This window comes from Onychomys torridus, unplaced genomic scaffold (genome assembly GCF_903995425.1).
Source record: "Onychomys torridus unplaced genomic scaffold, mOncTor1.1, whole genome shotgun sequence".
NCBI classification, from domain to species: Eukaryota; Metazoa; Chordata; class Mammalia; order Rodentia; family Cricetidae; genus Onychomys; species Onychomys torridus.
The window spans coordinates 1-53695 of NW_023413502.1; the positions used below are offsets into that span (position 1 = coordinate 1).

Here is a 53695-nt window from a genome sequence, read left to right on the forward strand (position 1 = left end):
ACGGTGGCCTGTCAGCAAGTTTGTGGAAGACTGTCTTGACTGTAATGGATGGAGGAAAGCCAGCCCACTGAGGGCTGCACTGTTTTCTCCAGGCAGTGGGGGCAAACAGCATAAGGGCGGAAGCTGACTGGCAGCAAAGCAAAGCAAGAGAGTAAGTAAACAGCCCTGCTGCACCTAACTTCTCTCTACTCCTTTTTTTCCCTTTAAAGGTAAAACGTTTATGTTTGAGGAACTTCTTGCTGTTCATTTTTCCTAGAAAGCAATATAAGAAAGCCAAAATTTTACCTTCCCTTCATTCTAGGAATACATAAGGGCATAAAATCTCCCCCTAAATTGTGGCATGTTTCTCTCTACTCTTGACTGTGAGGTGTGACTAGTTGCTTGGATTCCAACCTTGATTTCCCCTCAATGGTGTTCTGGAATCTGGAACTGTGAGCCAATTAAGCCCTTTCTCCCCTAGGTCACTTATTGTCTGGATATTAAATCACAGCAACAGGGATGTATCTAGAACAGCGGTTATATGCCTCAAACAGGTTGCAAAATGCCCAATTGGCTTACAACTCAGCAGGGAGAGGCTGAGTGCAGGGGCTAGGAAACCATTAACATTCAGATGGGAACAAAACGTCGGAGCACCATTTACCCAAAGATAAATGGAAATCTACACCATCACTCTCTTGAGCAGGGTGAATGACACACTGTTCAAAAGCAGAAGTTAATTTTATCTTGGAGTTCAAGGCCAAGCTTGAAGAGACTCATCTCTTCCCTTCCTTTCAGAAGACACAAACAAAAAAGTCTACTAGTCTCCTTTTAAAAAACATAGTCTTCACTTCCTATGCTGAGAAAAAACCAGTCTAAGGCCGGAAACAGCTGTTGCCTTGTCTCCCAGAGAGACTCATCAGTAGGACAAAGTGGCCACAGATGATAGTCTAACAATTCAAAATGCTGCTACAGGTCACTCTAGAAGGAAAAAAAAATGTGCATGTGTTTATGAAATGTACAGTGTAGGTCCAGTACCATGTTCTTTATGTGGGTGCTCTGCCATGATACTGCCATGAGGGATTCACTTGCAGCAAGGGACCAGGCCGATTAGAGCTTTGCTAGGAAAGATGGATGTACATCCTGTCTCCCCTGCCCCTGCTGCTGCTGCTGCTGCTGAATCACGGGCAGACTGTTCTCTTTGACTTTCTTTCTGGTTTAATCTGCTAAAACCATTATGCTTTTATCTTCTACCTTCATCACCACAAACACTCTATCTCACCAGGAGGGCTATTAAATTCCCCTGTAAGGAGGAAGTGATGGGGTAAGAATATTGTACAGGCACTTAGAGACCCAGCCCAAAAATACTACAGTGAATCACACACAGCTAATGAAAAACACCAAAACAAACAACTTGATCCTGATTACCTTATCATTGTCCAAAGGGTCCTTCTGCACAAATGCCTGAACAAATTCTTCTGGACCAATGTAATTGAGTCTCTCCTGAAATAAAAGCCAATAATATTAAAGAAAATGAGAAGAAATAGATGGTCACATCCCCCTATTAATGTTGGCGGCATCCCCAAATTTCTTAAAGCAGATTATAAAATAAGTTTTTTAGCCCTAAATACTTTCTTCATCTTCAAGATGTGAAAGGAGGCAATGTTTCATAAGACAGTTGAAGAATAAACAGTTATAAGAAAATAATTAGAGGCAGAAGATAAAGAAGGTCATAAACTCTGCTTTTCCCCATCTTGTTTAATACGTGTTTACGAGTAAATTCCCAGGATATCAGAAACATCCATATTCAAATGCCTAAACAAAACACGATTCAGCTGTTTTGTGGATTGTTTCCCTTTTGAGTCATTCTGACCTTTATCAGCAAACAGTCCCGTTGCCAAAGCAAACTAATCTGTGGCCCTGAAGGGCAAAGACGATAGGGCCTTCCTTACCAGCTCAATGTGAGTCAGCTGCTGGGCCAACGTGTAAGGGTCGCTGCAGACAGGTCACGATATCCCACTGTATGGACTGTGGCTTGGTCTTCAGAACTGTGAGCCGGTCTGTGGCTGTGGAGCTGAGTTTCGCCAGGACTTCCTCATACTGGCTCAGGGCCGCGAGTTTTCAGATGAGACACTGCATCATCTGCTGGACATTCTTCTGGTATGTCTGCTAGGAAGAAAGCGAAGGGTGACATTCTTGTGCTACACATTCTTTCCCGGCATTCTGCAACCTCAGACGCCCTGTCTTCAAATGCTTGGAGCTCTACTGGCTTAAAGGAGACCCAGACACGGCAAGGGTTTAAAAACCTAGGTTGATTGGATTGTTCTCTTAGGATGCTTTTGAGAATATAATTCTGGCTGGGCCTTGAAAACACCTCAGAAATATCAGCTTAGCTATGGAGGTGATCCAGTGTAATGGATACTACACACAATGAGGTGTTCTCTAGTGAGACTGGACCTGTTTCCTTCTGCTAGGCTAAACCACATGGATCTCAAAGCAGGTCATCCTCTTCCCATGTTTTTAAAGCCACCAGCATGCCCTCTCCATTCCTACTATTTCCAGCCTCATTCTAAGTACATGGAAGCCACGGGACAAGAATGCATCATGACTTTCCACTTCCCCGCCCATGCACCTTCCTGATTTGCACATCCTACAGTGGGACTGGGTATTCATTTTTGTTATCTGACCTATTCTTGACTCATGTCCATTTTTTCCCCATTCATGAGTCTATATCGATGTTCACAGCCTCTCTGTCACGGGACAGCTGTCACCACAATGCTACTATCAGATGTTACCTTGTTCATGATCTCATCAGGCTATGCTACACTAGTCAAGTTGATTTCAAAGTATTTTCTGTATCATAGGCAAGGATCAACTCCTTGCATTTTAAAACACTTGTTAAGGCAAGAAATGACTTCCCAGTCAATCCATGCATCATCTATCCATCCATCCCTACCCCTCCCTCTATCCCTCCTTTGGGTATATTTATTTGATATGGCATTACTCTTACCTCCCTTATCTAACCCCAAACCATTAACAGCAACTATCCTTCTAGGTAAGTTATGATGCTCATGTTAGCAAGACGAATGCGGGCTGACTCAATGCCAGCTGGGCACTTAAGCTAACAGTCCCAGGGAGTCTACTGATGCAGCCATGCCTGTGCTTATGCCCCAGTGGCTTTTTAAAAGGTGCCCAATACCATCTGCCAAGATTAGCAATTTGAAAATTGTAAATCTAAAAAGTAAAAAATTATCTTTTTTCTAATTTGGCTTGGAGTATGTTTAAACACACACACACACACACACACACACACAGTAAGTAGAGTGTGAGGATTAGGAGTTTAAAGAAGTCATCCTCAGCTCGGTAGTGTGTTTGGGACTAGCCTGAGATACATAAGAACCAGTCTGTCCCCCCCCCCCCCCTGCAAAACCCACTCACCTTTAAACAACCTATCTCCCATCTAGGCCTAAAGTTGGAAGTTGGGATCACTCAAAGACAATGTGTCTTTCTTTGGTACCCAAACCAGTCAAGGCTAAGAAATGTGCTACTTCAACCCACCCCAACCTCACCTTCTTTAGGAAGACTGAAACACACTAAAACTAACTTGTGTTTACTTCAGTCATCCGTACCAAGTGTCTTTACACCTGCCTGCATGAGTGTTCCCACTACTACTTAAAATTATAGAGATAGTTCCCAATATATTACTCTTCTTGAGACACTTCAGCTACATCATGTACCATCTGGAGTAGAAAACACATGTTATAAGGGTGCATTTTTACAGTCACTAAAAGCAGTTTACAAGAGTATCCCACAACTGTCATTACTAAAATATGAAGCACAGTATGGTGTGGGTAAGGGACATATTGGCCAAATTTTTGTAAGAAGAATCCAAACATTTCTAAATAAACACTTAATTTTCTAAACCCACTGTTCCTATGGGTGTGTGTACCCATACATAAATACATGCACACTAGAGACATTCTGGGAAAATACACACAAAACTGACAACACTTGGCGATGTTCAGAGAAATGGGATTGGTATTTTTACTTTGTGTGAAAACTCAGAACAGACTCCTACACTACTTGATTTATTGCAAATAAAGTGAGAGCCCACCCAGGGGCATTTCTTGGACACCACATGTATGAGACATATATAAGAAAGTTCTTTTTCGCTTGAAAAAGAGAAAACTCATCTTTGAAATGTCCATTACTTTACATCCCTCCTGAGTTATTTCTACACCTCACACTTCACCTCTTTCCTTCTCAGGGTCCCTAACACAAGAGACTTTTGGTAGCAATGGCCACTTTTCTTCAGGTTACCACCTGAAGGTGCCCAGCGAAGAGGCAGTGGGCACAAGAATGGCTGAGTAGGGATAGCCTGCAGCCTGGGTCCCATAGAGAGGATTCTGACTGAGCAGGGGTGAGTCTGACTGAGCAGGGGTGAAGCATGGTCTGGGCAGCACGCTGTAAATGCACCTCATGTGATTCTGACAGGCAGCAATGGGTAGGAAGCAGAGCTCACCTTGAAGTCCCGGTGAAAGATTTGTATTCTCCACTAAACAATATTATTTTCAAGAAGGGGTGGAGGAGCTGTAGGTCACTAGTGAGCAAAAGCAATAACAAGGCACAATGCAAGAAAGTAGACGCCAGGGCACATTGCAATTGGTGTGTGGAGAGAGATGGTGGAGGAAGGGGGTCCTGGGACCCTTTTCAACGTCTCCCGCTTTCATCTGATTCCATTTGAGAAATCAGGTTCTGTGTAGTTAAGTATGCTTCCTCCCTGAGTCATGAACTGCTAAATATATACTTATTCTTTTTTATAACTCCAGTTGCCAGAGACAGTCATTACCTGGCAAATAAAGGCAGAAGTTCTTATTATAGAGACCAGCCCCGTAAGGAAGAGAACATTGCATTCTACCCACTCCAGTCATTTGTCATGAAATTCAATCATTAGTTGCATTTCATGTCTCTTCCAGGTGAGGCCTAATTATGTGGAACTGTCCTAGCAGATTCTAAAGAGCCTGACTAAATTATATACAGGGCACACCTGGATTCGCCGAGTGCCAAAAAACTTCCCTAAAGTCAGAGGCAAGAAGCAACAGACCCCAGTTCAAACCCAGGCTTCTTCCACTGGGAGGACTAATGTTTCCCCATTCTCGTAAATGACTCCTTTGTCCATGTGTTCGTTTCTTCTTTCATTCTCTCATCTGTTGAAATATTCTGAGAACCAACTACAAGCCAGGCGTTCAGACAGGAGTTAAAGGCGCCATGGTGAACAAAGTGGGCATAACCTAAAGTCCAATGGGACGACGAACAAGTACAGACCCCAGAGTCCTACGAAACAAAAGGCGTAAGAGCCAAGAATGGAGGGGTGGGGCTGTGACTGGAGTTGTGGAAGGTCTCTCTGAGCAGAGAGATTTAAACATGGGATTGGAAGGAGGCTGCCAAGACAATAAATGCATCACGGGCCTCTACCACATTATCACAAGGCAGTTAGTGCCATGATTCATGGACATGGGAAGGGAGCTAGGAATTTAGTGGACTAGCCAGGGCACACTCAACTCAAGCAACTGTTATGTGTGGACCCAATTCCTAAATTCTGGATACAAGCAGCCAAAAAAAGGCAGCTTCCCGTGAAGCCCTGGCCAGTCAAGGCAGGCACAGCCTCCACTTAGTGGAGTTCAGCATATTCCTAGGAAAATCTTGTATCCCTAGTAATACTTTCTCCTGCCATACCATCCTCAAGGCCAGTGGACCTTTCCTTGGTGTCAAAGAATAGGGTATTAACACAAGAGTGCCAACAAGAAGTCAGAGTCAGAAGGGAAGACCCTTTCCTCCGGTCACCCAATTTCTGAAGGCTTGACCTTGTTTCTGCAGACCAGATCTCAACTTGCAAACCAACAGAAAAGACCACCATCTTTGATTTCCATGATAAGAAAGACCAAAAGCCATCAATATGGCATTTCCAAATCACTGCATTTTATCTTAAAAACAAACAACAAGACAAAAGCAATCAAGTGTACCTTTCAGAAAGGAACAAGTTACGATTTCTAATCTCTATGTCTAAAAGCAACAGCGAACGATTAGCTGGCAGTATCAGTAGCTCTGTGTAATTGAACTGAAAAGAAAAATGGACTGTGACTCAGGTTCTTGCCTTCATACAAGAAACAGCCCTGGAACGGCTCTCATCTCGTGGCCAGTTTATCTCAAAGCAAAGCCACTGCGCCAGCACTGACCCTGCAAGTGGCCAGCAGCAGTCATCCATAAGAGAATGCTTACAGCAAGGGCGAACTATTGGCCTTTCGCCTCTGTGGGTGTTCACTCACGGCAGGAAGAACCTAAGACAGGCAAATGGACAAGAAGGCCGTCCAGTCACAGCAGCAGGGCGTCCCACCTGATATCACAAAGCAACACTGAAAGGGTTAACGCCTGAGCTGAATGCCACACAAGACAGCTACGTGCAGAGATCTTAAGAGCTCGGTTTTCCCAATTTCTCTGATCTCAGGGTAGGAAAATGGCAGTAGAGCTCAGAGAACCGCTCCTCCGGGGAGCTGCCATGGAGGGGGCAGCGTGTCAATGCACAGGACATCCCTGCACTCCCAGGTACTTTGGCGGCCTTCCTCGAGGTGACAGTTCCCAGACACTTACCTGCCACACGGAAACTACTAACATCCAGCAAGCCTCAACACACGAAGTTAGCCCTCAAAGCCTGCTTCAAATAATCTGTTGAAGCTGGTTAGCACTTGCTATCAAAAGCTCAGTTGACGGAAGTGGATGACCTAAGAGACTTATTTTGAGTCTCCACTTATTCTAGGTCCTAGCCTTGAATTGACTTCTGACACCAGAATCCTTGGACTGTTTCCTTCATGCCAACCGCAACCCCAGACATTCCCGCCCAAAGAATTACCTGTGTTAATTACACAACACTTCATGCTCTCCCTTTTATCAAGGCCTGTTCACTGCAAACACTATAAAAGAGCAAGTTAAGCCTCCTCTGCAAAACCCCTCCTAAGTAGGGTTTCATCATCACATGCCTTATGCATGCCAGGCCAATGTTCTACCAGTCCCGAATTTCTAAGTTTTCCATCGAATATTCAGAATCATTAGTATGCTTTTTCTTCCCCTGAAAATTATATAACCAACTATATTACCCTTTTATCTGGAACGGACCAACCACAGCAGTTCTTTCCACCTGCACTGGCTCTCAACACTGGCCTATGTGCTTTTCCCTTGCATGGTCTGGACTGTCTATTTCTACTTCAGAGTTATTAATATGCTGTGATATCTACTGTACGTGTAGGCAGACACACAGAAAGAAGAATTAATATGTGAGCTGGGTCACACCTTTGTAGAAGACAGACTGAGGTGAAATAAAATAAAATGCACCTGGCAACATGAATTCACACGAACACAGCTGGAAATAACAACATAAAACTCCAGACCACACTCATCTGAAGTGGGATGAAATGATCCTTTCTCATAAGACACACCGAAAAGGCCAATACATGCTGTGTAGAGGGCAAAACTAAAAGGCAGTGCTGATCTAGGTCAATCCAGCCCTGCTCCCCACCCAGGTCCCTCTGGAAACTCCACCCGCTTTCCTAAATTCCCGGGACCAACCTCCTGGCCACTGGCCTCCCTGTGCGCCAGGTCGTTTAAGTTTCTCATCATCCTCTCCTCCCGGAAGTCGTAAGGAAATGTTTCTGTCCACTCCGTCAAGAGTTGGACAATTTTAGGTGCAATTTTTCTCATCTGGTTCTAGGGAGAAAAAGAAGTCTACATCAAAGATATGGACCAGCATGGTCTGCTTTAAATAAATAACCAAATAAGTGTGTCACTGGCTAACTGCTGGTGCTGCACATTCTCTGGGGCCAAAGCCACCTCCATATCAATGCCAACTGCAGTTAACAACAGCAGGGCAGAGGGTTCCTCTGTGACTTTTATACTGCTCGTTGGTTTGCTGCATTTCATGTTGCAGGGCTGGGGATCTGAGCTGGGGCCTTACACCTAGGAGGTAAGCATTCCATCACTGAACACTGCTGCAGCCCTAACCGCAATCTTTACACCATTCCCAATTCCATATGCATGGCCATCATCAGCCTGGGGCTAGGCTAGGGTCACATATGGAAATCGTCATCACAAAATCTAGGCCAGAGTTAGCAGATCTAATTAAAAAGAAAAAAAAAACCCATAAAACTCAAATGTCACATTACCTTCTCACCAGCCCCTTTGCTCAGTCGCTGGTGCTCCACACACAAGTGGCAGACTTTGGCCATTGGCTCATAAGGATACGTGAATTAGCGAGAACTAAGCAGGAAGGCGAATATGTATGTTCTCTGCAGCAGGAGAAAAAGAAGTCATTACCCTTTCAATCTCTCAGAATTCATGCTATCCCTGAATATTATAACCTTCTCATACATCGAAGTTAAGAGGCTGCAGGTTCCGGCAAATGCCTGCTCGTAAAACAGCATTAGATAATCCCCTTCATCTCACCTTATCTTTTCCCTTAAAACACACTAAAAATAACAGGATAAACTTGACTCCTGAAATGATCAGAGGATATTTTCTTATCTGTCTTTGGGGAGCCAGGACATACTCATTTTCCAATGGAATCAAGAAGAATGAAATTCAGTCCAGAGAAGCAAGACTGGCTTCCATGTGTTGCCCACACTGAATAAGGTTAGGTGTCCACATAACTACTATAACCAATAACAAACACACAACTAAAAAACAAAACTCACCTACCCTGCCCGCATTCAGAAGAACTGTCCAGTGTGCCCCGTGTAGTGCGCAGTGTTTGTGTCACAACTCAGCTAACCTACTGGCTTGCTCCGGACTACGAGACTTGATACAGCACAACATGGCATTACAGACTATTCTTTAACCACGTTGTCCCCCAAGGAGCCAGTAAGGAAGCAGTGCTTATTTGTCCTAACAGTTTCAGGCTCTCGGTGAAAAAGGGATTCCGTGGGTTGTTTGCTTCTCCCGAGCCTCCTTAGGCACCTTTAGTGGTTCATAAACACTTACTGTACTGAACAAGGGATTCCTTTTACTTTTGATAGCAAGTTTTCCCTGTGTGGGAACATAGTTGAAAATACTATGCAATGAATCACATGGAGATAACTCAGTAAGGAACATGAGGGTGAATGACCACTGGCGCGCACACACACTCTCCTTTGCACGACAAGGTTATTATTGTCGTTATAAAAACTACTAAATGTTTAGGTCTCTAGGTATTTCCATGAACTCACCATCAAAAACAGCTGCCCATTAAACCCAACCTTCTTGTCCTTCTAAATTCAGCTCAACAGACACAAGAGGGGAGGGGAGCTCACTTGACTCAGGAGGGAAAGCTGGTTTGACGGCTGCTACTGAGAAGAGCCAATGTGTAAATGGGGTGCTGGGTTTCCATCGTCCACCCGCCTCTGGGAACAATGAAGACTGAGCTAGTGTACAGCAGCTTTCCTGGTGCCGTCAGTACAAATGTAGGCTAGCAAGAGACGGCAAAAGTGGAGCCACCACCACCCGATGTCCAATCCATTCATCAGTGCATCCGTGTGTAACTTACCTCTCCATGTACTTTCCACAGTTACATTAATTCCACATGACAGGCGCACCCAATGCTCTTTCTAATTTCATTTTCATTTATGGAATGAGGAACAGGCATGGATCAAGTCTACAAATCTCTCTTCATTTAGACTGCCTCAAAAGTGGTGGACAGACAACCTAAAAAGAATAAGATGTGGAGACTTGGCCACAATCTGACCCACCCCCAGGCTCAATTTAGTCTCAGAACTTTCGATGATTACTGTGTAATTCTTCTTGGAAAAAATTCTTAGCAACCAATGTAATTCCACAGCAAGGACAGTATCCCTGCATAGTATAGTGCAATTTCTAATCTGTACCAAAAATGGGTTTCAGAGGAACATCAATACCTACATCTGGATAGTAATCCACATTGGGTACTAGGTGCTGGATAAGAGCCTCCAGAGATCCAGAAAGGAGGTTATTGTCATGGTAACAGAAGCCTCCACAGCTGTCCTCTGCAGACTGGTAGAGATTTCAGTTGTAACCACTGCTGTCAAACATGGCTGAAAAGGGAGGTGTCTGAGGCATACTTTCCTAAAAGGAATAAAAAACAAGAAAACACAGTCATCAGTGACATGTGACATGAAAAGTGACACGTGACATGAAAAGTAAGATTTCATCAGTAATTCCTGTAATAGTGGAAGCAGGCAACTTAAGAAAACAGCTATGGCACACTGTCAGAGTTCACATGTACACATACTTCCAATCAAATGTTACCAAATGCTTAGTAGTCTGGACTTAATCTACACGGCGTCATTTTCACACACACACTCCTTTACAGCCACTTGTGAGCAGCTGGAGAGAAGCCTGGTTCCAGTTGCTGGACCTCATTGAGTCAAGGATTTTCAAGTCAAGATGACACTGGGCTGAATTAGATAAAAACCCGAAGAGACTATGACAGGCACTGGGCATGTGGAAGATCACCAAGGCTGAATGAAGTTGAAAAGCTTGTAATTTTCAGGAGACCAGGAATGAAAGTACATAGAACGTGTCTTTGCCTGTGAGTGTCTAACGTGTGTTTATGTTTGTGCACGTCAAGAGATGTAATGCTACCTCCCCAGCATGTTATTTGCCCTTTGCTCCTCTCCTCAAATCTCAGGTTCAAGATGCTGTGTGTCCTGTGTGCAAAGCCTCCGTCTCAGACAACAGGCAGGTCAAGAAGGCACTTTATATAGGAACAGGGAGTCCTGCCTCAGCCTCGATAAGTTGCTCTTGCCCACCTGGGCGTTTTGTCACTCATGAAGTCCCTGTCAGACAATGCTCAGTGCAGGCCAAAGGCCATTTCGTTATTAGTTGGATTCCTGGGGACCTAGTGCAGGGTTCTGAGAGCAGACTCGGATATCTGGCTGTGTGTCTGGACAATGGAGGCATTTCAGGACTGGTGGAGTCTGGGGATTCGGAGCTGAGGGAAAGCCACACCTATGCCCAGGACTGACAGGGAGCAGCTTGTGGAGATTGCAGGAGGATGCTGAAAGGTATCTGCACCTAAATGAGGGGGTGGGACAGGGGCGGGGCTAAGAGCCTCATAACAAGGTGGTGTGTATGTATGGCTTGGGTAGGTGGTGCCCAGGGATAGGGTGTTAGAACAAAAGTCTATAATGCCAACATGGCAAATAAAAACAGCATTTAGGAAGAAAGACTATCAAGAAAGATATAGAGATATAAAAGTGCCAGACAAGGTGGTGCATGCCTTTGATCTGGGCACTCCGGAGGTAGAGGCAGGCAGATCTGTGAGTTCAATGCCAGCCTGGTCTACATAGTGAGTTACAGGATATCTGGGGATATGTAGAGAAACTGTGTCTCAAAAAGAAAGTAAACTATGGAGAAAAATAGCTTCATGTTGTGACCTCTATCCAACCAAAAACCAGTACAGGGAGAGAATTTCTAAAAGTTCCATAAAAAAACAAAACACTGCAAACAGGAAGAAAGTTGGTTATCCTTGGGAACCACTCCACTGGGATTTTCACCATCTGGGCCCCAGAGGTATCAGGGTTGTGCTTCAGTTAGGTAGGACAGACTAGACCGTCAAGTCATCTAGTGGATGGTTAAACAATCAGGACAACCACTCAGATGATGAGACCTGACTTACAGAAACTGCAGGTAAATTAAAACAAACCAAAACACAAAGAACTCTCAGTGTTATTGTCTTATACGACACAGACAGGAGTGAATTTCTTTCCTCTTCAAATTGCCACTTCTCATGGATATAACTCAGGTATAACTCACTTGTTACAAATCTACAAATCGTTGGTCCCTGAGGAGACAAACAGAGGAGCAACCCTTGTTCTCAGAAGCTGGGACCGACCTCACACTCAGAGTCAGGGCCTGAGACGCCAGCCTCACTCCTTGGAGACGCTTCACCCAAACATACATACACAAGTATGAGTGCATATTTATTCGTATGCACCAGACCCCGCGAATTCATCTGCAAAGTGGTACATTTACATTCACAAGAGAAAACTGCAGCCTAGATACTCTCCTGGCGCTATTTACCACACCGGTCCACCTCTTTCTCCCCGCACCGTCAGTGGGCTTAGCCACGGTGCTTTGCCTGAACTGCACCAATTTGGATGGAGTAAGGTGGCAAACAACAATCAAATCTCTCTCTCTCTCTCTCTCTCTCTCACACACACACACACACACACACACACACACACACACACACACACGGAGGCGCGCACACCTCTGTTTCCCATTTGCCCTTTTCTCTTGTACAGCCCTGAAGTTATTTTCAGGGCTCTCCACTCCAATAAAAAGGAGCCTACCTCATGCTGTCAGCCCACGAAGCTTCCAGGTACCCCAAGCCCGTGTTAGTATAGCCCGGGCTGATGTCCTAAGGCAACTCACCTGAGTCCAAAAGCAAAGCAAAACAAAACAAAACAAAAACCACGCTACTTGTTCAAGTTTGCATAAAAGCCAGGGGAACCCAAGACTTGTGTTTCCCTGTCTGTTCCTAAGAGTCAGACCTTAGATTATAAGGAATCTGCAACAAAAATAAACAGACAGCCAGTACACTCACAAACACCCTTCTAGGAAACTGGCCCCAAAATTATATGGACACAACCAACTCAGTCAAACACTCAAGATCTAGCAAGAAGGCCTGGATGGGCACTGAGGCGAAGCGCAGCACTGCATCCACAGATCCCAGGTCCCCGGAGCTCAGCTCCGCACCTGTTGGGACCCCAGCAGCCCCACACACGAGCGGGCGCCAGAATTCCTAAATCCCCGGGCTCCCGCCGGCGCTCGCTAGCCGGAGACCTCGAGCCTCGCCGGGGCGCACTGGGCAGCTGGCTGGGTCCTGGAGCAGCATCCAAGCAGCCCCGGGGCTCCGGGCAGCCGGCTACCTCCATCCCCGCTCCCTCCATCCCGCCGCGGGAACCCCGGAGCACCTACCCGCGCACAGCCCGGGCCTCCGCCTCATGGTTGCTGTATGGCGGCACCCCCAAAGGAAAACGCAAGACCAGGAAGGACCGAAGGCAGGAAGAAAGGAAAAACGCGCACACTCCAGCCGCAGCAGTGCACACACTCTTGCTCCTGAGTGCTCGCCTCCTGCCACCTCCGGCTACGCCCCGCCTCTGGCCACGCCCATCCGCTCTGGCCAATCCAGGCCCCCGCGGACTGGGATTCCCGCGGAGTCTGGCTTGCTGGCACAGCGGGTCTCAGCAGCCGGGGCTGGACCCACTCCAGCCTGTGTTTCCTCCGAGTGTGTGTATTCATTTGCCTGTGTGCGCTACCTGTAAATATGGCAGGACACGTTGTACAGTATCTATTATCATAATTATGAACTGAAGGTTACTGTTCATGTAACTTTCGGAGGAGATCTGAGAGGAACCACCAAGCACTTGCTGAGTGCTAGGTATTGTGAAAAAAAAACAAAAAACAAAACTCTGGGGGCAGGCACACTGGAGGCCGCAACTTGGTGGTCCCAGACCTCGGAAGCTTAATGGCTACTTAGAGGGAAAAACGCTAAGTAAACTGCCAGTCACTGGGGATGTAAAATTACATGTGTTAAGAACTTTCCCGAAGGAAAGGATTCTACTCTTAACACATGAGGCTAGTCCTGATTGAAGGCTGTGTTATCATTGTAACCAGGTATTATTTAGATACTTGATAACTATTTTAGGGCAAAAGGCGGGGGAGTAAGAACTCAAAACTTCCCCTGCACGCATAGGTAAGGGAAGAAATGGAAAAAAAGAGATCCAGGGAGAGGGGAAAATGTGTAAGGTCTGGAGACCCTGGATAAGTAAAGGCAGCTTTGGGAGTTTCAGTTCATAAACACTGTTGGACCATCCTAAGGGGCTGTGGTTGGCATTATTAAGACGTAGGAACACTGTTCCTGCTCTAAAGTCCCTGGCTCTCTCCTTTCTGGGGTGGAAGGAGGCACCTTTCATTGCCTGTCACTCACACCACCTCCTGCTTCTCTATCCTACACACTCCTTCTATAGACAGGTCTCCCTGGACCAGCAACTTAGCTGAACTCTGGCGTCTCTGCACTGTGAAGTAGGATGGATTCAGACAAAGAAGCAGTGCTGCAGGTCCTTACAGTCGTGGCTGAGCTTTCCATCCAGTGTTTGTTAACAAGTAGTCCATATGACATGAGCAAAGCACACTCTTCCTGGTCCTGTAGCAAGACACTAAGAGGGTTGGGCTAAACCAGGATTTCTGCCTGATGCAGTCAGACACACCCTTTGTAACCTCTGCATATACTCGGAAGCCCAAAAGGCTGTCTTTTTACTTTCTGAAGTCTTGCCCGCTAAACAAAAGATAAGGTTCACTTTATAGTCTAAAAATGTAAAGGGCTTGCCACTATGATATTGATGCTAAGTTTTGTTTTGTGTCCCAAACCACATTTCAGGTCCCTGTTCTGTCCAGGCTCTCTTGGGGCCCTTCTAACTCCAATGTGAGAACCATGATGTGCAGATTCAACTCTAGAGCCAGCATTCCTAACCATAACCCTGTCTTTATCACTCAGCCACCTGTCAAACCCTCCACAAGGCACTTTGGGGCTCTGGGACCCTGTTACTCACTGAAACACGGCATCATGAGAATCAAGCAACTTCTCTGAGGAGTACTGAGTACTGAGCTTAAAAGAGACAGGACATGAAGAGGGCTTAAGATAAAGTCTCCCAGAGACACCTTTCTTGATCACACTTAAAAATTACTATCCCCTCCATTTTTGATGGCCCTCCTCTTCCCTTACCGTTCCCTGCAAAGTCTTGCTACCATCTGATACACTGCATTTTGCTTATTGCTGAGTCTATCCCCCTCATTGATACTTGATAAAATGTGAGCTTCATGGGTGGATGGATGGATGGATGGATGGATGGATGGGTGTCTAGCACATGGTGAGAACACAGTATGTAATTCTGTTCCAATTGTGTCTTCCATTTTCTATACCTCATAGTTTCTTCCTGATCTTTTGACTCCATTGGATCTATTTGTGTCCCCAGGAAAAATGAAATGTTGGAGGGCTGACGAGATGGCTTGGCTAGTGAAGGTGTTTGCTACCAAACCTGGCCACCTGAATTTGATCCCCAGGACTCACATGTGAAATGAGAGAGCTGAATCCTTACACACACACACACACACACACACACTTGATTCAATTAATAGAATTGTAAATATTAGTAAACTCTACAATAGCAGCCAAGCTGATTCGAATAAAGCCTTGCAGAGCAGAGCCTCATTCCGGGACTGAAGGATGGTGGCCTGTGTTACATTTCCACTCTACAGAGACTGTCCAGCGATGTAGGGAAGGGTTACTTTTGCTGAGCCTGCTGTGCCTCCGGCACACAAAAGAAGTGCAAGTCCAACTGCCTTTCTTTTTTGTCGCTTTCATTTCCAAAGACAAATCCCACCTTATACCACACTGCATTCAGTATATTTTTCAATCCACCTTTTTTGAACAATGATGTTGTGATTGTTGAACAAATCACATGAGTATATTGACCTAAGTGTCCTGGTACAATCTTTTTCACTTTGTTTTCTCCTTCTCTGCTCACCTTGTGTGTGTGTGCGCGCGTGTGTGTATGTGTGTGTGTGTGTGTGTGTGTGTGTGTGTGTGTGTGTGTGTGTGAGCCAGTGTGTGTGTGTGTGTGTGTGTGTGAGCCAGTGTGTGTGTGTGTATGTGTGTGAGCCAGTGTGTGTGTGTGTGTGAGCCAGTGTGTGTGTGTGTGTGTGTGTGTGTGTGTGTGTGTGTGTGTGTGTGAGCCAGTGTGTGTGTGTGAGCCAGTGTGTGTGTGTGTGCGTGTGTGTGTGTGTGTGTGTATGTAAGCCAGTGTGTGTATGCCACAGCATGTGTGTGTGTGTGTGTGTGTGTGTGAGCCAGTGTGTGTGTGTGTGTGTGTGTGTGTGTGTGTGTGAGCCAGTGTGTGTATGCCACAGCATGGGTGTGGAGGACAACTTTAGGTAGTCAGTTCTGTTCTTTGACTCTGGATTCCAGGGGTGGGGTGGTTCTCACATGTCAGGTAAGACAGCAAGTGCTTTTGCATGCTGAGCCATCACACTGACCCAAACCTACAAGGTTTTAGCTCTGTTTGTTTGTTTCTTTTTTCTTTTAGATTTACTTTCTTTTTCAATTGTGCTTGAACGTTCATGTGGTGTGTGTGTGTGTGTGTGTGTGTGTGTATGTGTGTGTGTACATAAATGTAGATCTCTACAGAGGCCAGAAGACAGTGTTGGAGTCCCTGGAACTGGAGTTACAGGTGGCTGTGAGCAGTGAACTGCCTAATATGGATGCTGAGATCCAAACTCCAGTCCTTTGCAAGAGTGAACAATCTCTCACATGCACTAAGCCATCTCTCCAGCCCCTGAACTTACGTTTTTTTAATAATATATACACATTAGTATATGTTGCTGTCACTGACTCCTTCTACCCACTGTTGAATGTTTTACCATACCTGTGCTACATTTGATTATTTGTGCTATGTTTAATCCACAGCAAAGCCATGAGAGGCAGGTACCATTACTTGCATTTGTGACCAGAAGGAATGGTGCTCAGCAGAGTAAAGAAGCCACATATTCTGAATCCAACGCTCCTGCTCTTACTATCCTAATTGCCCATGTAAGAGTTTGTAAAGAATGTTTAAAAGTAGAACACAAGTGTATTTATGTCAGAAACAAGCTGTTTTCTTACAAAGCAATGCTTATTATTTGCCTAAAAGGGATACAGTTTAATCCCACTAGTTACAATTTGCTATTTCATTAAGGCACTTGAACCTTAAGTGAAAATGTAAACAAAACTATCTTCAAATATAAGAAGTCCTTGTAATAAAGGAAGAAGATGTACCAGAACATCAATTAAGACTAAGGAAGAAAAGGTGGAAGAGAGTGTGCTATAAAGTTGGCGCAGCAGAAATGCTGAAGACATCCAGAGCCGAAAGGGATTCACAGGTCTTCTTGCAGCTTCTTTCTTCTTTCTTTCTTCCTTCCTTCCTTCCTTCCTTCCTTCCTTCCTTCCTTCCTTCCTCCCTCTCTTTTGTTTTATTTTTGAGAATTTTATACACAAATACACTGTATTTATATTATTTCCACTCACCCCTCTTCCCCTTCCAACTCCTCCTGTCCCTCCGCCCCCTATATTCATCATCTCTTCTTCTATAATTATTATTGATACACACACACACACACACACACACACACACACACACACACACACAACAGACAGAGAGAGAGAGAAAGAGAGAGAGAGAGAGAGAACAACCTGCTGAGTCTAATTGGTGTCCTTATTTTATACCGGTGTTTACACTTGACTCCTCAGGACTGAGAGGCCTAATTAGAAGCTTTGTCCTTAGAGAAAACTGTTTCCCCTCTCTCAGCACCCATGGACCACAGTAGCTTTTCCTCTGGACTGGGGCCTTGGGAAATTTCCCCCATCCACTTTGACATGCCAAATCCTGTTTGAGTAGCCATGTTGTGGAGAATGAGTGGGTGCAGCATCCCTGTCATGTCTAGAAGACACTGCCTACAGCTCGTCCAGGTCCTCTGGCTCTCACAATCTTTCTGTCTCCTCCACTGTGTTCCCTGAGCCTCAGGTGTGAGGATTGTGATGTACACATTCCAGTCGGGGCTGGGAAACTCAGGACCACTTCTTCCTGCATTTTGATTGGTTGAGGACATCTACAGTAGCATTCATCTACTATGAGAAAGAAATTTGTCTGATGAGGAGTGGGGCACTTGTACTTATCCATGGGTGCAAGAGTAAGTATTTAGCATACAGTTAGAAGCAATATTAACTTAGCAAAATGATTGTAATGGAATTTCCTCTAAAGTTTATGGCCTCTCCAGAAATGGGTTCATGGCTAGGTTTACAGTACCAGGCATAAGTCCCTTCCTATTGAGAAGCCCTTAAGTCCAATTAAACAGCTGCTAGTTACATTCATATTTTAAGTGCCACTATTACAGAGCTGGGGCTATCTTTACTGTGCTTCACAGACTTTACAACTGGGTAGTATTATGAACAACGTTTTCCCCCTGGTAGCTTACACAGTATCTTTTGATACTATGAGTTGTTACAGATCTTTAAAGGTCTTCATGAAATGGCCATGTAATTCCTCAGAATGTTTTTACATTTTCTCACTAATTTTTTGTTCTCTCAGTCACTCTGGAATATCTTTTGAATATTTTAGCATCATTATTACTCAGCTTCTTACTCAGCTGTCTGCCCCCACCCCCCGCGCGCGCAAAAAAAATAAAATAAAATCGAAGCTTTGGATTACGAATTGATTAGTAACTGATTTAGCAAGCAAAACATCCCCCACTGGAAATGCAAGCAAATGTAGCTGTGCCATTCAGGTTTACACCTGCTCTTACTCAGTCAGTGAGACATTCTATAGCTGCAATTCCTTTGTTCTTTCGTCTTCCCTTAGAACTAACCTGCCTTCTCCACTGAAAAGGAAATGGAGATCTAACCTCTCCCTGTTGGTCCATGGATGGTTCCTAGAACTCTCTGATAATCACCAGGAACATGCAGCCCATTGAGACAGAGCCCCTCCCATCTTTTCATTACACCCTCTGCATGGTAGTCACTGGACATGATGGTAGAATGGTTAGTTCTCTCTCCCTACACATCACCACTGCTGAGGCAGAGGGAGGCTTTCCTCAGGGCCAAATGAGGTGATGAATCGGTGAAAACCTGAGTCTTGGGACAACTTGAGATAATCTGAGGTCAGTTCTTAATCTTGCAGTGATTCTGTTATGCACCTTTTCCTAGAACAGTGGGCATGGTTTAGCAAAACCCCATGTGAACCTCCACATCTGCCTGTGGACCTACAGGTAGGAGCATGCTTTCACGGAACTCCGTGCCTCATGGGCTGTTGATTCATTCAGAGCCACTTGGAAGACATCTGCTGCCAAGATCTAGTAAAACCCGCATTTTGAAATCCCCAAGAGGTAAACACTTAAAAATCGCTCTCTAGTGTCCTCCTAGTTGGGGCCAAACAGCATATGCTATCGTAGTAACACATTCTCTGAAGAACATAAAGGATTCTGTTTACCTCTGCCTCCTCCGTGTGTTGACAGGAAGCATGTAAAACTAACTGTTCCCCACAAGAAAAGTGAGTCAGCTGGTCCTACTCTTTGGCTTGTTTATAAAGTATCGACTCTTGGAATGCCACTGCACACCCAGCCACCTCAAATCTTTAAGAGAAATGTAAGCAGGCGGCTGCACCATGAGAAATTACCCATATTTTTGTGTAGAATCTCTTCCGTTGACTTCCCTGCCTCCTCCACACCTCCAGCCAGTTCCACGAACGTGATTTCTTAGAAATCAGAATGGAGTGGGAATCCTCTCTTTTTGTGTTTTGAATACTTAGCTATGACAAGTCCAGTTGGAGGTTTCCTTTTAAAACACAGTCACAGGATGGATCAGAATCTGATCTTTCTTTTGTCACAGTTTTCGTGTGTGTGTGTATGTGTGTGCAAGTATAAACCGAAGGGTTAACATCTTGTTGCTTTTTGGACCACTGAATTGTTTGGGCCTTAGGGGATTTTTTGTTGTTGTTTTTGTTTTTTGTTTTTAATTGGCACCAGTCAATTCTGACACTGTCAATCAAGAAACTTTGACCAGTCTTATAATGTTGTGTATGACTTTGGGCTTACTCCCCAGAGAGCCATGTTAAATAAAAATAAGGCTCCTTGGGGAGTACACCCTGCAAATGGCTGCTATTTTCATAAACACACCTGCCCATGTTCTGAATATCTGCTACGTCTTGACAAGTGATGTTTTGTATTGTTATCTGAACCCTAGAGAAGCAGTGTAGATGAGGGAGCCTTGGTCGTCACGTGTGTTGTGGTCAGTGTTGACATGCTCAGAGGGTCATGGGCATGAAAAAAGCTCCAGCAAAGGATAAGAATTTGCCTCAGTGTGGAGGGAGGCTTGGAGATACAAAAGCCACTCCACTCAAGAGGAGTTTCAGTGTCTGCGTAGGAAATTCTGTTTCCTGTTTCAATACCTGGGAAGACTCAGCAGCCAGCAGCTGAGGGGCCGTCCGTCCGCTAAGCACAAGCAGCATTGTTCTACCCAAGGAGCCCCTTGCCTGTCAGATGTTCTCCAAGTTTGTTATGGTTTCTATTCCTGCAACTATAGTGGTATCAAAACCACTTCCTGGTATTGTAAAAGTGATGCCAAAATAAATGATTTCCCTTCCAAGGAAAGAAAAGAAAAAGAAAAAGAAAAAGACAGTGCTTATATTTGACATGTGTACTGGACTCTTTTGAATGAATAAAGAGGAAAGGCTTGACGTGATTCCAATGGAGAGTGTGTTTTCCATGCTGCAGTCTGTGAATTGTAACTGTGGCTTTCCAGTTCATTGTCCTAACAGGGCAGAAATTTTTTAAAAAATCGATAAAAATACAATGAAATGTTAAAAAAAAAAAAGAAAACAGTCTTTCTGTAGGATAACAATAAAATAAAATATTTTTATGTATTTAAGTCGACAGAATCTGCAATGAAAGACTATTCTAAATCAGAGTCTCACCTGAAATAAATTAAAACATGGGGCTAGTATCCTTTTTTAAAATAAAAAAGGGGTTGGGGATTTAGCTCAGTGGTATAGCGCTTGCCTAGCAAGTCCAAGGCCCTGGGTTTGGTCCTCAGTTCTGAAAAAAAGACAAAATAATAAAATAAAAAACAAAGATTTTTTTCATCTCTTAATTATATGCACACATCTATGCATGAATATGAGAATGTGCGTTTGAGTACAGTTGTCCATAGAAGCCAGAAGACACATCAGATTTCCTGGAGTTAGAGTTCCAAGCATTTGTGAGGCAATTGATGTGGGTGCTGGGAACCAAATTTGGGTCATCTGGAAGAGCAGTCTGTGCTCTTAGGCACTGAGCCCTCTTTCCAGCTTCTTTTAACCTTTCTGGGATAAATTCTCCAATGTATGAAATGTTTCTATACTAATTCTACAATGCAGAAAATCATCATCAGGAAAAACAAGAAATTCATTGTGCCCCTTTTTTGTTACTTACCCACTCAATAAGAAACATTGGACTCCAAATGGATATAAATCAAATTTTTAAAACATTTCTGAGTTCATCAATAAGAATGATTCATCTGTCAGGTTTATAGTAGAACCATTGCCAGAGAAAATTATTTTTCCACAGGATTCTTCTCTATTTCATCAGGGCCTGTTACTCCAGAAGAGTGGCTCACTCTCACTTTAGTCATAAAATCCATGTAGCTAATGGCAGCGGTCTCACTGATCTACATTGGATATGCAGTCACAACTGTCATGGACTATGTTTGATATCTACATAGACAAAGGTTATGTTTACATTCTGAAAGTTGAAATTCTATATATGTGTTTGCTTGTTCGGTGTTTAATGCAACAGATGTTTCCAGCTTTAACTCTGTTTTATGCCTAGGAGGCTAGGGCTGAGATCAGTTAATGTGATCAACAGAGATCAAGTAAAATGCTGTGTATTTACTGAGTAACTGACTGTTCAAAAGTTATGAGATCTACACGTTGGAAATGTAACAGGCTGCAGCCACACCCGCCAAGACTGAAGCTTATGTCAGGGCCATGTTAGTCAGTGACCTCTGCAGCACTACACCCTGTGATGTATTTTTATCAGTTTTCTATAGGAAAGCAACCGAGAAGAGAGAATTAGAAATACAAAGGCAAACTTTTCTCTTGTTCCATCACTGTTTTCCAAAAGCAGAAGAGACATCTCAAACAATGGTTCACAGAAAATGATTTCACTCAAGTCCTGTATGCCTTGAAGTCACCATATAATGCAAATCGTTGCATAGGATGGTCCCCTCACATGTTATATATGCAGCTATGTGAGATACTGGGTATCTTAACCATTGAAACTTGTGTATAACTATGATAAGCATGCCAGAAGAGGGCACCAGATCTCATTATAGATGTTTGTGAGCCACCATGTGGTTACTGAGAATTGAACTCAGGACCTCTGGAAGAACAGCCAGTGCTCTTAGCTATCTCACCAGCCCCCCCCCCATCTCTTTTTATCAAGATATAATTTTAATTCAAAAATCGTTTCAGAGATAAACAGAGATGCTATGACTACACAAATTTGTACAATAGAATATTACTACCGATTCATATCTAAATAATGGTATGTATCCCTAAACCCTAGTGCACTAGAACTAAATTTACTAGATGATTTTCTGTTGCTCACTGTTTTGAACTTTGAAAGTATATGAGTAGTCTACCAATCTGGCCACTAGGACCTTGGTTATTTCACATCACATCAAACAGCATCATGTCAGGGACATGAATAGCAGACTACAAACCTCATAAGGTTTCCCTTTCCTATCTACACAAACAAAACACCGGTGTAATTAAGTATTGAGTTGTTGTGACATGGACATTCTTTATTCAGCCCACCAAACACTGACTCTAATTACTAATGGGGTTTTGTATTTATACCATACAGACATTCAAAATTGTTGCCATGAAGTAATTTTATGAATTATAATTTAATTCATTGCAAATTTACTTTAAATGTAAGATATTTTTACATTATAGCATATTGGTGGCCCACTTTCTACCACTATACTAACAATCTCTACAGGTAGGCAATTTTTTTTGGTCTAATGACTCTGTTTGTCAAAGAATTCACAAGCACACCAATTAGATATATGAAGGCAGGAGATTCCAAATAATACTTACAGGAACAGTGTAGCCAGTCTCTTCCAGAATTGCACCATTTGCCTACCAACATCAAATCCCACAGTGAAGTTGTGTGTGATGGGAAATTGAAACCCTCTCTCCATTGCTCTCAGTCTCAGATGTTCAGAGACAGTTAAAGGAGAATATTTGATTATGCACATTTGTCGCATATGAGTCAAAAGTGAATACTCAGGGATTTTATAAGGCATCACCATTCACTTTATGAAATATGAGGGATGAAAAAATATCAGATTGTTCTTATAGACTGCAATTTTTCTATATTTTCTAGGAGTTGATGGAATGTGATACATTATTTTATAAACTAGGTAAGATATTTTCCATTAATACTTTTCAGACTGTTGCTTAACCAAACTTAGATCTTAGAACCAGCTTAATGCTTATCATCTTTGTATCCTCATATGGTAGTTGTGTTCTATACCCGTCAGTGTACCAATGGGCCATGACCTATTTCCTTATCTGCATCAACTCTCCCTCAAAGAAAAATATCTTATACTCTTACCATGATAATTTTGATGGATTATTTCAGCTGGATCTGGTCACAACTGATGATGAAGAAAGTATTAGATTCCTACTAGAGATAAGAAAAGATGCAAATTAACAGAGCTCTTTAGTCTTTGTGAATGTGATTCTAAGATTCACGTTTGTATGGTTACACAAGAAATGACATCATCAGCAAAAGTTGTTATCGTATATGGTGACATTAATTCTCTTCTAGCTTTGAACTTTCTAATTTTGAAAAATGTAGACAAACAGAATATCTGGGGTACTGATTCACAATTCGATGTTAGTACAAATAATAGAAATGTCATCTCTGACCCTGTCTGTGGGACTTTCTCATTTTCAGACAAACATGGTAAAATTTGTGGATTTAAAACTCTTACTCATACTATGAAGCCTTGCAAATACCCATAACATATGTCCTTTGGAACACTGGGATGGCTGAATTTTAATAGTTTAGTCTCTAATTCTTCCTATAATACACTGAGAAACTGTACATCCAACAACTCTTTGGAATGTTTAAGTGGTCAAATTTTTTATGTAGATGTGAGTGATGCGAGTGACACTGTTGTAAAGTATGCTGTGGCCACTCCCTCCATGAGATGCTTCTCCAGCAATTTGATACTCCAGCAGGGCAAATGAAGCAAAGATAACAAATTGTGGAACACAACAACTGATTGTGGAAGGTAAAGTGCAACAGCTGCTCCTTACTTTCATCCTTTATAGCCTTGAATGACTGTACAGTGTTCAATGGGAAGAAGTACAAAATGTTCTCCAGAGTACAGGATTACTACATCTTTTCGCTACCTAGGCAGTAAATATAGGTGTGGATATACACTATCCACAAAAAAAGTTGGCAAGACACAAAGTTTGTGAATAGATAAAAATGATTTTTTTTTTTGGCCAGAACTCAATGTCATGCCCAATCCCTTAAAAGGTTTGTAAATAAATAATTTCCTCCTGAAATGCTGTCATTATGCTTAGAAGCCCATCAAAGCCTTGTCTGCATTACAGGTAGTTTGCACATGTGCTCTGAGTAATTCTTCAAATTACATTAGTCTTCTAGCCTCACATTTATTGTTAATGAACTAGAACACACAGAAGCAGGTTTTGAGAGTGTCTTACAAGCATACATTTATGATTATATTTAATAAATACTAATTTGTGAGTTTCTCCGATGACAGGCAGGTTATTTAAAATAAAATACATATAACTCCATTTTTTCTTTATTAATAAATTTTTAATTCATTTTACATATATTTCAACCACAGATCCCCCTCTCTTCCCTCCTCTCGCCCCCTCCAACCTTTCCCTCTCAACCCACCCACATCACCTCCTCCAAAATGGTAGGTACTCCCTGGGAAGTCAGCAAAGCCTGATACATTCAGTAGAGGCAGGTCCAAGCCCCTCCCCCTGCATCAAGGCTGCATTATGTGTCCCACCATAGGTAGTGGGCTCCAAAAAGCCAGCTCATGCACCAGGGATGGATCCTGATCCTACTGACAGGGGACCCCTTAAGCAGACCAAGCTACACAACTGTCTGGCTTATGCAGAGGGCCTAGTCCAGTCCCATGGAGGCTCTACAGCTGTGGAGTTTCCACTAGCTTTGTTTGGTTGTCTATGTAGGTTTCCCCATCATGATCATGACCCTCCCTGCTCATAGAATCCCTCTTCCCTCTCTCCATCTGGACTCCTGGAGCTCTGCCTGGTGCTTGGCTGTGGAATTTGGAATCTGCTTCCAATAGTGTAGCTGCATTTTTTTTTTTTACCATCAACAAATTTTCAATTTTAGGGAGATAATAAAAATGGGCATTCCTCATATCAATTCTCTCTTGTTAATTGTGCATTCCTATTCATAAATGATGTTTCTCTTTCAGGTGCAGCAAATTCTGAAGGACATACAGTTTACTAACCCCATTGAATATCCTCTGAATATAGATCATAAATAGATGCAGAATATCAGATTTTCCATATTTTTAATTTTACACAAAACCCTCTGCTGAGGGCTGGAGAGATGGCTCAGGGGTTAAGAACACTGGCTGTTCTTCCAGAGGTCCTGAGTTCAATTCCCAGAACCCATATGGTGGCTCACAACCATCTGTAATGGGATCTGATGCCCACTTCTGGCCTGCAGGGATACATGCAAACAAAACACTGTTTACATAATAAATAAATCTTGTAAAAAACCAAACAAACAAAAATCCCATTGCTGAAAGTGAAAATAGCACAATTTCTCCATATTTTCAGCACTTTGCACAGCTGTATTTATCTGAAGACGTGCTAGAGAGACCCACAGGGAATAGCCAGGACAGTTGTACCCGAGAGTAATGATTTACATAGACATATACAACCAAAATCTTATGGTGCAGTGTGTTTCTCATGGGGCCTTGTGAAGTGAAATATGTTGCTTTTAAATTCTTTAAATATGTCCAATTGTTCCTAAGATTTTTCTATTTAGCAAGCAAAGGGTTATCATTCTTTTTAGAAATATTTATGTATGTAACTTGCTAATGTATTCAATGGAAAATGACCATTTGATACAATCGTAATTGTAGAAAAGTATCAGTGGCAAATGTGCTAAATAGAATAGTATTGAAAAGACCATTTGATACAATCATAATTATAGAAAAGTATCAGGGCAAATGTGCTAAATAGAATAGTATTGAAAACAGCATTGAACAACTTTCTTGCAAATACATATGTTATTCTCTTCAGACCCTGAAGTGTGTGCAGTGTGTCCTGCGGGCCTGGTTTCAGGAAATCTCCTTAGGAGGGAGGGAAAGGCTGAATGCTGCTTTCATTGCCCCCATACTCCAGAGACTGAGACTCCTCGTGGAACATGTGAGTGGAAGCCTCAGAAGACAGTCCTCCCACTGATTGTCCTGCTTCCCATGGTCTCATATTCAAGGGGCTGGTAGAGAAATTAAGCTATTAAATATTTTATGTCTCGATTTATTCATGAAATCAGGGTGAGCAATACTTTTATCTCTGGAAATGAAGTATCATCATCCCTAAACTGTATTTATTTACACATAAGAACACTAATCTGGAACCCATACTATGTACTTGGAGGACCTAGTGCAGACCCGTGCAGGCCCTGTCTGTGCTGCTTCCGTCTCTAAGAGTCCCTAAAGGCTTTAGTAGTGTTTATTTAGAGGGCCTTGTTTTCTTGGAGTCCATTATTCCCTCAGGCTCATAAACTATTTTCCAACTCCTCTTCCATGGTATTCCGAAGTCTGAGGGCATGAATTTCATGGAGACATCCCATTTTTAGGGCTAAGAGTTCCAAGTGCCCTCACTCTGTGCACTGTCTATGGGTCTTTGTATTTGTTCCTATCTGTTGCAGGAGAAAACTTCTCTGATCATGACTGACCAAGGAATTGATATATGAGTACATCAAAATTTCATGAGGAGTCATTTTTTCAATATGTTTCTTTCTTATTTTTCTTTTAGACCAGTATTACTTCATTTTCCAATAAGTGCCTAGGCTGGTGGAGGGAAGTTTATGATCACTATATACAAGGAAACAGAAAGATGTTGTTGTTGTGCCCTCTTGTGGCCAAAGGTAGTCTTGTGCTTGTCCTGCATAAATGAAGATGTGAATACTAGATGTTGGAGTGCCACCTTGTGGAAGTGAGAATCTAGTGCACCTGAGTAGTGTCTTCTCTCACAGTTCTTGGTCTGCAAGCACATTTTCTCTCTCAAAAAGAAACCCAACCTTAGTCATAACTGAAAGTTACGCTTGGTCTTTGGTGAGATTCATGATCACCCCTCTACCTTGCAAAATTCCAAAGGTCTTTCAGACCAGTGAAAATGCTAGGGAACCCAGGTTACTGAATGTCATTGGATAATCCAGGCTAGTGTCTTCTGTCTAGTGCAATGGGACACTCTTCTCCCAATACCCAGCTAAAAGTTCATATTCTAGAAGCCATGTCAGGTGTGGTAAAAATCTAGTCATTATCCTGAATCCCACAAACAAACGGTATATTTTATAATGCACTAATAGGAACTTGAATGTTTGTGGTTGTAGGACACCAAGAAGAAACTGCCTTCCGTGGTGGTTCCCACTGTTAGCTTGCAAACTCCAGGATGGCAGAGGTAGGCAGATATCTAGGAGTGGAATATCTTGGTCCACATAAATATGCTAAATACACATCAAAGAAAACCTTTTCCAAAATACGAATTTCTGGTAATTGGAAACCAAGACGAACTTGCCATTGCAGATATACTGTGTGTCCCTTCTGCACACAGAGTGTAAGATCAAACTTTATCATGCCAAGAGAACATTCATGACAAACTCAGAAACCTGAGCAACCAGGCAGATAATAACAGAAGTGATTAAAACGTGAATTTAGAAATGTAGCCAGGTGCTGGGCGGTGTGCTCGCTCTTTCTTTCTTTCTTTCCTTCTTTCTTTCTTACTTCCTTCCTTTTTCTTTTTTTTTTTTAATTTCCTATAATGTCTTCTGATCATGGTTTGATTTCCCACAACTCCTTCCAAGTTCTCTCCACCCACCCAGTCAAATCCACCTGAGGTCTGTGGTGTGTGTGGTTCATATACTCAGTAGTGAGATTCTGTTGCAGAGAAAAACAATATTTCCTTCTCCAGTGGTTGTGAGTTTGAATTTAAAAAAAAATGTTATATAACTAAAATGAAACAAATCATCTTTATTTAGTCTAATTTTAAAGAGAGAGAGAGAAACACATGAATAAATTTGAGCCAGGCATATCTCTGTGTGTTCAAGGCCAGCCTGGTCTACTGGTCTACAGAGCGAGAGCCAAGAATTTTTGCTTGTTTGTTTTTTGGTTTTTCAGAGTGCTGGGATTAAAGGCGTACACCACCACCCACCACTATCAGGAGAGAAATCCTGTCTTGAAAAACATATATATGTCTCATCTTCTCTCTTATGACTTTGCCTGCTCTGCCTTCACAGGCTCCTCCTGCCTCCTATCACATACAGCCCTCTTCCATTGGTCTTGCCAAGGTTTAGCCAGCCATCAGACACAGTGATCTAGAAAATTGGGCACCTAAATCTTAGGTGTTTTTTTAAAGTCAGAAGTTAGAGCTATAAGTGTACTCATAGGACTGATTTTATTGTGTGCCAGGGGTTGTGTAGTGCTGTGTTTTCATTTTCTTGAGGGATTCATTCTCTCTCTCTCTCTCTCTCTCTCTCTCTCTCTCTCTCTCTCTCTCTCTCTCTCATTCCAGATTTCTGTTTTGTCCCATTCATTCCTCATGCCGTGATAAATGAGGGGTTGGTTGGATCTCCAACACCATGGGCCCTGATGTCCACATCCATCTTCTGGGGGCATCTGGCAGGAGTGTGATACACAGAATTTCTTTTGTTTTGTTTTTCAAGACAGGTTTTCTCCTTGTAATTTTGGTGTAGACCAGGCTGGCCTAAAGGTGTGCTGGAATTTTAAAGGCATGGGCCACCAACGCCCTGCCTTGATGCACAGCCTTTACAGGCTAGAAAAGTTCAAGGTCTAACCTCTTGACCTTGTGCCAGAAACTTTAGGGAAGAAAGATTCAAGGGTGAGGCCACAGCTCCACTTGTCTAGTTAGATATGCATATCTGTTGCCTTCCAGTTAAGCAACTTGTTAGAGTTGGGGAAAACCTTCATTGCTGATTTGAATTCTGTCATTTTCAGGTTTCTGAGGGGGGAAAAAACAAAACAACTTTTTTTTTTTATATCATATTTTAACTTTTTTTTTTTTTTAAGACAGGGCCTATCTGTGCTCCTGACAAATTATCCCACTGCATAGCCCAGAGCTTTTTCTGAGCACTGCCATAAAAGTAGTGAGCTACTCCAAATTATTTTAAATATGCTGCAGCTGCTGAGATTACATAGCACAAACAGGGAGACAAACACAAAAATGCTGCTTTCTCAAAGATCAAAGGGAACTGTCTATCTGGATACAGGATTATAATAAATTCCTAAGTTGAGTTCCGTCATCATGAAAGAAAAAGACAGGGGGGCTGCAGAGATGGCTCAGCTCAGAGGTTAAGAGCACCGACTCTTCTTCCAGAGGTACTGAGTTCAATTCCCAGCACCCACATGGTGGCTCACAGCCATCTGTAGTGAGATCTGGCACCCTCTTCTGTATACATAATAAATAAATAAATCTTTAAAAAAAAAAAAAGAAAAAGACAGGACACCGAGGGCACATGAAATGAGCAGAGAATCATATTTAGCCATGGTTTGCAAGTGTCTAATAAAGAAAACATCCCACCCTCAGTGGTGGGAGTGAGGCTGATCCCCATATTTCCAGCTCCCTAGGGTCTCTGGACCTTCTTTTTCTTTCTCTCTTTCTCTCTCACTCTGTCTTTCTTTCTCTCTCTCACTCTTTCTTTCTTGTTTTGGTGTGTGTGTGTGTGTGTGTGTGTGTGTGTGTGTGTGTGTGTGTGTTATTGTAGTTGTTGTTGTTCTTACCCTCTCTGTAAGTACACATTTCTTGCCTGCTGGTGAGATGGAGGGGAATGACTTTAATTCCAGCATTCATGAGGCAGAGGGGCTTTGTGACCTTATGTTTTACTTTTTTTTGTTAAGTTCTGGCACTCTCCAGTCTATGAAAATACAGAGAACAAAAAAGGACCTTGAAAAAGTATGTCACATGGTGGCTTCCAAGTTGGTGAGATAAACAGCCACGATAAGGACAATTCTTGAAAAGTTTAGAACTGTGATCCCCACCCACCCACCCCAGGCAGTCATACAGGTTGGCATGCACACACATAAATACATTTTTTAGATTAAGTTAAACAAACAACAAAAACAACAAAACAAAAACAAAAAGGCCTGAATGGCATGAAGTTGCCTGGAGCGCAGGGTTTCTTTTATTCTTTCTTTGTTTATTGTTTTGTTTTGTTTTGTCACGCATGTGTGTGTGTGTGTGTGTGTGTGTGTGTGTCCATTGCCCAAGCTGATAGACAATTACACGGTTGGGCTTGCCCGGCAGACCACCTAACTATTTCCGGTGTAGAATAGCCATCTCCGGGTCAGACATCTTGCGGGACCGGGACTCTGTGGCCTTACGTGGTTGCGTAAAGCGCTCGCGCAGCCATGTAATCTACATGCATGCGTGGAGTACCCACAGGAGTCCCTGTACGCATGCGCGGCCCAACCTTTAAAAAGCCGGTGCCATCTTGCATGACTCTCTCAGGCACTCAGGCTCTCAGGCTCTCTCTCCTCCTCCTCCTCCTCCTCCTCCTCCTCCTCCTCCTCCTCCTCCCTCCCTCTCTCCCCTTCTTCTCTCCTTACCCATGTGTGTGTTTCACCCAGGCCTGTCACCTCTATCCACTTTAATAAAACTCTCCAGTGGTTCTGTCGTGTTCGGGACGTGTTCCTAGCGCCACATATGCTTTAAAAAATAACAAAAAATCCCAATCTTTTACGGGAGTTATCTAATTCTGACCAGCGAACAGGCAAATGGAAAGAGTTGCTCTTTATCTTAGCTTTCTCTCTCTCTAAAAGCTCTAAAAAGGTAACCATGGCTTGTGATTCTTCCGCCAACCAGCACGCACCTCCTGCTGGCCGCCGCGGGTGGTGACCAGCCACGAGAAGCGCGGCTTTCCACTATTGATACCGCCACAATTTTTCACAGTGAGTCTGCTGTTCTAATGGCTGAAATCTGAGCTATATGTTTGCGACGGACAATCCCGGGGGTTGTCCAGGCTGTGCTGGCATTGGCAGGCACATTTTTGCTCGGAGCAAAAATGGCGTCTGGGTCTACTGGGTGGATCCATGGCAGCACAGTCGCAGCTCCTCCCATCCCTTGACGAAAGTGGGGGACTTTAGCTGAGCTTAGATCTTACTTCATTCTCAGGACGCCTGAGTTGAAGTCTGATCCCGGTTTGTTATTTTAATTTTTTATTTTCCACTCAGTTACAGCCATGGGACAGAGGGCAGATACCACCCACTTACATTGGCAGATGGGGCAGGTACCAGTAAATCTGGCCGCTTAACAGCTTTGCGGTACCGGTAAACCTGACCACATAACAGTATGGCAGGTACTTCAGCCAGTAAACGTTAAAATAAGAGTTGCTTCATCTCCAAACTTTCTGCTAAAGCTCTAAACCCTTTCCTTTCCCACTAAGGCGTCTGCCACGTGTAACCTCTGTCTGACTTTCACACCATTGGTGGGCGGGCTCAAATGTGCGGGCTTGGACGGTTCCTAAGAATTGCCCTAACTCACCCTAACTCCACCCACTCATTCTCAAACTGCCTTGAGAACCACAGATGGGCCTAAAAGCAGCTGAGATCTAAACAATTAAGTTTACAATAATCAGGATGGCTCCTAAGCCAAAAGGAATCAGCTTATAGCCTCAGGCAAGTCTTCCAAAGGATCGGTTTACAGTCTGCCTACTGGCAGATCCTTCCAAAAGCTGTCCTTAAGCCACCAATCGTCAGGAAAAATTCAGGACATAGAGTAAAATCCATCTCTTGTTCCCGGCTAAAAGTTAAGTATCTGGAGAACAAGGCTCCTGACCCCATGGGCAAAAGAGTCATCTGTGGCATTTAAGGTGTGTCAGGAAAAAAAAGAGCCCGAAAACAAAATTGCCAAATGCTGGCATTCGCTGACTCCTGAAAGCTGTTGGGTCCCTGTTTTAAATGAAAAAGGCCATGGGCTAGCAAATGCCCTGCCCATCAACAGCCTTGTCCTTGTGTTGCCTAGAAAGACAACCAGTCAGCTGATTGCCCCCAGGCGCCAAGACGAATGGGTACAGCAAGCTAAGACCTCCAGCAAACTTAGGCTTGGCTACAGACACAGCAGGGAATCCAGAACTCAACAGGGAATGGATCAGTTTCTTTCCTTCTGGACACCAGAGCCATTGACTCAGTCCTGGGAGCTTTAGGATGTCACTCCTCCTTTCTATTGTCGGGAACAGAGGACAGCCTTCCTTACCTCACCAGATTTAATTGTACTTTCAGAGTTACTTAATGAGAAGGATTTCCAACTAAGATAAGAGCTCATTGTCTCACTTTAAAGTTACTGCCTGTGTTTCTCATGTGCATACAGACAGGGCCACGATCTTTGCCTTGTACCTAATTAAAAAAATAAGTTCTCTTCCACTCTCAAGCTCCAGAGGACACCAGGATCCACTGCCTTGTCACCAATTCCAGAGGAATTTCCCAACTAGGGCCACATAGAGCTGGAGGCAAAAGAGACCGTTGAAATATCCAGGCGGTAAGGTTATAACAGTTTGTCACCTGTGTTTCCCAAACGCTAAACTAGCAAAACAAACAGGTGCCTTAAATAAACCACCTCAAATGAGGCTTGTCTCAGGTAAAAAAACAACCAGAGTACTCAAACATCACAGCCACCCTTAACATGTCTCCAACCAGACAGACTAGATCTACCTCAGATAAATGTCAACTCCAAAAACAAAATAATAATGAATCTTTTGTCTAAGCTTTTATGTCACCAGTGTTTTGTCAGATAGAAGGTTCCCAGCCACACCATGGAGGACGGACAGCTGCAGGATCTCATCCTAGGATCAGCCACACTATGGAGGATGGACACAGCTACAGGATTTCATCCCAGAACTTCAGGAGACGGCTTCCCCATCTCCCCCCCAAAACCAATCAACGTCCATCATTCAGCCTGAAGCAGTCTTTGAGAGAAACGGCGTCCCATACCCATCTATCCACAATTTTTTTCTTTTTTAAAAAACATGAGAGTCGGGAATGATAGACAATTACACGGTTGGGCTTGCCCAGCGGACCACCTAACTATTTCCGGTGTAGAATAGCCATCTCCGGGTCAGACATCTTGTGGGACCGGGACTCTGTGGCCTTACGTGGTTGCGTAAAGCGCTCGCGCAGCCATGTAATCTACATGCATGCATGGAGTACCCACAGGAGTCCCTGTACGCATGCGCGGCCCAACCTTTAAAAAGCCGGTGCCATCTTGCATGACTCTCTCAGGCGCTCAGGCTCTCAGGCTCTCTCTCCTCCTCCTCCTCCTCCCTCCCTCTCTCCCCTTCTTCTCTCCTTACCCATGTGTGTGTTTCACCCAGGCCTGTCACCTCTATCCACTTTAATAAAACTCTCCAGTGGTTCTGTCGTGTTCGGGACGTGTTCCTAGCGCCGCATAAATACTAACACAAGCCTATACTATTTTTATGCCAATACTAAGCTGCTTTTATTTCAGAGATGTTGATGGCTCTGGAAGTCCCTTTATTGTACAGAACTGTTTTAGCTATCCTGGGTTTCTTGTTTTTCCATATGAAGTTATTATGTCTCTTTTGAGGTCTATGAAGAATCGTGTTGGGGTTTTGATGGTGATTGTATTGAATGTGTAGATTGCTTTTGGTAAGATTGCTGGTTTAATATGTTAAACTTACCTGTCTGTGAACATGGCAGATCTTTCCATTTTCTCATATGTTTTCAAACTTCTTTCTTTAAAGATATAAAATTCTTGACACTGTAAGGCACTGTGAGGTTGTTGGGAATTGAACTCGAAAGACTTCTGGGAAAGCAGCCAGTGATCTCAAGCTACCTCCCCAGCAACTTGCAGGATCTCTGAGTTGTTGTTTTTTTTTTTTTTTTAAAGTGGCCTGAATGGCATAGGGTTTCCAGAGGCTGCGGCTTACCCTTCCCCTCAAAAATCAGCTCCCCAGCACTACTGTATGTTGTTTATTTGAACCCAAGCGAATTATATTTGTGTGTATGTCTATTTATTTAATTTTAACTTTTTTTCTTGTTGTTGTTGTTTTTTGAGAGACAGGATCTATCTGTGTCATCTTGATTTTCCTGGAAGTATGTGTGTGTGTGTGTGTGTGTGTGTGTGTGTGTGTAAACACCATTCCAGTGACAGGGTACAGTGGTGAGAGATATTTTTATTCTATTCTGGGCCACAGGAATTCTTGGTCTGACTGTCTCCACTCAGAGTGACCACACAGAATTGAGTCACTAAAATTAGTCACACTAAAGGGCATCTGTAACTTCCAGCCAGAACTCTCAGTGTGAGCCAGAAGCTCCTTCGACCACCTCACTCTTCTATTGGCACTTGTTCCTAGCCTGTGTCAACCTCTACCTCTAGCACAAACACTGCCTGGCCCTCTGCTGTTTCCATCCTAGTCTAAACACAATCTATATAATTTCTTTTAAGAGCAGTAACCAGAAGTCTGTTCCCAGCACCTTTGCTGGCCTTTTCTTTGGTGCATCATTTCCCCTTCTGTGCCTTTTCCTGTAGGGCACACATGGAGACAGGCTTGAAGGAGGTGCGTTCCAGGCACAAACCACGGGCTGCCCAGGCACCCAGATGACAGCTGAGACCTTTCCAAGCAAGCCTCCAAGGACATCACCCTGGGTGTGCTTCTAATCAAAGAGATTATTAGTGCTCCCACCTGGTAATTGCTTCGATATATGTATCTTGTGCTCGTGAATGCTTGTGATTTGTTAACAGAGCAGTGTCTAGTGACCAGAGGGGAATTTTGCTGTGTTGATCAGTGTTTGGATTTTCAGAAAGTCTCTAAATTCAAAACTGGATATACTTGAAATGGCATCTGTGGTCTGTCTTTTCTAAACCAGTTTCATGAAAGAGAAAATATGAAATGAGCTAGCAGTATTGAACATTAACTGAGCAGACATTTCTTCCCTTGGATGTGATCACTCTGTGCCTAAATAGCCCTGATGATTGATGTTTTTCCTGCTTGGTTTGTGCCTATTCTCTGTAAACCTCTCTTGATTCAGTCAGGTTTTCAAGAGACCTGAGAGTAGAAGAACTAGAGATACATCACATTGTTTTAGACAATAAAAAATCATGTTGCCTATTGTCTAAATCTTGTGAAACAAATAACATCAAATGAAAAACAGCTGCTCCTGATTGTAGATAAGCAATAGTAGACAACCAGGGCTTTGTAAGTATGCCTGCCTCCTCCAAGGTGGTTAGATCAGTCCCAAGTGACTTTGTTAAGGGTATGCTGTCTCCTGTGAAGATAAAGGGTGATAGTGTTGGTCAGAAGAGCAAGGGTATTGCTGGAGAGAAGCAGCAGGAGGAAAAATGCACAAGGAGTCAGTTCCCTGGAGAGAAAATGTCAAGAATGGCTTCTCAGGACCAGAGAGGAAGAGGTAGGACTCTCTCTGTTGGGAAAATTGCTTTTAAGTCTTGTCTTAGCCAGAATGGGTTCTCTTTGAAGCTAGTAAGCCTCAGTAAGCAGTCTGTGAAGTCCTTTGTTGCACTGAGTTCTAGTAAAATACTCATTCCTAGGAGTAGCACTTAGATTTAATGAAGCATTGGCATGTATACAGTCCTGCACCATTCCCTGTATCCTTCTTGCAGCCCTGCAGGTTTCCCAGATCAGCTAGACAAAGCTGATGATGCAGACTAAGCCAGTGTTTGGAAAGGCAGAATTGAGAAAAGCCTCTTAGGGGAGGGAAGGGAATCTTTTTGATGACAGGAAAATGAATTTCCTCTCATGGGGTTGAGGCAGTGGCATAGCAGCTGCTGTGGATGTATCCAACAGCAGGCTGCTTGTGCCCTGATGGAGAGTGTTCTTTTGCAGGTCTGGGATGGTAGAGGGGACACAAGAATGGAGGATAAAGCTCTCTTCTGCCATGCAGATTTCAGAGCATATTGTGGACATGTTTCTTTGCTGTGGATATCGCTCTGTGTAAATAAAGTTCTGATTGGCCAGTGGCCAGGCAGGAAGTATAGGTGGGACAAGAGAGAAGAGAATGCTGGGAAGTAGAAGGCTGGAGAGAGACACCGCCAGCCGCCGCCATGTAAAGCAACATGTAAAGACACTGGTAAGCCACAAGCCATGAGGGCAAAGTATAGACTAACAGAAATGGGTTAATTTAAGATAGAAGAAGTAGATAACAAGAAGCCTGCCACAGCCATACATTTTCTAAACAATGTAAGTTTCTGTGTGCTTTCTTGGTTGGGTCTGAGCGACTATGGGACTGGCAGGTGAGAGAGATTTGTCCTGACTGGCCCAGGCAGGAAAACTCTAACTACAAATGGCGCCCAACGTGTTGGCAAGAGTTTCCACCTAAAACCTGAGAAAAAAGATTCTAAAACGGAGCTAAAAACAGCTTCCTAGTTGTCTCTCGCAAGTTAGTGGCAGCCTGCCGGTTTGAACGACTATGGCGGGTTCCTGGCGTGTGCGTCTGACCTGCAGTGTGGCAGGAATGAGGAATCTACAAGTGACACTTTACTCTGCTGCGTGGTAGATTTAGCCTTTGCGAGTTTAAAAAAAAAAAAAAAGTTTCTGGGCTATGCACTGCTTTGATAGAACTGCTTCTGATAGTTGATGGTACACATGGCTCCAGACCCAGAGCTGGTGGTAAACTGTACCACCGCCATGTTGGAAAGCTGAGGTGGGCCGAGCCAGCAGCCACAGTGGCGTTTCAGTCTTACAAAGATGGATATTACACAGAGAATCTGGTTTGTCTTGTCTTTGGGATTTTTAACTACAGAAAAAGATTTGATCCTAAAAGCTGTTGAGTTAAACAAATATGTAAATTTTAAAGGTACCTTGACTTCAAAATTTGGATATAAGGATATGTTGCTTTGGAAAAGAGTCTCTGCTTTTGTTTCCACAGAAAGCCAGAGGCTGTGGATTTGTTCCAGATTAAGATACATCAGGTTTGATCAGCCAAGACCACCTGAAAGGTCTCCAATGACACCATGGCCCAGATGATCCAACATCCAGAATGGTTTCAAGGCAACTGGCTCAGAGGTTCACCCTCATGGACTACTCCATAATCCTAAAATTTTCTTTATGTCCCCATAAGATACAGTGTCCCCCTCCAGCAGGAAGTAGTAAGAGAAACTACGCCCAAATTCCCAGCTGGCTTTGGAGATGGAATTGGCTCACTCCTTCTGTAAACCCAAGCACATTGTTATAAGAAAAGGTTAAGAGCTTCTTGTGTCCCAAATCAGAAGAGCCCTCTGGTATGGGACAGAGAAAAACCACTATTTTATTTAAAACAGGTTGATTATAAATGCAATCTCTTTCTAAAGATAAAAAGGGGATATGATATAGATATGATAGGATGAAAGGGTAGATTAATGAACTTACTTCTAAAGAGCAACAACTCATTTAAAATGTTTTACATTGGTATAGATTTTAGTCTATTGATACAAACTTAAAGTTAATTTTGTTATACTGTGTGTATATTTCTAATCGTGTTTAAGGTATTATGTTTGTATAGCTCATTTTAAATTGTAATGGATAATTAAAAATAGATTAATAATTAGTCATCTATGATAATCATACTCATAGCCATGTTAGTTAAGTCTTCTAAATATAAATAGAGGTATCTCAGATAGATAGGCAATCTTCAAATACTTCAAAGACCCACAGAATATGGCATTTAAAATACTTTTAAAATTTAGACTTTCTGGACAGTGAGACATGTCTGCTCCTGGCAGCACCGTTTTACTTCAGAGAGGAGGATGGACATTGAAGACACTTCATATGGAGTTTATCTTCACCTTGGCAAAAATAGCCATTTGGGCAAGAGACTGTTCTTGCCTGGACTGCTTGATCAACTGGACATGCAGGACCCATAGAAAAGTGACCACTAAACTTTGCTTGACAAAATGGTCCTTCAGGTTCCTGCTTTGCAGAGGAAACTGCCAGACATTCTACAGGACACTGAAAAAAGTGACTGAGAGACTCTAGCCCTGTTGGCTAAAGATAGTTGTCCCATCTTTACAAAGGAACATTAGGTGACTGTCCAGGCTGCCAGCTGTCTCTGTCTACCCTGCAAGACTCCTGAAAGTTGCTTACATCCTTCTCCCATTTCTCAGGTAATATTATATCCTTCTGAGGTCTTTGATGTGGTTGAAGACTAGATAGTTATAATTTTGCTCAGTTATGATACAAGATAAGTTAGATATAAAACCTTAGACTCACAAATATAAGATAGATAGGATATCTTCTTTAATATTGTAATTGTAATTCTTGCTTGATAATTATTTTGTTATATGTAATTGTACTATGTAAAAGTTAAAACCTTCCTTTAAAAAAAAAAAAAGAAAAGGGGAAGTGCTGTGGATATCGCTCTGTGTAAATAAAGTTCTGATTGGCCAGTGGTCAGGCAGGAAGTATAGGCGCGACAAGAGAGAAGAGAATGCTGGGAAGTAGAAGGCTGGAGAGACACTGCCAGCCGCTGCCATGAAAAACAACATGTAAAGACACTGGTAAGCCACAAGCCATATGGCAAAGTATAGACTAACAGAAATGGGTTAATTTAAGATAGAAGAAGTAGATAACAAGAAGCCTGCCACAGCCATACATTTTCTAAACAATGTAAGTTTCTGTGTGCTTTCTTGGTTGGGTCTGAGCAACTGTGGGACTGCCAGGTGAGAGAGATTTGTCCTGACTGGCCCAGGCAGGAAAACTCTAACTACATTTCTTCCTTCCCAGTGATTGGTTTATTCTTATCAAGCAGTCCATGGAATAGATCTGACTTCTGAGACTCTAGGTGACTCAGACAGTCAATATGTGGAGGATGTGACCCTGTATGTCTTTAGATGGGTGAGAAACCAGGCCTTGTTAAACTTGGCAGCTAAAGCAGTAGAGTAGTTTTGGCTATTCTTTGCATCTCTCTGACTTGTTGTTTCTGCATGCTGGGGATTAATCCTAGGCTTAGTGTTTGTTAGATAAGTTCACACACACACACCACCCCCCTGCTAAGCTATTCCCTGACCTCCATAGGAATTCTATAAACCTATTTTCAACTAAGACAATCTGAATTCTTGGTCTCCACAGGTGTGGTGGTTTGAGAATGGTCCACATAGGCTCATATATTTCAATGCTTGGTCTCTAGTTGTGCAACTGTTTGGGAAGGTGTGACCCGATGGGAGAAGGTGTGTCATTGGGAGCAGGCTCCGAGGTGTCAAAAGCCCACGTCATTCTCAATCAGTTCTGCTGTGAACCCCGTTGATACAAGATTTCAGTTGCCGCTCGAGCACATGGCTACCTGTAGCTTTGCTCACTACCATGATTATCATGGAACCATGAGCCCAGAATTAAATGGTTTATTTTATAATTCGTGTTGGTGCCAGTGTCTTATCGCAGCAGAAGAAAAGGACCTAAGGCAGCAAGCAGGTAAAGCACTTACCACCAAAATTGATGTCCTGAGTTTGATTCCTAAAGCTCAGAGGTGGAAGGAGAGAATCAAATTCCACCTGTTGTCCTCAGACCTCCACTCATGCCTCTTGACATACTCACAGCTATCCATATATAAACGCATGCATTAAATAAATGAATTTAAACCAGAAATATAGAAAAGTCTTAAGGCCTTAGGGAATAATAATGTTAAAAATTAACATTTGTATAATTAATCTTTTAACCTTAGAACAATGCTTATAACTATTTTCTAACATACAATTCATTGGGATTTATCAGTTAAATAGCTGTAGGTTGTTTTAGATTATGGATCTTTATCTGTTTAACAAATTTATCTGCATTAAGGATATATGAATGAGTACAGTTTTAAATTCTTTCCTTTCACTGACATGTTGAAATGATTTACAGTCGTGTGTATCATGTGGTCCCATATGACGTCTCCATGCATGTGCCCAACATGGATGAACAAAATGGAGTGATCAAATGGGAGTGGTTGTCATATCTATCACCTCATATATTTACCATTTAGAGGACTTTTAGAAACTAAAGGTCTTGGTAAATATCCCTGAGGCCCTAGCCTCAGAGACAGCACCAAAAAATAAACTAGACGATGTGTGACAGTAGCAGCTCTGAAGGACAGCATATCTGCAAGTTTGCGCTCCACTGACCTGGGTTGTTGTATCTTACTTGCATATGCCATTCCATGGCATTTACCATACAGATTTTATTTCCATTTGTTTGTTGAATGCACATGTGGGTACACAATTTTGTAGGTTCCTATTCATGTGTATTTGGACCAGAGGTCAAATTTGGGTGCTGTTCATCATGAGCCACCGACCTTTGTTTTTTAAAAGTTTTGTTAGCATGTACTAATTATGCATACCGTGGATCATTATGACCTAATATATGTTATGGCTGGGCCGATGAGCATTCTAAACTAATAAGTCGTCTCTGGGTCATGATTGGGGAGCTGGATGTTGGCCCAAAAGCAAAAGACTGTACAGGAAGTTCTTAGCAGGAAACTGATTCTTGGATGAATCAAATGAAGGATGGAAAAATGTAACTGAAAACTTTTTATTTACAGCTCTCGGTGTAATTCTGTTTTCTTTTGCCAAGCTGGCAATAGTAATGGAAGAGCTGCAGCAACAGAGAAATGTTCCTGCCACTGCTGATGAGTTTAATGCTGTGTCTTCCAGGTGAGGAAATGGGAAGGGAGTAGGATTCTTGGTGTAATTCCTTAAGCTTAGTGGATTATTTTGTCTACTAATGCCTGTGTGATCTGTTTTCCTTATCAAGGCCTAGAGATATACAGCAAAGTGAGGGACCAGATGAAAAGCAAAAGGTGAGACTTCCTAATTGAACAGTTTTTACTATCTAAAATTTCTTTAATGTACAATACTTACAAAAATTTATTCATTTACGGGTGTGTGTGTGTGTGTGTGTGTGTGTGTGTGTGTGTGTCTATCTGCATACAGGAGTGTAAGTTCCTAAGTTGAGTTCTGTCATCATGAAAGAAGGAAACAGGACACTGAGGGTTCATAAAATGAGCAGAGAATCACATTTAGCCATGGTTTGCAAGAGTCTAATAAAGAAAAATTCCAACCTTCAGTGGTGAGAATGAGGCTGATCTCCATCTTTCCTTATGGAAATGGTTCCAAATACTTTTTAAAATCACTTGTTTTTTTAAAAATGGAACAGTTTTTTCTCTAAAGCAGTTGTGTTTATTTTTAATCAGCGAAGTAATACCGTGACCCATGTTATTGTGTTCTGATTCTTTTATCCCCTGTTTTGTGGTATTCCTCAAATTTTATGGCATTGTAATAATTTTTTTCTAATTTCTCTTTTTCCCTTTTATTCAAAACAGGTTTTCCTCACATAATATATTCTGTTTATGTTTTTCCTTTCCTCTACTACCCTCAACTCTTTCCTACCTCTCCTCCCTTCCTAATATACTCCCTCTCTGCTGGTCATTAGAAAACAGTCTTTGGAGCGCCTCCGGCCCTAGCCGCTGGGAAATGGAGACTAGGAGATGATGACACCGCGCACCCGCCCTGTGTCCGCAGCATGCAGGCCACAGAGCCTAGTGCTGCCCTCCTCCTGCTGTTAGCGGAGGCCACGGAGGCCACGCCATGGGCCAACGGGCCTCCTGGCAGGCGCTGGGAAGGTAGCGGCGGGGCTTGACTGGCTTGACTACCCAGGCACCATGAGACAAGTGGAGCTGGAAGAGGAGCATGCATCCTCCCTGGCGGGTGCTGGCCCTAGAATGCGAGCCCCTTGCCCGGCCGCAGCCCAGCTCCGCGCTCCTTGCCCGGAGCCCCTCAGAGCTGCCTGCGTCGCCGCAGCCCCCCAACTGCGGGCGCCCGGCCACCCGCTGCACAGGGGTGGTGGTGGCCCGGGAGTAGCGGGAGCGAGAGGAGAGTCCGGCTGCGGTGCGGCGGGCATGTCACAGCAGGCTCCGCTGCTCGCGTGCCGCTATGGCTGGCAAGGACAGTGGCAACCTGAAGAAGGTGAGACTGTGGCGGGATGCAGCCCTGCGTGCCAGGGAGCTGTGGTGCAACCTGCGCCAGCTCACGCTCGGCTGCCCCGGGCCAGAGGAGGAGATTCACTCGAGTGCCCCGACGTCCCCTGGGCTGGTGCTGCAGCCAACATTGGGGACATTGAGGTGCTGAACCTGGGGAACAACGGCCTGGAAGATGTGCCTGAAGGTCTGGGGACCTGGGGCGCGAGGGTGGGAGGGAGTGGTGGGTGGGGAAGCTGGTGAGCTTGCAGAGCTCAATGGCAGCTGCACAGAGGACTTGGGTGAGGTGGCAGCTGGGGGAGTCAGTCTCAAGAAACCAGGGAGGCCAGGAGTGGAACTTGTAAAAGTTCCTGGTAGGACCTTCCTGTACTGTCTTTCTTTTGGGCCAATATCCAGCTCCCCAATCATGACCCAGACACGACTTACTAGTTTAGAATGCTCTGCCCAGCCATAAGCATGTATAAGGTCATAATGATCCACGGCATGCATAATTAGTACATGCTAACAAAACATTTGAAAAACAAAGGTCGGTGGCTCATGATGAACAGCACCCAAATTTGACCTCTGGTCTACATACATATGAATAGGAACCTACAAAATTATGTACCCACATGTGCATACAACAAACAAATGGAAATAAAACCTGTATGGTAAATGCCATGGCATATGCAAATAAGATTCAACAACCCAGGGCAGTGGAGCACAAACTTGCAGAGGTCCTCTCCTTCAGGGCAGCCACTGTCACACATGGTCTACTTTAGTTTTTGGTGCTGTCTCTGAGCCTAGGGCCTCAGCGACCTTGACCCATCTCTATACCCAGGATGTCTGACCCAGTAAAAGTTGTATGTTCACAACTACACACTGAAAGGATACTAGCACAGTTGATTATGTGGCTGTGGCAGGTTTTGTCTTTCTTCTAAGTCCCACTGTTCGTAGCCCTTGTTTATCTCAGATACTCCCTGCCTTATAAAAATAGATTATATTATTGAATCTAGCCCCCAACTTCCATTCTCATATTTGGCCATTTTCTCTGTTCTAGGCTGTCTGTCAAGTGCAGTAATCTAATTATTGAAATCCAGCAATCAAAAGTCTCCTTTTGCTCACCTAATTAATATTCCCAATTAAAATTAAATACCTCAACCCAAGGCAAGACTTAGGGTTAGGGTTAGTTTTAGGGTTAGGGTGCCTAAGGAGGTTAGGGTTAGTTTTAGGGTTAGGGTTGGGATTAGGGTTAGAGGGGGGGTTATAGTAGGGTTATGGTTAGTGTTATGGTTAGGTTTCGTGTTCTTCAATGTTAGGGTTTCTCATGGTTAGGGTTAGCTTTAGGGTTCAGGTGGGTCCTCAGATTAGGGTTAGGGTAATGGTTATGGTTAGAGTTAGTGTTAGGGTCATGTTTATATGATTTTGGTTACTGGTTTAGGGTAGGGTTAGTGTTAGTATTAGGGCTAGGTGTAGATGTAACTGTCTTGCTAAATAAGAAACAAAGAGCCAGTTACAGAGTTAAAAAACACGAGGTCAGAGCAAGAGCAGAAAACCTTACCCTTCACCACTTCTGCTGTCCTTCCTCTCCACAAGAGGCTTACTTCTGTGTGTCCTGTCTTTTTTATAGACTTTCTGTTCTGTTTTCTCATTGGTTCTCAAACCAGCCACATGACCTCCTCCTCACTGCCTGTTTGTACAGACCTCCAGATCTTCTATGGTTGGTATTGAGATTAAAGGTATGTGTCTGCCATGCTGGCTGTGTCCTTGAACTCACAGAGATCTACCTAGCTCTGCCTCCCAAGTGCTGGGATTAAAGCCGTGCACCACTACCTCCCAGCTTCTGCTCTGGCTTGCTCTGACCTCAAGGCAACTTTATTAACATACAAATAAAATCACATTTCAATACAAATAAAATACCACTATATTTCCCCTTTTCTATTTTAATAAAAGGAAAAAAGTTCCAACTAATATCAGAAAAACTATATATAAAAGTAGAATAACTTATATGTACCATATATACAAACAATAAATACCTAAGCAACGTCTAATCCATTTACATTTGATAAATTCAGAGAAAATAATTCCATTATCTATCCTATTTTGGTAAGTCCAAAATGTACCTGACTCACTTTCTATCCTAACTTATATTGCTAACGGAACTGTCTTATAACATCTTTCAAATTTATACACTTACAGCTCTTATTGAGTTTTTCTGAAATCCTTAACAAAGATAATTATGACTATAACTAACTGATCTTTAACTACCACAGAGACCCAAGAAGGAAATAATACTACCCAATAATGGAAGCAGCTACTAAAAAGAAAATGTGAGTTGACAGAAACAGCCAGCTGCCTGGACAGTCACCTGAGGTTTCTCCACAGTGTTGGAGCATCATCTTCAGCCTATAGGCTTAGCGTATCTGACAGACTCATTCATGAACTAGGATGTATACAAGGTCAACAGTTTGACCTCACATTTGGTGAGAGCAGTCCATGTACCAGAAACACCTGAATTCCATTAGTGTCATGTCATGATTCAGGATTTTAAATTCTGGAAATTATTGATTTTTTTTTCCAATTCAGCTGTCCATTTTTCTTGGCTGTGTATATGTGGCTTCATTTCAGCATCTCATTCTTTTCCACATCCTTCTATTAAATGCCAGTCTACTATTGAGAGGGGCGAGCTTAGTTATTCTTCAAAAATAACTTTTTCATCTGCTGTTCCATTGCACATCAGAAGCCATCATCCCATTCCCTGTTCTGCTGCCTTCGAAGAAAAGGGCACGGTACCTTTTCCAGATTGCAAAGGCCACTCACTTCAGGGATGGTGCCTTATTGTTCTGGCTTCAGAAGATGCCTTTTGTTAAAGCCACAACCACACTTGTTTTGGCAAGAATTAGTAGTCCTTGGTTTCATGTCCTGTTTGTCAGCAGTTGATTTGAGGATACTTTGTTGTCCAGTGGCTAACTTTTGCCACAATGAAAGTTAACTCCACATGCAGTTTCTTCAATGCCCATATTTTCTCTGAAGAAGATTGGTACTGCCAGGAGCCGTCATGTCTCATAGTCATAGCAAAAAAGAAAAATTCCTAAGTTATTAAAACATTTTAAATGCCATATTCTGTAGATCTCTGAAGGATTTGAAGATGTCCTGTCTATCTAAAATATATGTTTGATCTTGAAAACACAGCTAATATGACTACAAGTTCAATTGAAATGTCTAACCACTAACTTTCATTTCTATATATCCTAATATTGGTAGTACTTACATTCAAGGATTAGCAAATTGTATTACATTGTTAAATAAATGCTACAAATACAATATCTTGAGCAAGATTAGAAATATGTATATGGCATATCATTGCAATCTCAATCTCAATAGTAATAATAATTTGTATACATTATTAAACAATCCTATCCAATGTAAAGTATTTAAAACTAGTAATTGTTGTTTTCTTTTTTTTCTTTTTTTTTATATAAGCACCTTTTACCTAGCCCTTTTCCTAACCCTTAACAACAACTTGTAACCAATCCTCATCAACAATGAGAACTATCCCAGACCCAATACCCATAAAAAGACCAAAAAACCACCCATACCACACCACCCCTTTGGGAATGTGGGCGTTGTATTCTTAAAATTGCTTCCTGCTGGGTATGGGCGAAGTTATCTTTATTCTGAAAAGAAAAATTTTTGGTTAATTGAGAAATTCTAGGAAAGGTAACTATATTGTTTGTTTTCCATAATGCCAAAGTTCAGGGTTTATCTCAAGTTGTCTTTGAAACTGGATCATGTCAGCTAGCCATCTCAGAATTGCTCTAAGCACTTTGTAGTCCAAAGCTGATCTGTAGATGATGTTTATCAGCTTAGTGATATTATTTTCCACGTGGGATTGTCATTGTGGGGCCCAATATTTTTCCTGGAGATTTCAGTTGATGTTAGGCCTGGCTGTGATTTCCTGCAGAAAACTGAAAAGAGACTAGAACACAAAGACATGTATAGGCAGCTAATGGAAGCCTTTTCTCTAGAATTAATTAGTATTCTATATGACCATTATTATCTTAACAAAGTTATATATATATGTATATATATATATAGTAAATTTTGATATAATATTCATACCTTAAGAAAAGTTTAAAGAATAGAATCAAAGAATTGAGATTAGTAATAGAATAGTCCCTTCATTAATGTGGTTTTTCTCCTGTCCCATATCAGAAGATGGCTCTTTCTTCTGGTATGATACAGGGAGTTTTCATTTTCCTTTTAACAACATGCTGGAGTTTGAAGGAGGAGAGAGCCATTCTCCAACTCCAAAGTCAGCTTTAAACTTTAATTGAACTGGGACTGCAAGAAGACCAATAATATTGATTTTTTAGAGAAGAGCAGAAACAAACATTTAAGAAGATTTATGAAATTTTGTAGATGATATACCAATAGGCCATTTTACTCTTTTTCCTGGGACAGATGATTTGTCATTTTTCTTCAGTTGTCTCATTTTTCCAGTATTCTTCAGATTCCTTAGCCTTCATTCTCCTAAAAGACAAAAACTCTTCCCCAAGACTAATTTTGGGGAGGTTCCCTTTTGGCAAATTATATCTGATTAAATGAAAAGGCATGTATTAATGGTACAAGTGAGTTTAAACTGGATGGTCATGTTGGTTAATGAACTATCACCTCCTCTAATTAAGAGGTCTCTCTTGTTCAAATCGAACCTTTATCAATTTTGATAGTACCCACAGCTTATCTTCTCCTGCAGAAACAAAATCAAAACCTTGTCCCCAACGTAACACATACCCTGGTTTCCATTCTGAGGTCAGCACATCCTTGAAGTATATAGGCTGATTTAATTCTGTAGTTTTTTCTATTATCCAATGTCTTTCTGCAGCTGTTGTTCCTTTTTCGTTAGCAATGAGAAAATTCAAAGTTAATAGAGCATTGTGCAGTCTATTTCTGTTTTTTTTGTTACCCCTGTCTGTTTATTTATCATGTCCTTTAGAGTTCTGTTGGATCTTTCTATAACTGCTTGGCCTTTAGGATTATGTGGTATACCTGTAATATGTTTTATATTATAATAAGCAAAAAACTGTTTCATTTTAATAGAGATATATGCTGGAGCATTGTCTGTTTTAATTTGTGCAGGTATACCCATGATGGCCATAACTTCTAGCAAATGAGGGATTACAGAATTAGCTTTTTCAGAACTCAAAGCAGTCTCCCATTGAAATCCTGAATAAGTATCAATGGTATGGTGTACATATTTCAATTTTCCAAATTCTGCAAAGTGAAACACATCCATCTGCCAGATTTCATTCCTCTGAGTACCCTTTGGGTTACATCCTTCTGGTAATGGCGTCTGATTGTAGAAGGAACATTTCTTTACAATTTCCTTGGCTTTTTGCCAGGTTATGGAAAAATCCTTTTTTAAACCTTTACTATTGACATGGTGTTTTTTTTTTTTTTAATGAAATTCTGAGGCCTCCAGCACATTTCCTATCAATAATTTATCAATCTCATCATTACCTTGTGCTAGAGGGCCTGACAGACCAGTAGTGGCGGTGCCTGCCTTTAATCCCAGCACTTGGGAGGCAGAGCTAGGTGGATCTCTGTGTGTTCAAGGATACAGCCAGCATGGCGACACATGCCTTTAATCTCAATACCAACCATAGAAGATCTGGAGGTCTGTACAGACAGGCAGTGACAAAGAGGTCATGTGGCTGGTTTACAACCAATGAGAAGGCAGAACAGAAAGTCTATAAAAAAGAAAAAAACACACAGAAGTAGCGCTCGGGTGGAGAGGAAAGACAGCAGCAGTGAAGGGTAAGGTTTTCAGTTCTCAGCTATTGCTCTGACCCCAAGGCAACTTTATTGACATACAAATAAAATCACATTTCAATACAAATAAAATATCACTATAGTTGTTTTATTAATAAGACCATTTAGCAATTCATGTTACAGCTGGATAGTTTATGCCTCCCAGGGCCAGTGGGACTGCAGTAGGGGCTGAGCCATACATCTAGCCACAGTGATTGGAGACAAAGATCTGGCTTATGGGCCCCAATATAAAGATAGCTGCTCTGACCATTGGGGGCTTCACTGGGTTTCATGCATTTCCTCTTCCTTGTGCCTCTTCTTGGGATTCCACATAATCTCTCTTGGCCCTATACCATTCTGTAGTGGATAGCCAACCCAGCATTGGCCTGGAAGTTCCAACCCCCATTGAGGCTTCAGTAATGATCTCGCCCTCAAGGCGGGGCAGAGGAGGGAGCCAAAGACTGAGGATCAGGAGGAGGTCGCTCTCTTGGTTCGGGGACGCTGGACACTGGAGGTAGATCGAGCAGAGTTCTCCAGAGAACACCGCCGGACTGTGCTATACCTTTGCCAGACCCTGCAACCTACCCCTTCATTTGTAAGTACCCTACAAAATAAACCTCCCTTTTAACTACGTGGAGTGGCCTTAATAATTTCACCAATACCATTCGGCTGTACAAATGCACTTGTGTTTGTCTACCTATAGGGACTACTGGGAAGGCTTCATCCACACCCTTCTTCCTCACTGAGCAGGAAGCAGCAGCTGAACAAGGTGGAAAAACTGATCCTTCAGCTAAAGATGATGATATATGAGAGGGATGAACTGTGTGTAATCCTGGCCAGTTATACCAACAATGATTTGAAAAATAGGTACTCATCATGCCCCATTTTCTGCCCAATACAATGAGGCAGGGAAGAGTTCCTCTTTCTTTGTGAGGCTAGCTATTTAAAGGCAAAAAACCGCAAGCCCTTCAGGGTGGTTGGGGGGGTTGGCTTGGGTGCTACTGGGATTGGTTTATTTTTATTTTTTTAAGGTCTCTGTTCTCTTTTAATTGGGTGAAGGTATGTAACCTTTGAATTTACTAGTTGGGAGTTACAATTATCATTTTGGGGGCAGTCCAGGACAAGTCCTAGGCTTTGTCCTTGAGATGCCATGGGTGCTGGCTGGCCTAGCATGTACTGACTGTCAGGGCTGGCTCAGTGGTCCAGGCTCTGTCCTTGAGCTGCCATTTACATAGTGAGGGGTCCCAGACAGTAAACACCTGGCTGAACTTTGAGCAGTCAGAGTACGTGCAGAAAGGGAGCTACTGCAGGGACTATGTCTTTTGTTCACGGCCCTCCCAGAGACTGCCTGCTCAAGTCTCAGGAAGCTGAAATTGAGGCCTGATCTCTGAGAGAAGACTGAGCAGCCTGTTATGGCATCTGCTTGGTCCTTTCATCCCCACAGAGCATGATCTCCAGCATCATTGATGCCTTGGTGGCTGTGCTCACAGGGGCCATGCCTAGCCACCTATCAGAAGAAGCTGTGCTTCAAGGAGCAGAGTAATGACAGGGATGGCGGGGTGTGTGAGGCAGGGGGATGATAGTGATGGCAGGGATGACAGGATGTGAGGCAAGGGGATGATGGGGATGACTGGGTGTAAGGCAGGGGGATGACGACGATGACCATAAAGTGGTAACTTAAGGACTCCTGACCCCAGCCCCATGACACCATTCCTTGGAGGGGGAGGAGCTTTGGAGATGTCACTTTGGAAACATCACTGACAATGGAATTATGGGATGGAGCCACAATGGGTGGGACATTTCAGTTCCCAGCAGGAGGGGCTGTCAATCATGCCATTGTGGAGGGCCGGACTTCTTCTCTCTCGCATTTCCTGTCTTTCTCCTGTCCATTTCCTCTGGCCCTGCCCCTGACTTTTGCTGATGTCACGTCCGGGCTTCCCTCTCTCCTCTTCTAGGTCTTGCCACAGTGTAGGGACTCTGGCACTGTGATGTCCTGGGGCTGATCCCATCATGTTCAGAGATCCCCATGTGCCAGCCTCAGTTCTCACTGCCCTGAACTCCTATTCAGTCAGCAGAACCCTTTTCTATTACGTTTTTGTCTAGTAACCAGACTAACTTAGCCCAGACTAGCCTCAAACTTGCCGCAATGCCCCGCAGCAGCTCAGGCTAGCCTCATACACCAATCTCTCTATGCTAGTTTGGGCTACCCTAGTCGTTACAGCAATCTCCCTGCCTCAGCTCAGAATAGCGTCACACTAAAAGCAATCCCCTGCCTCACATCCCACTAGCCTCACACTGCAATCCCCCTTCCCTGCCACAGCTCTCCTCATCCATGCTGGGATGTCAGACATCACAATGACATTTTGTGTCCAATTACCTTATACCTTTCCACTCCCCATTTCCTCTGCCTCTGGGTGTCAATCATATGTAGGTGTCAATCATTGTCAGATGTCAGTCTCCACAACTGTCAATCATCATAGTCGTCAAAAATCCAAAAACCTTTAAACGTTGATTTGCCACTAAACTGAATTTTTTTATTTCAAACTTTTTGCTATTTTTAGAGAAGGGGGGTGTCTCTCCAGGTAATCTGCAGTTTGATGGCGGGTCAGTGCAGGGAGGAGCAAACTTGCTAGTTTAAACTAGGGTGTGAGGATTAAGTTGAAATGTGCCAAGTGCCTGAGGTCTCAGCTGCTGAGGCCCCACCCCTGACCCCCTGTGACCCCAGCATGACCCCACGTGGCCTTGTAACCTCTCCTGGCCTGTTTACCACTCCCTGCATCTGCACTGAAGTATTTATTCTAAAGTTTTGTTGAGGGGAGCACCAGAGTGCAGTGTATTCTGGGCTGCCAATGGACTCGCCCCCCAGAGTGGGGGAGGGGAGGGGCCAATGTCTTGTATCATAAACAAAACAGGAAGTTAAACAAAATTGATTCATGACACAGGGGGTGTCTGACCTGTCACTCATGGGTGGGCTGGATCAGATGTATGACTGACCCGAAAGGGCTGTGGGTGTTTCCTGAGGGATGACTGACACAGGAGGGTTGTGGCCCTGTCTATGGGGTGATTGACACAGGAAGGCTATGGGCATGTCCTGAGTGAGGAATGTTTGACCAGGGAGGGTATGTAGATGTGTCCTGAGGGATAATTGATGTTTATGTGAGTTGATTGACTGGTGGACAGGTTGGTTGTCAGGTAGATGACTGACATGTGCTTGGGTGATTGACAGGATTGCAGGTTGATTGGCAGGTGGGTGGATTGATGAAGGTTCCGCAGGTCTTTGGTGATCCTAAAGCTACTATCCACTGTGATGACGTCACGGGTCACGCTCCCTCCCAACCAACCGACCAGACCAGAAGGCGTGGAGGCTGGTGATGAGGGCAGCAGGGCTCAGGGTGCACAGTGGGGCCACAGCGATTTGCTTGGTGACCCGACACCCTCCGCAGCCAGACAATCCACGTTCGGGATCCTTGGACCAGTCACCCACGGGACTGGAGGAAAAAGGCTCCAGCCCTCGGGGAATCATGGGAGTTAACTGGTGACCTCATCCCAGTGATCCTCAGTCTAAGAATGCAAATGGAGCGGGGAACATGCCAAGAATACCTGTCACCCTGGAACTGGAACCTGAAGTGGTGGGAGGAGAGTGAGGGATCATCATAGGGACAACCATACCTCACTCAGTCTATGTTGCCAAAGCAACCGAGGTTTCCTAAGCCTACTATGATGAGGAGAATGCTTGGATGCCTGGGGATCACCAAGGTAGACCTAGAAGCTTCAAGAGGCAGCATCAGGACTGGAGCCAACATGGAGCCTGTGCAGATGGGAGAGATCACCAGGTCACCTGGCACTGATTTATGTCAAATTCCTTAATTTTAAATAATTTTAATTCAATTAATTTATTTACAATTGATGTATTTCAAATTAACTTATTTCAAATTGGTTTCTTTTAAATTGATTTACTTCCAATTAGTACCCTCCTTCCAAGAAATTTACAGTAAATTAATCTTTCTCGAATTAATTTATTATAAAATAATTTATCTCTAATTAATTTACTGCAAATTAGTGTCATTAATTTATTGTAAATATATTTGATTTCTAATTAATATTTTGTAAACTAGTTTACATTAAATACATTTATTTTAAATTAATTTTTGACTTTCAGCTAATTCATTTCAAATTTATTTCTTTAAAGTGAACTTAAAAAAAACTCGTTCATTTTATATCAACTTGTTTACCAGTCTTTTATTTTTATTTGCTCATTTTGGCTTTTAGAGACAGATTTTCTGTGTGTAGTCCTGGCTGTTATGAAATTTAATTTAAACGAGTTTATTTAAATTCTAATTAATTTATTTTAATGTATTTGTATTTTTTTATTAGCGGGGCTGTTAGTACCCACGGCGGCCGACAGAGGGCGTGGCGTCACGGGCTGCCCAGGCGAATTATACACTTCCTATGAGCGGCTTCAGGAACCGGAACAAACCGGAAATGGCCAGTCGGAGTTGATTTGGGTGGGAACAGAATCCGATCATAGTGGCCCTGGCGCAGGGGAAGATAGCGACCGCGGAGGTCGCCGGGAGCAGGGGGCAAGGTCTGCAGGGCGATGGGCAGGACCGGCAGGCGTGATTGACAGGACTAAGAGGGAAATTTAGACGGAGTAAGGAAGGGGCGGGACTCGGAGACATGATTGACGGGACCGGGAGGGGGTGGATCGGAAGGGAAGAGGAGGGGCGGGATAGGGAGGCGCGATTGACGGGGCCTGGAGGAAAACGGAAAGCTCCAAGACAGGGGAGGGGCGGGACCGGGAGACGTGATCGACAGGACAAGGAGGGGAAAGGAAAAGGAGTAAGGGAGGGGCGGGAACGGGAGACATAATTGACAGGACGAGGAGGGGAACGGAAAAGGAGTAAGGGAGGGGCGGGAACGGGAGACCTAATTGACAGGACTGGGCGCGGGGAGACCGAAGGCGACCGGACATGGAGGGGCTGGACCTGGAGACGTGATTGAGGAGTCCCAGAGTTCCAGCGGAACCCGGGAGCATATTATGGGATGCGGTCAAACCATTAATGACAGGGTCACGGGCCAAGTGGAGGTTAAGGGGTGACCTGGTGGGGTTGCAGTGGCCCCAGACACTTTTTAGCTACAGGTTTGGCGGAGTGTGCGGATGCCTATTCCCCCGCCCCCCCCTGCCTCCCCTCTTCTCCCCCACCCGGGACCCACCTCCTCACTGCGACCCCGTGGGAAGTTATCTGGTTTAATACGGTTTTATTCCGGTTAATCTGCACCCCCACAGCCTCACCTCTAGGGTCTACTCAGTCGCAAACTGGTTCGACTTGGTTGGCAGAAAAATCTGTGAGAATCCGGATTAAGCCCCGCCAGGAGAACCCCAATATCTGCTCCTGTAATGGACTGTGGGGGTGGACAGTGTTATGATGGTGTATGCGTCAGGTCCTGGAGGGTAGAGCCAAGGTGTCCTGTGGCGGGTGAGAGACAGAGATGCCATGCAGACAGAGCTCAGTGAAGTTTTATCTGTTGGGGATTGGGGGAGAGAAAGAGGGAGAGAGAAAGCAGAAGAGAGAGAAGGATCGAGATTAGAATATTAACAGACATAGATCCATGGCACCCAGGCTTGGATCCTGTCTAAGGCAGGGGCATGATAATGAGAGAGAGGAAGAGAGGGGAGAAAGAAGGGCGGGGGGGATAATGGACATCAGGTTCTCCAATAGTTCTTTTTGTTATTCTATTGGTCAATTTAGTAACAGTTGGCCCATATGCAATACATTGTGGGCCGGAGCTTAGTCCCTGCACTGCTAAATTTCGGGTTTGGTACGTAGAGCTAAGTCCCACCACCAACACCAAAATAAAAGACTCCCTCTTATGGTCACCTCAAGCACTTCACCTGAGGTGGAGTCAAGTGGTTTCAATGAAGGTCAAGTGGGTATGACATCACACACAAGTTCCAAATATAGTTCAGCATGTTTGGTCTTGATCCAAAACATTCCAACTCTCTTTGGACTTGGAATCTGTCTGGGAATTTTTAATTTTATTTCTGTATTTTTTGGGGAAACTTGGATTTATATT

The 53695-nt window shown here is 43.4% G+C and overlaps 1 pseudogene; it reads right to left on the minus strand.

The window, feature by feature from the left end:
* Window positions 1-1404: 1404 nt before the first annotated feature.
* Window positions 1405-13084, minus strand: LOC118576312 (annotated as a pseudogene).
* Window positions 13085-53695: the final 40611 nt, after the last annotated feature.